Source organism: Notolepis coatsorum (assembly GCF_963971535.1).
Source record: "Notolepis coatsorum genome assembly, chromosome: 1".
In the NCBI taxonomy this organism is placed as follows: Eukaryota; Metazoa; Chordata; class Actinopteri; order Aulopiformes; family Paralepididae; genus Notolepis; species Notolepis coatsorum.
In genome coordinates, this window is record NC_140165.1 from 100,980,025 (window position 1) to 101,043,399 (window position 63,375).

At 44.9% G+C, this 63,375-nt stretch overlaps 3 protein-coding genes across 5 annotated transcripts; all 3 read right to left on the reverse strand.

The window, feature by feature from the left end:
• Positions 1–273: 273 nt before the first annotated feature.
• LOC311232195 (uncharacterized protein) lies at positions 274–12,980 on the reverse strand. 2 transcript variants are annotated; one of them, XM_084318902.1, is made up of 7 exons: positions 12,841–12,980; positions 12,358–12,503; positions 10,833–10,943; positions 10,190–10,243; positions 8,044–8,211; positions 6,183–6,305; positions 274–1,436 (listed from the first exon to the last, which is right to left on the reverse strand). In XM_084318902.1, exons 1-7 carry the CDS (start codon positions 12,848–12,850, stop codon positions 1,398–1,400), a joined length of 651 nt encoding a protein of 216 aa, XP_084175028.1. In that variant the 5' UTR covers positions 12,851–12,980; the 3' UTR covers positions 274–1,397. The 2 variants fall into 2 exon arrangements, with proteins under 2 accessions (XP_084175028.1, XP_084175029.1); XM_084318903.1 differs by lacking the exon at positions 8,044–8,211.
• Positions 12,981–14,887: 1,907 nt separating this feature from the next.
• Positions 14,888–26,449, reverse strand: LOC311246132 (uncharacterized protein). 2 transcript variants are annotated; one of them, XM_084336237.1, is made up of 7 exons: positions 26,313–26,449; positions 25,820–25,965; positions 24,313–24,423; positions 23,670–23,723; positions 19,563–19,724; positions 18,141–18,263; positions 14,888–15,966 (listed from the first exon to the last, which is right to left on the reverse strand). In XM_084336237.1, exons 1-7 carry the CDS (start codon positions 26,320–26,322, stop codon positions 15,928–15,930), a joined length of 645 nt encoding a protein of 214 aa, XP_084192363.1. In that variant the 5' UTR covers positions 26,323–26,449; the 3' UTR covers positions 14,888–15,927. The 2 variants fall into 2 exon arrangements, with proteins under 2 accessions (XP_084192363.1, XP_084192364.1); XM_084336238.1 differs by lacking the exon at positions 19,563–19,724.
• Positions 26,450–31,258: 4,809 nt separating this feature from the next.
• Positions 31,259–61,137, reverse strand: LOC311228419 (uncharacterized protein). The gene is made up of 6 exons (XM_084314326.1): positions 60,933–61,137; positions 58,425–59,044; positions 55,130–55,249; positions 53,251–53,326; positions 51,525–51,698; positions 31,259–32,518 (listed from the first exon to the last, which is right to left on the reverse strand). Exons 1-6 carry the CDS (start codon positions 60,979–60,981, stop codon positions 32,376–32,378), a joined length of 1,182 nt encoding a protein of 393 aa, XP_084170452.1. The 5' UTR covers positions 60,982–61,137; the 3' UTR covers positions 31,259–32,375.
• Positions 61,138–63,375: the final 2,238 nt, after the last annotated feature.

Here is a 63,375-nt window from a genome sequence, read left to right on the forward strand (position 1 = left end):
AACTATGGGATGTGCTATGATTTCACATGTTTCAACACAAACAGACAAATAAAAGCCTACTGACAGTAGCAATACAAAAAATCCTACAAAATCACTACAAATTGAACGTATATAAATACATACAACACTTTAGGTATTGTTAGCGTGTTACATAAATATATATTTAGAAAATCTGGTATCTGTTGCCCCACTATTAGTTGCCTACCATCACATATCCAAATAGCAATGGTGGACAGAACTGTTGAAATAAAATAATCTTTAGAAAGGAAACTCTTTATTTGCCAAGTACTTTATTATATACAAGGAATGTATACATCCTCTGCATCAAACTCATTCTACCACAGTCCAGTGCACATGGACCAATTCCTGTTGGCAGGAGTGACCTTGGTATGCGGTTTACTGGTATGCGGTTATTTAAAAGATGTCAACATACAAGGTGTCAAAACTCTGACATATCTCCTTCAATTCAATGAAATATCAGTTTCACATAAAAAATAACCCAATGGCAGGATTTCTTTTTACTACAGCACTGGATGGTTACTAATCAGACAGATGACAATTAAGAGTCTGATGAATAATTTGTTCTATATTTCCCTTTTTAAATAATACACAGACAAAATTTGTTTGGTTGTAAATTATGAATCCACTATCAACTTACTCTTTAACGCTCCACAATGTTTACAATAATACATTATGTGTGTGTGTGTTATTATTATTAGCTTAATATTCCCTTTTCACCAACCAGAGTAGCAAGAACAAAAACACACAATGAAAAATAATTATATCTCAAATCAAAGCAAATTTATATGTTCAAATTCAAATGTATAAACCACCAAGTAATAAGTAGACATAACACTTTCAACACCCTGCCAACTCTGTCCTGCCCTCTACTGGGAAGACCCCTTAAAGACAGGAAAATATACCTAATTTTATTTTCTGTAATTACATTTCCTAAATGAAAACAATATATATTGTTTGTCTCAAACCAAAATACTATTTTCCATAATAAGTCCCATTTAAAGTATATGAAAATATGCAGTTGATATCAAATAACCATTATGTATGTAGAGTATAGTATTTTGCCATTTGTGACATATTGAACTTCAGGTCACAACATTTAGCTATCTGTATGTCATGTATGCCATATTATATGTTATGATGAATTGGACCCTGATGTAAACAAGACGAACGTCTTTCTCTGGTCTGCATCCCCTTAACAATTGTGTGTATTGAGCTGTACTGTATTGTACCCATTCTGCAATCTGTTTATACAATTTTCAATCAATTAATCAATCAATCAATAGATGAATGATTACAATTGTAATCTGTAACTGTGTTCCACTTGGTTTGCGTGTTTGTTTACTCCAGGCATCAGTTCCTCTGTCAGCTTGATCTCCTCACTGCTCAGTGGGGTAGGATTGAACTGTGATCACCGGCTGAAAGGTAAAACAACAATGAAAACAACAAATGACATAAAAGCTGCTATTATTATTTTATTCATCATAATCTTTAGATGCGAAGCTGCATCTCTATGATCAGCGATGTCTAACTCATGCAGTAACTCATTCCCTCAACGTTGCCTGCTCTGCCCCTAGTGGCAACATAGAGAAAATGCACTTTGCATCTATACATAAGACTGTCAAATCCGAGTAGGGTCGAGCTGCAGACTCGGAGCCTCGGTCCAGATTGGAACTTCCGCCCTGCCACAGGACTATTACTCCTGTGACAGGGCAATGCGCTGATTGGCGGAAAGTACGGAAGTATCTCGAAGTACGTCTGACGTATCTCGAATTACGTCTGACGTTTCTCTACGTTAGCGAACATTAAACGTTGTATTCATAAAATAATATAAATTCAGCAGCATGGGGAGGGCCGGGGGGAGGGGAGGTACAGGTAGTAGAAGACATAGAGGTACAGGTCACATAATTATAGTACAGTGGAGAAGTAAAAATAGAATAAAAAGGCAGTGGAAACAATATACAATATTATTAACTCTAATAATAACACGCCTCGCGGGCTCATTATAATACGAGAGCCGTGGGTCTGCATTGTATAGAGCGGATCCCCCGGCCGTATTCAAGCGCTGGAGCGCTTTGCGATGGATCAAACTGTATTAATATAGTAGTAATAATAGTAGTTGGCTAGTTGCGCGCTTCTGGCCACCTCCCGCAGTGCGCGCATACACACATACTGTCTGTAGCCTATACAGTACGTGCAAAATTAGTTGTCAAGAGCCAATCGCACAGGTTGCCTCATCTCATCTGGCTCTGCAAATAGATCTAGAGTCTGAATATCATATATAGCCTGCTGATGATCTCTCTCTCTGTTTCTCATTCCTGTACTGTTGTTTATACTCTGCTCCTGTGTTGTAACCCAACCCCCTCCAATGTACAGTAAATGACCAAGTATGGTTTTGTCAATATTCCAATGTACAGTTTTGCTTGTACAGTTGTACAGTGTCCCCCCCCCACCCCTCCTACCCGACCCCCCCCCCCCCCCAAGGCGAAAGTATTTCTCTGGTCTGCATCCCCTTAACAATTGTGTGTATTGAGCTGTACTGTACTGTACCCATTCTGCAATCTGTTAATAAAATGTTCAATCAAGAATGGAGTGATTGACAGTGTCAAAGGCCTTTTGTAGGTCCAGCATGATCTGTTAATACAATTTTCAATCAATCAATCAATCAATCAATCAATCAAGACCCGCGTCGCAGGCACTGCATTCCGTTCTCAGAATGGATTTGAGACTAGAGAGATCATCAGCAGGCTATATATGATATTCAGAATCTATTTGCAGAGCCAGATGAGATGAGGCAACCTGTGCGATTGGCTCTTGACAACTAATTTTGCACGTACTGTATAGGCTACAGACAGTATGTGTGTATGCGCGCACTGCGGGAGGTGGCCAGAAGCGCGCAACTAGCCAACTACTATTATTACTACTATATTAATACAGTTTTATCCATCGCAAAGCGCTCCAGCGCTTGAATACGGCCGGGGGATCCGCTCTATACAATGCAGACCCACGGCTCTCGTATTATAATGAGCCCGCGAGGCGTGTTATTATTAGAGTTAATAATATTGTATATTGTTTCCACTGCCTTTTTATTCTATTTTTACTTCTCCACTGTACTATAACTATGTCTTCTACTACCTGTACCTCCCCTCCCCCCGGCCCTCCCCATGCTGCTGAATTTATATTATTTTATGAATACAACGTTTAATGTTTGCTAACGTAGAGAAACGTCAGACGTAATTCGAGATACGTCAGACGTACTTCGAGATACTTCCGTATTTTCCGCCAATCAGCGCATTGCCCTGTCACAGGAGTAATAGTCCTGTGGCAGGGCGGAAGTTCCAATCTGGACCGAGGCTCCGAGTCTGCAGCTGGACCCTATTGTCAAATCCAGGTACTTTGCCTTTTTTGTGGAAAACAGACACCATAGACCATAGCCATAGACCACCGCAACACTTCCGGGATTCTGAAATCGGGGAGGAGATTGCGGGGGGTCAAATGAATGAATGTGGATGAGAGCCTTGACATTAAGTGATTGCAGCTACGGCTATGGGGGTGCTAGAGACATGATCGAATAGTCTTGTATGCGCCTGAGTCTCCTGAACACGGCGCGAGACATTCCTAATCGATCAGAACTAAATTGGCAGCGATATAGATCTGTTCGCTGTTACGCTGTATACGTCAGACTCAGTGATTATGCGCATCAAGGGGGCAAAAGGAATGTATCCTGGTCAGAACAACGGGGCAAACTACAATATATTTGTATTTGTTACCCATGCTAGCGATCTAAACAATAATATAATAATAATAATGCAGGACTTAACTCAGAAGTCTTTATTCGACATGCAGCGATGGGCGGCACACACACACAGGAACACACACACATGCATTTTTTATTTTTTGCTATTGCGCTCTGCGCCGGCGAGGTACCACGCCCGGGGACCAATCCAAGTGCTCCTGCCTCCTGCCTGTCTGTTGTGCATGTTTTTCCATTGGGTTTCTCTTATCGGGGGGGAACCCTTGCGAGCACGGGGAGAACATGCGAACTCCACACAGAAAGGGCTGGGAGATACCCCACCTGGGTACCTGGCATCATGGAAACCTGGTCCCCAAGCGGGAATCGAACCCTGGACCTTGTTGCTGTGAGACGACAGTAGGCTTGTTCGAGATGGGATAGGCGGACGCAGATCTGACTACTGCCTTGCCAAGCGCGTTGCATGACGGTTAGAATGTTGTCCGACTTGCTCTGAAAATCTGACGAGACGAGGCGTGGAACTCCCGCGGGAGCGAGCCACAAGCAGCCTTCAGAGCGAGGCGCCACAGTACCTCTCACTCGGCTGCTCCCGGCTGGGAAGCGACTTGCTATGGTCGGGCAAAGCGCCTATTGGCTCAGAAAAGTTGTCAGTCACCAGCCACGTGACAGCCAGGGAGTTATGAGACGTTTGATTGATTGATTGATTGATTGAAAACTTTATTATGTTATGCGTTATCATCATATCATCATGATAAACTTCAAGCTGTCAGACACACACACATGCGTCGTCTGTTTTGCCTCAATACTGTATATATAATTCTGTTTTGCCTCAATATACACAGTATACATATATATATTGATGCAAAACAGAATTATTCAGCAGTGTGTTGTGTGTGCGTGCGGCCAGGAGCGTGCAACAAGATGGTATACATTATGGTATATGAATAGTATATTCCACTATAGCAGTATATGGTGTGCTGTACATTTGAATCTGATCTAATTTTGCACACGGCCATCGCATTATAATGAGCTGGACAGGTGTGTAATGTGTGTGTGGTGACGTGAAAGCGTATCTGCCATGCGAGACTAGGCGAGAGGCTCTTGTGAAATCGGCAGTGTCCGCCTTTTTAACTCCTCCCCCGGCTTCACTCGGCTACTCTCGTCTACTAGTCGAGGCAAACCGAAATCCATCTCGAACAAGCCTATTTTAACCACTACACCACGTGACAATTCAAGCTAGATATGTAAAAGGTGAAAGACTACACTCACAGCCATGCTGATTTAGCTAAATGACATCCAGCCGTTTTCATTTTAAACAACTTTTAGTCAGGGGAGTGTCATGGTTTCTGCATAGAGCCCTGTCATACTTTTTTAGCGCAGCAGCTCGCGCAGGTAGGGGGTAACTTAGTCACGTGACTCAGTTGGTATTGCTGATTGGCTCGAACACGGTATGTTTGTATACAGCGAACAGGTGTCGGCTGAATGCTTACATTGTTTGAAACGTTTTTTTTTATTTTTTATTAGTGCATCAAGTCAAGCAATTAGTTCAATCTGTTTTCAGGCTCCATCAGTCTCTATGGTATTTCAGCTGCAGGATATTTCCCCATTTCCCTACCTGGACATTTCATATTCAGAATTCTTGAGAGCCGAATAATATCAGTTTCACAATTGACTTTGGCCATGTCAACTAACATTCTACTGTTTTGGTCTGGTTGTCAGAGCATGGAGGGACAATCTCCCATGCTGTGATGAAGGTAACATGTTAAACACTAGCATGTTAATCATGACATTGGTGAAACATCTGTGTGTGTGTGTGTGTGTGTGTGTGTGTGTGTCTGTGTGTGTGTGTGTGTGTGTGTGTGTGTGTGTGTGTGTGTGTGTGCATGTGTGTGTGTGTGTGTGTGCACATGTTAGTGTTGTAGTACTCGAGTCCAGGACTCTGACTCGAGTCCAGATTTTCAGGACTCGTGACTCAACTTGGACTTGAGTGCTGATGACTCTGACTTGGACTCGAGCATTGACTGCATTCAGACTCGGAAGGTGCAGACGAGGACTCAGACTTTCATAAATATTTTGTTTTGTTTTTTGTAATAGGCCCTAATCATTTGGCATAAGATATTGATGGCTAGTGCATTTGTTTGGCTATTGTGTCACAAAGTAAATAAACTCCCTTTGAAATGATGACCGCTGTGTCATTTATGTTTAATGTAGACCTTTCTTTATTTGTATGTCAGCTCTTTCACTGCCAGAGTGGACTTGGACTCAGACTCGAACACTGGAGACTTGAGACTTGACTCGAACTCGAGATTTAGTGACTCGACTACAACACTGGCACACGTGCACCTGCTACCTCTTTCCCTCTGAATAATGGATCATTTGATCATGTCTATGCTGTTCACCAGTCTGTACTCACCATTCTGGGCGCAGGTGAGCAGCAGTTGATGACCTTGCAGCAGTAGGCAGCCAGGGTGGCAGAGATGGCGACTAGAGCAGCCTGGATGAGGATACACCCAGCGTAGATGTGGGTATAGGCGTTCTGTTAAAGGTAATGAGGTTTGCAGGGATTATGACTTGAGAATTTGTAGTAGAAATTGTATGTCCCCCTCCCATTTATCACCCCCCCCCCCCACCTACTATTGTTCTCCAATACCCACGTCCTGTCTACCCCGTCTCCCTTGATCAATCCCTTCGTCCCCTGATCAGTCTTCCCGTGTCCCCTGATCAATCAGTCTCCCACCTAAAACGACGACCAGCTGAACTTCTCTGCTCACATCGCAGCGACAACCAGAACCTGTAGATTCCTCCTGAGCAACGTCAGAAGGATCCACCCCTTCCTGACAAAAGAAGCCACCCAACTCCTCGTCCAATCAACAGTCCTCTCCCGCCTCGACTACTGCAACGCACTGCTTGCTGGCCTCCCGGCCACTGCCATCAAGCCTCTTCAACTCATTCAGAACGCAGCGGCCCGCCTGATCTCAAAACTACCAAAGTCGGCCCATGTCACCCCACTTCTTAGGGACCTGCACTGGCTCCCCATTGCTGCACGAATCCGCTTCAAGGCCCTCGACCTAGCATACCGTGCGGCAAAGGGAACCGCTCCCGCCTACCTCCGGTCAATGGTCTCTAACTACACACCCTCAAGACCCCTACGCTCTGCATCTTCTGGCCGCCTCAGACCTACTCCTATCCGAGCTCCGGGAGGGTCATCAAGGAGAAGCCGCCTATTCTCAGTCCTTGCCCCACAATGGTGGAATGAACTACCCACCCCAGTTAGGACAGCCGAAACCCGTCCAATCTTTCGCAGTCGACTAAAGACGCACTTCTTCAACCATTATCTGAAAAAATATATATATATATATATATCTAACCCTAACTAACCTTACTGTCATGCACTTGTCCTAATAAACTAACCTACACTGTAGCACTCAACACTTTGATGAACATTGTTACTCAGCTGATAGAGTTGTGCCCTTCCTGATGACTTGTCGTACAGAACTTGTAAGTCGCTTTGGATAAAAGCGTCAGCTAAATGACTAAATGTAAATGTAAACCCCCACCTTCCCTAACACTCTTGCCAGTATAACCTGATCACCTGGTCACCTGACCCACCCCTTTCCTGTCCTGTATAAATATCGACGTATTCTGTGATTCTAGGAGCCCATTACGAATCAATAACAACCAATTATGGACCAAGCTAATTATTTCCACAACAACTTGATTCAAAGAACTGATGATAGTTTGTTTTTTGGGGTATGTATGTGTGGGGGTGGAGGAGGGGCAGTGCACGTCTCTGGCTGGCAATGTTCACTCACGGTTAGCCACTCTGCCCCTAGTGGCAGCTCACAGGCAATGCGCTTTGTGTAAGTGTACATTTCTTTTACACTTTATTGTTTATTGTCAATGTACACAAGGCAAGTGCAATTTGTCTTTTCACCTATCCCTCCTAATTACACATACACACAGTCCACCACACACATATGCATTTCATCAGAGGTCAGAGTGCAGTTTTACGGTTCAGTGCCTTGCTCAAGGGAACTTAGGCAGAGATGGTGGGTGGGCACCGTAGATGTGATAGCAGCCACCCTTCAGTCACCAGCTCACAGCTGGAATACACTCTCCTGTCAGTGGTGGGGATCGAACCAGCGACCTTTCGGTTACTGGCCGGCCTCTTTACCTGTAGACAATCCCGCCTCCCCAGCGTTGCATCTATGACACTGTGTGAGTGTGTGTCCTGTTTGTTTCTTACTTGAGCACCAGGTCTGCAGGTAACCCACCTCCAGATTGTTGCACTGATCGAAGAACTGTTGCGTGCCGTTTTGATAGTTGCTGGAGGACCAACACTCATAGCCGATACGGTGGTCTCCCAAGATGATGACGTTAATGGTCATGTTGACCAGAGAGGCTGCACAGGCCACCACCTGCATCCCCAAACAAGCCCTCAGCTGAGAGAGAGAGAGAGAGAGAGGAAAAAACTGGTTTGATTATGTTAATACTTCTAATTAATTTGTTGTTGTTGTTTTGTTTTAAAATATATATATGTATTTGTTTATTTGAAAGGGATGTGCACAGAAAAATATTGATACCATAAAAATGACCATTTTCCGATGTACTTTACATGCATTCCTAGCCAAGGTTAACTCAAAGTAAAGTAAAACATTTATAACTAAGTAAACAGATAAACCTATTAGTGTTTTTAAGTATCACAAGTAAAAGTACGCATTTTTCTCCATCTGACCAGGTAACTTACTCTCCATCTGACCAGGTAACTTATTCTCCATCTGACCAGGTAATTTACTCTACATCTGACCAGGTAACTTATTCTCCATCTGACCAGGTAATTTACTCTACATCTGACCAGGTAATTTACTCTACATCTGACCAGGTAACTTACTCTCCATCTGACCAGGTAACTTATTCTCCATCTGACCAGGTAATTTACTCTACATCTGACCAGGTAACTTACTCTCCATCTGACCAGGTAACTTACTCTCCATCTGACCAGGTAACTTATTCTCCATCTGACCAGGTAATTTACTCTACATCTGACCAGGTAATTTACTCTACATCTGACCAGGTAACTTATTCTCCATCTGACCAGGTAATTTACTCTACATCTGACCAGGTAACTTATTCTCCATCTGACCAGGTAACTTATTCTCCATCTGACCAGGTAACTTACTCTCCATCTGACCAGGTAACTTACTCTCCCCTCTGTCCAGGTGACTTACTCTCCCCTCTGTCCAGGTGACTTACTGTCCTCTCTGGCCAGGTAACTGATTGATTGATTGATTGAGAACTTTATTAACAGATTGCAGAATGTGTACAATACAGTACGGCTCAATACACACAATTGTTAAGGGAAAGAGAAAGACTTTCGTCTTGTTTCGGGTCCCCCATTTTCAATTCATCATAACATTTATGACATACACGACATACAGATAAACAGTACTGTTACATCCAGACATTTATGACATACAAGATATACAAATATACAGTACTGTTTAAGAGAGAGTTTCTAAAAGAGAGTATATACATTTGAGGGGGAAGAAACTGTACATTGGAAGGGGGTTGGGTGGGGGGGGGGTTTGGACATTTACAGGGGCCAGTTTAGAATGGCAGCCTCCCGTAGGTGCTCTTTGAGAGTGGTTTTGAAGGTGGGTAGGGATTCACATAATTTTACAGCTGTGGGTAGGGTGTTCCACATTGATGTGGCATAATTACGAAACGTGTTTAGTCCCTTGTTTGAGCCAAATCTGGGTTGAACATGATTTGTGGAATTCCCTTTGGTGTTGTGGTTGTGGTATTATCTGTACATGTACATGGGTACCTTAGTGGTGTAGTGTATCTTGTAGACCAGGCCCATTGCAAGTTGCTGTACTCTGTCGTCTACTCTAAGCCATCCTAGGTTGTCAAAATGGGCAGGGGTGAGGTGGGTTCTAGGAGTAAGGTCAAGCAGTAGTCTGACCAGTTTGTTTTGTAATGATTGCAATCTTGTTTTTAGTGCCTTGCCTTTGAGGTGCTTTGGTACCATGAGGTGCAAGCATAGTCGTAGTACCCTTGAATGAGTGCTCCTGTGAGTCTTCAGGGTATTCTTGTTTACCAGAGAGGAGATCCCGTACAAGAATCTTGTTCGTTGGTTGACTTTTTTGATTACATTGGATGCCATTTTCTGACAGGAAAGATTTGCCTCTAGGATGGAACCCAAGTATGTAATTTCATCTTTCCTTGTGACAATATTGTCACCCACTGTAACAGAGAAGCCATTGGTCTTGCTGAGTTTGTTATTTGATCCAAAGAGAATGGACTCTGTTTTACCCAGGTGTAATGATAGTTTGTTATCAGCGAGCCAGGTGCAGATTCTGCCGAGTTCAGAGCTGAGGGCTTTTTCAACCTGCAACTTCTCCCTCTCAGACAACTTACTGTGGGGATATGGAGGTTCTGTGCTGCTATGGCCAAACTCCCTGCAATGAGCACCTGTGGAAAGCACAAGAATAACAATAACAATAACATGCACAAAATATTCTTAACATCATAGACCTTTTTCACAGTGGCCATTTTGATGTGTCATAGCAGGGTAACATTATGGTACTGTATAACATTATGGTTCTGTTCCATTTACAGTAGGTGTGTATTGTGCATGTTGGCTCACTGGAATGGCTCTGGCCCATTTAAAACAAAATTATAGAATATTCAAATGATGTCCTTAAAGGGGCAGTTTACCCAAAATACATTACATACATTATTGAGCGCCACAACCCGAGTGCCATTCAGCTCCATTGTATTGGAGTGATGGCAGATATAAGCACATCACACCAAAGCTATCTGGATCAATAGCACTCTGGGTAAGGGGGGCTTTTCCCCCCTTATTTTAACTTATTCAACTTATTCTAACTGCCGCTTTAATATCATCAAACCCTCAAAAATAAGTAAAATATTGTGATTTTATTATTTGACCATAGCACCCAGCCCTAGTTTAGGGATCCAAAATTCTGAACTTAGCCTTTAACTTTACCCATCTGTATCATGCTATAGAGGAGGGGAGTAGAGTAAACAAGGTACTCACCAACGACGACAAGATGATTAAAGGTACAGCAATCTCTGTGTGAGTCAAGCTATGTGCCAGGACAATACCTATCCAACTGATCTGAAACATACTCAGGCCAATCTGAGTGATCTGGGAGAGAGGAGGAGAGGGGAGGAGAGGAGAGGGGGAGAGAGGAGAGGGGAGGAGAGGAGAGGAATGAATGAATGAATGAAAACTTTATTTAACAGATTGCAGAATGGGTACAATACAGTACGGCTCAATACACACAATTGTTAAGGGGATGCAGACCTGAGAAAGACGTTTGTCTTGTTTACATCAAGGTCCCCCATTTTCAATTCATATAGACATTTATGACATACACAACATACATGACATTTATGGCATAGGGACATATAGGTATTTAGTACTGATACATTTGTGACATAAACGGTATTCAAATATACAGTACTGTTACCCCTAGATCCTGACAGAGTATATACATATGATGGGGAGGGGACTGTACATTAGGAGGGGGTGGGTGGGTGGGAGAGAAATATACATTCGGCGGGGAGGGAATATATACATGCGGTGGGGAGGAGACTGTCTATTAGGAGGTGGTGGGGGTTTTGGGCATTTACGGTGGCCAGTTTCGAATTGCAGCCTCCCGTAGGTGCTCTTTAAGAGCGGTTTTGAATGTGGGCAGGGATTCACATTCCTTTACAGCTTTGGGTAGGGCGTTCCACATTGTTGTGGCATAATTGCGAAACGTGTTTAGTCCCTTGTTTGAGCCGAATCTGGGTTTAACATGATTTGTTGAGCTTCCTCTGGTGTAGTGGTTGTGGTATTCACTGACCTTTGGTAAGTATTTTGACATGTACATGGGCACCCCGGTCGTATAGTGTATCTTGTAGACCAGGCCCATTGCAAGTTGCTGTACTCTGTCGTCTACTCTAAGCCATCCTAGGTTGTCAAAGTGGGCAGGGGTGAGGTGGGTTCTGGGGTTCAGGTCAAGTAGTAGTCTGACCAGTTTGTTTTGTGATGTTTGTAATTTTGTTTTAAGCGCCTTTGAGGTGCTTTGGTACCATGAGGTAGGAGAGGAGAGGGGATGGGGCGAGGAGAGGAGGGAATAGCGGAGAGAGGAGGGGAGAGGAGAGGAGGGAGAGAGGAGGGGAGAGGGTAGGAGAGAGGAAGGGAGGGGAGAGGAGATAAGAGATAAGAGGAGAGAAGAGGAGAGGAGATGAGAGAAGAGGAGAGGGGAGAGAGGATGTGGCGAGGAGAGAGGAGGGGAGAAGAGAGGAGAGGGTAGGAGAAAGGAAGGGAGAGGGGTGGAGATAAGAGGGGAGATGAGATGGGGAGGGGAGAGATTGCTTTGAGGTGTGGCTGGATGTAGTGGAGGATAAATCAAAATAAAATTTATTCAGGAAATATACCACCATCACTGTATGTAGGTGATCTCTCTCTTGTCACACACACACACCTACACCTACACACACACACACACACACACACACACACACACACACACACACACACACACACTACAGTAGTAGTAGACAGTAGCTACCCCTAACGCTTGAGGTTCAGACTCCAGGTACTTCTGCTTGCGCGCAGGGTTCTTCTGGAACGTCACTGCGACGAGAGGACCGTGTTCTGCCCCACGCGCAGGCGCAGGCGGCGGGCTGGTCTCCAGCTCAACAGTTACCTCCTCGTCTACACAGAAAACATGGATTCAATTTGAATTCGCTGCAATATGCTCGGGTTTGGCTGGATATTTTGTACTGCAACAAACTATGACTTGTTGTCTATTGCGCAATGATAAACATTAGCCACAACAACCGCAATAGAATTATAAGGGCATTCTCCTGTAACGGGATCTACAGTAGACCTAGCGCGAATTCACAGAATTATCTCAGTCATGAATCCCACCTAATATAATATATTTGTTTCTTACAAACAACGTGAACGGGAAAGCGCATAGTTTGAGCTTTTCTCCTCACTTAGCATGAACAAAGTAGAAAGAAAGTAGCCTAGTCTAAGGGTTTCCTACCTGCCATCATCCCCAGAACCTTCCCAAATAACACGATATCTTTTTTGACAGTTTATCGCAAACTATCTACCATAATTTGGGGAAAGTTTGCCGCATCAACGACGCCCTAAATGTTTAAGATCTCCGTTAGTTCGGTCCAATCCCGCCCCCCTTTTTTTGTCAGTGGAACTTGACTCCTCTTGGATGGAGTCCTACACATTTCCTGGCAGGGGTTCACAAAAGGCTTGTAGGGTGTGTGTGTTTATGTCACCCTAAAAACACAAGACAGACAAAGGCTATATAAGAAATGGAAGTCACGACTGCACCCATATAGGCTACTATTAAATTGGGTTTATTGCAAGAACTAAAGTGTACACCTCATAAAGATGTGAACCAACACCAAATCTGGGTTCTTCACAGAAAGAAAGAAAAATGTCCTATAAGGAATGACCTTTCTGTTGAACATGTACAGTAGTGACGTGCACAAGCTCAAAAGATCAACAAAAATATTGAACTTGTTTATCTTGAACCTTCACCACTGTAGTCGACTCCATTTACCAACTTGACAAAAGGTCTTCTAGGGCTATGTTTACACTGCAAGCCTTAATGCTCAATTCTGATTTACTGCTCAGATCAGATTTTTTTGTTTGGCTGTTTTATTTTTTGTGGCCAATATCAGATTCCAGTGTGAACTGACCAACATGCGCAAATGAACAATAAAGAAGATTAATGTAAACATGGAGGACACTGGAGTGACAGTTTAAGGTTTCATTTACAAGTTGAATGCAGTCGAGGCCAGCTAATTAAAACAAATCAGACCTGTATCTGATTTAGGACCACATATGAAAGTGTCCCAAATCAGAATTGAAAAGATCAGATTCCATGTGATTTGTGTTGTTGTCGTGACAACCCCCCCCCCCCCCAGAACTGAGTCACATTATGAGCAAAAACATCAAATTTGGGCCACTTTTGGCTGCAGTCTGAATGTAGCCAAACGGTCTAAACGTCAGGCCTGTTTGATGAGAGAAGAGGATGGGGCGAAGAGAGGGTAGAGAGAGGAGGGGGGAGAGGTATAGGAGAGAAGAGATTAGATGAGAGAAGAGAGGGTAGAGAGAGGAGGGGGGAGAGGTATAGGAGAGAAGAGATTAGATGAGAGAAGAGGGGAGAGGATGGGGCGGAGGGTAGAGAGCGGAGAGGAGGGAGAGAAGAGATGATATTGAGAGAAGAGGAGGGTAGGAGAGAGGGTAAGAGAGGGGAGATTGCTTTATGAGAGCAGAATCTCAGAATTGATGACACGAGTGCTCTCAAATTGTTCTTTTGTTTTATAGACAAAAAAGTTTGTTGTTCCAGTAGTTAACTACACCTCAAAATTTTTACACTACAATCACTATGCTCATTTGAAATTAGTTTAACTAGGGGAGTTCCAGTAGCTCACCGCGTACCTCGAACGCTATTTCGGCGTCGGGGACAACCGTGCGCGTCACGGATCTGGGGTACACGAGTTCGACTCCCGGACTCGCCGTATTCTCTCAGAGTGTCTTTCCCCCGATCTATACCCCATTCAACCTGTTTCTGTCGGTCATGCTTGACCAGAAAAAAGCGATAAACGCGAAAAGAACCAGCTGACTGGTCAAAGTTTAAAAAAAATAAAAATCGTTTAACTAATATCAAACTACTGCTAAATGTAAACTACTGGTTTAATTACATTTAGTGAAGCTACTCCCCATCACTGTGAATGGTGCATTTATATAGCAGCTTTTATCCAAAGCGCTTTACACTTGTGTTCCTCACATTCTCTCACTCACCCATACCGATGGCGGAGGCCACCATGCCAAGTGCCAACCTGCTCATCGGGAGCAATTTGTTAAGTGTCTTGCTCAAGGACACTTCGACACGCTGCCCGGGAGGAGAGGGAATCGAACGGGGGGGAAAGTAATGAAATAAATAAAATAATAAGATAAAAAAAATATATATATATAAATATATATATATATTTTTTGGAATCTTGGCCCAAGATCAAACACCATCACATATACAAACAGACAAATATCAAATGTGGACAGAAATGTAGAAATAAAACCATCTTTATTGGCACATGATTATTTAAAATATGTCAAAGTGCTCATATAAGGTGTCAAAACTGTACATACATACCACACATATCTCCTTCAATTCAATGCAATATCAGTTTCACATAAAAAATAACCCAATGGCATGATTTCTTTTTACTACAGCACTGGATGGTTACTAATCAGACAGATGACAATTAAGAGTCAGATGAATAATTTGTTCTATATTTCCCCTTTTAAATAATACACAGACAAAATTTGTTTGGTTGTAAATTATGAATCCACTATCAACTTACTCTTTAACGCTCCACAATGTTTACAATAATACATTATGTGTGTGTGTGTGTTATTATTATTAGCTTAATATTCCCTTTTCACCAACCAGAGTAGCAAGAACAAAAACACACAATGAAAAATAATTATATCTCAAATCAAAGCAAATTTATATGTTCAACTTCAAATTCAAATGTATAAACCACCAAGTAATAAGTAGACATAACACTTTCAACACCCTGCCAACTCTGTCCTGCCCTCTACTGGGAAGACCCCTTAAAGACAGGAAAATATACCTCATTTTATTTTCTGTAATTACATTTCCTAAATGAAAACAATATATATTGTTTGTCTCAAACCAAAATACTATTTTCCATAATAAGTCCCCTTTAAAGTATATGAAAATATGCAGTTGATATCAAATAACCATTATGTATGTAGAGTATAGTATTTAGCCATTTGTGACATATTGAACTTCAGGTCACAACATTTAGCTATCTGTATGTCATGTATGCCATATTATATGTTATGATGAATTGGACCCTGATGTAAACAAGACGAAAGTCTTTCTCTGGTCTGCATCCCCTTAACAATTGTGTGTATTGAGCTGTACTGTATTGTACCCATTCTGCAATCTGTTTATACAATTTTCAATCAATTAATCAATCAATAGATGAATGATTACAATTGTAATCTGTAACTGTGTTCCACTTGGTTTGCGTGTTTGTTTACTCCAGGCATCAGTTCCTCTGTCAGCTTGATCTCCTCACTGCTCAGTGGGGTAGGATTGAACTGTGATCACCGGCTGAAAGGTAAAACAACAATGAAAACAACAAATGACATAAAAGCTGCTATTATTATTTTATTCATCATAATCTTTAGATGCGAAGCTGCATCTCTATGATCAGCGATGTCTAACTCATGCAGTAACTCATTCCCTCAACGTTGCCTGCTCTGCCCCTAGTGGCAACATAGAGAAAATGCACTTTGCATCTATACATAAGACTGTCAAATCCAGGTACTTTGCCTTTTTTGTGGAAAACAGACACCAGGCATAGACCATAGCCATAGACCACCGCAACACTTCCGGGATTCTGAAATCGGGGAGGAGATTGCGGGGGGTCAAATGAATGAATGTGGATGAGAGCCTTGACATTAAGTGATTGCAGCTACGGCTATGGGGGTGCTAGAGACATGATCGAATAGACTTGTATGTGCCTGAGTCTCCTGAACACGGCGCGAGACATTCCTAATCGATCAGAACTAAATTGGCAGCGATATAGATCTGTTCGCTGTTAGGCTGTATACGTCAGACTCAGTGATTATGCGCATCAAGGGGGCAAAAGGAATGTATCCTGGTCAGAACAACGGGGCAAACTACAATATATTTGTATTTGTTACCCATGCTAGCGATCTAAACAATAATATAATAATAATAATGCAGGACTTAACTCAGAAGTCTTTATTCGACATGCAGCGATGGGCGGCACACACACACAGGAACACACACACATGCATTTTTTGCTATTGCGCTCTGCGCCGGCGAGGTACCACGCCCGGGGACGGCGGGGACCAATCCAAGTGCTCCTGCCTCCTGCCTGTCTGTTGTGCATGTTTTTCCATTGGGTTTCTCTTATCGGGGGGGGGAACCCTTGCGAGCACGGGGAGAACATGCGAACTCCACACAGAAAGGGCTGGGAGATACCCCACCTGGGTACCTGGCATCATGGAAACCTGGTCCCCAAGCGGGAATCGAACCCTGGACCTTGTTGCTGTGAGACGACAGACGACAGTTTTAACCACTACACCACGTGACAATTCAAGCTAGATATGTAAAAGGTGAAAGACTACACTCACAGCCATGCTGATTTAGCTAAATGACATCCAGCCGTTTTCATTTTAAACAACTTTTAGTCAGGGGAGTGTCATGGTTGCTGCATAGAGCCCTGTCATACTTTTTTAGCGCAGCAGCTCGCGCAGGTAGGGGGTAACTTAGTCACGTGACTCGGTTGGTATTGCTGATTGGCTCGAACACGGTATGTTTGTATACAGCGAACAGGTGTCGGCTGAATGCTTACATTGTTTGAAACGTTTTATTTTTTATTTTTTATTAGTGCATCAAGTCAAGCAATTAGTTCAATCTGTTTTCAGGCTCCATCAGTCTCTATGGTATTTCAGCTGCAGGATATTTCCCCATTTCCCTACCTGGACATTTCATATTCAGAATTCTTGAGAGCCGAATAATATCAGTTTCACAATTGACTTTGGCCATGTCAACTAACATTCTACTGTTTTGGTCTGGTTGTCAGAGCATGGAGGGACAATCTCCCATGCTGTGATGAAGATAACATGTTAAACACTAGCATGTTAATCATGACATTGGTGAAACATCTGTGTGTGTGTGTGTGTGTGTGTGTGTGTGTGTCTGTGTGTGTGTGTGTGTGTGTGTGCATGTGTGTGTGTGTGTGTGCACATGTTAGTGTTGTAGTACTCGAGTCCAGGACTCTGACTCGAGTCCAGATTTTCAGGACTCGTGACTCAACTTGGACTTGAGTGCTGATGACTCTGACTTGGACTCGAGCATTGACTGCATTCAGACTCGGAAGGTGCAGACGAGGACTCAGACTTTCATAAATATTTAGTTTTGTTTTTTGTAATAGGCCCTAATCATTTGGCATAAGATATTGATGGCTAGTGCATTTGTTTGGCTATTGTGTCACAAAGTAAATAAACTCCCTTTGAAATGATGACCGCTGTGTCATTTATGTTTAATGTAGACCTTTCTTTATTTGTATGTCAGCTCTTTCACTGCCAGAGTGGACTTGGACTCAGACTCGAACACTGGAGACTTGAGACTTGACTCGAACTCGAGATTTAGTGACTCGACTACAACACTGGCACACGTGCACCTGCTACCTCTTTCCCTCTGAATAATGGATCATTTGATCATGTCTATGCTGTTCACCAGTCTGTACTCACCATTCTGGGCGCAGGTGAGCAGCAGTTGATGACCTTGCAGCAGTAGGCAGCCAGGGTGGCAGAGATGGCGACTAGAGCAGCCTGGATGAGGATACACCCAGCGTAGATGTGGGTATAGGCGTTCTGTTAAAGGTAATGAGGTTTGCAGGGATTATGACTTGAGAATTTGTAGTAGAAATTGTATGTCCCCCTCCCATTTATCACCCCCCCCCCCCCCCCCCCACCTACTATTGTTCTCCAATACCCACGTCCTGTCTACCCCGTCTCCCTTGATCAATCCCTTCGTCCCCTGATCAGTCTTCCCGTGTCCCCTGATCAATCAGTCTCCCACCTAAAACGACGACCAGCTGAACTTCTCTGCTCACATCGCAGCGACAACCAGAACCTGTAGATTCCTCCTGAGCAACGTCAGAAGGATCCGCCCCTTCCTGACAAAAGAAGCCACCCAACTCCTCGTCCAATCAACAGTCCTCTCCCGCCTCGACTACTGCAACGCACTGCTTGCTGGCCTCCCGGCCACTGCCATCAAGCCTCTTCAACTCATTCAGAACGCAGCGGCCCGCCTGATCTCAAAACTACCGAAGTCGGCCCATGTCACCCCACTTCTTAGGGACCTGCACTGGCTCCCCATTGCTGCACGAATCCGCTTCAAGGCCCTCGACCTGGTATACCGTGCGGCAAAGGGAACCGCTCCCGCCTACCTCCGGTCAATGGTCTCTAACTACACACCCTCAAGACCCCTACGCTCTGCATCTTCTGGCCGCCTCAGACCTACTTCTATCCGAGCTCCGGGAGGGTCATCAAGGAGAAGCCGCCTATTCTCAGTCCTTGCCCCACAATGGTGGAATGAACTACCCACCCCAGTTAGGACAGCCGAAACCCGTCCAATCTTTCGCAGTCGACTAAAGACGCACTTCTTCAACCATTATCTGGCTGGCAATGTTCACTCACGGTTAGCCACTCTGCCCCTAGTGGCAGCTCACAGGCAATGCGCTTTGTGTAAGTGTACATTTCTTTTACACTTTATTGTTTATTGTCAATGTACACAAGGCAAGTGCAATTTGTCTTTTCACCTATCCCTCCTAATTACACATACACACAGTCCACCACACACATATGCATTTCATCAGAGGTCAGAGTGCAGTTTTACGGTTCAGTGCCTTGCTCAAGGGAACTTAGGCAGAGATGGTGGGTGGGCACCGTAGATGTGATAGCAGCCACCCTTCAGTCACCAGCTCACAGCTGGAATACACTCTCCTGTCAGTGGTGGGGATCGAACCAGCGACCTTTCGGTTACTGGCCGGCCTCTTTACCTGTAGACAATCCCGCGATTCCCGCCTCCCCAGCGTTGCATCTATGACACTGTGTGAGTGTGTGTCCTGTTTGTTTCTTACTTGAGCACCAGGTCTGCAGGTAACCCACCTCCACATTGTTGCACTGATCGAGGGACTGTTGCGTGCCGTTTTGATAGTTGCTGGAGGACCAACACTCATAGCCGATACGGTGGTCTCCCAAGATGTTAATGGTCATGTTGAGCAGAGAGGCTGCACAGGCCACCACCTGCATCCCCAAACAAGCCCTCAGCTGAGAGAGAGAGAGAGAGAGAGAGGAAAAAACTGGTTTGATTATGTTAATACTTCTAATTAATTAGGAGGTCGGGGGTCAAGGACTACAGCCCCCTCAGCATCGACGGGGCACCGGTTGAGAGAGTCAACAGCTTTAAGTACCTCGGAGCCTACATATCCGAGGACTTGACATGGACCACACACATTGACAGTGTTGTGAAGAAGGCACGACAACGCCTCTACTTCCTCAGGCGCCTAAGGAAGTTCCAAGTCAGTCAGAAGATCCTTAAGAACTTCTACTCATGTACAATAGAGAGCATCTTGACCGGCAACATCACCTCCTGGTTTGGGAATAGCACTGCACAAGACCGAAGCAGACTACAAAGAGTGACACGTTCAGCCGAACGCACAATTGGAGGGGGGCTCCCCACCCTCCAGAACATTTACAACAAGCGTTGCACGGGCAAGGCTAAGAGAATCATTAAAGACTCCAGTCACCCGAACAACTGCCTCTTTGAACTGCTGCGGTCAGGCAAGCGATACCGGAGTCTCAAGGCGAGCACAGAAAGACTCAGAAGAAGCTTCTATCCCCAGGCCATCAGGCTGCTAAACGAACAATGAATGAACACTACACAACAACAACCACCAAACGCACATAGCACACACATCCACACGCACACACTCACTTTAAACAAACACACTGTAGCACCCACTCCACACACTTTATAGCACACACCCACTTTAAACAAACACACTGTAGCACCCACTCCCCACACTTTATATTTATTGATGAAGGATTGCACTACAACTCGTACACCTTACTGTAAATTGTACCTAAAATTGTACCTCATCCCATTTCTGCTTTGCACTAGATAGTACTGTACATTAGTACACTGCATAGTATTGTATATTATATGGTAACTCAGAACATTGTACATATGTCTATACCGAACACTGTGACCTCATTTTTCTTCTTTCTTTTTCTTCTTCTAAATTACATGCTATATTATGTTATTTGATACTATCTTGTCTAGCATAGTCTCTGGAGCGTAACAGTAAGAAGCATTTTGTATGAAAGTATTCTGTACTTCTGTATGACAACTATTAAAGAACTTGAACTTGAACTAATTTGTTGTTGTTGTTTTGTTTTAAAATATATATATGTATTTGTTTTAGTGCTGTCAGGCGATTAAAAAAATTAATCTAATTAATTACAGGATTTGTAATTAATTAATCTAATTAATCGCATTTTAATCGCATAACCATTTTATGCCTGATATTCTATATTATATAATCATATTTCAAATTGCATGTGTCCGGATGGCAGAATTCAGTACTGTATCTACAAAACCTTCTGTTTAATCATCTTTCATCTATTAATTTGCTTAGATTTTTCAGGTCTGGTCAATTTGAGCATGGTGTTATTCACAGTCAAAGATACAAAAAAATGTATTGGTATTCTCATTTGGTTCATTACAATTTACTCAAAATAAAATTTTCATTCAATCAATCACCGCGCAGATTGATTGATTGAATGAAAATGTTATTAACAGATTGCAGAATGGGTACAATACAGTACGGCACACAATTGTTAAGGGGATGCAGACCAGGGTGCAACTTGCACCGTGCAATCCATTCTTTGTGGATCTAGCCCACAGTATTTCTGACACTGGGAATACATTCCCTGAGATTCATAGATGTCCCTAGAATCAGATACCAAGAACATGCAAATGGACCATATTAAAAAATAAAAAAGTCTGTAAATGTGTATTCTACATTCTTATGGAATTAATGAGATACAAAAAAAATATTATAAAAAAAAAAAAAAAAAATTGTAATTAATTTAGAGTTAATTTTCATAACACGATAATTTGCTGTGTAATTAATTAATCTAATTAACGCGATAAACTGACAGCCCTGTTTATTTGAAAGGGATGTGCACAGAAAAATATTGATACCATAAAAATTACCATTTTCCGATGTACTTTACATGCATTCCTAGCCAAGGTTAACTCAAAGTAAAGTAAAACATTTATAACTAAGTAAACAGATAAACCTATTAGTGTTTTTAAGTATCACAAGTAAAAGTACGCATTTTTCTCCATCTGACCAGGTAACTTACTCTCCATCTGACCAGGTAACTTATTCTCCATCTGACCAGGTAATTTACTCTACATCTGACCAGGTAACTTATTCTCCATCTGACCAGGTAATTTACTCTACATCTGACCAGGTAACTTACTCTCCATCTGACCAGGTAATTTACTCTACATCTGACCAGGTAACTTATTCTCCATCTGACCAGGTAATTTACTCTACATCTGACCAGGTAACTTACTCTCCATCTGACCAGGTAATTTACTCTACATCTGACCAGGTAATTTACTCTACATCTGACCAGGTAATTTACTCTACATCTGACCAGGTAACTTACTCTCCATCTGACCAGGTAATTTACTCTCCACCTGACCAGGTAACTTATTCTCCACCTGACCAGGTAACTTACTCTCCATCTGACCAGGTAATTTACTCTACATCTGACCAGGTAACTTACTCTCCATCTGACCAGGTAATTTACTCTACATCTGACCAGGTAATTTACTCTACATCTGACCAGGTAATTTACTCTACATCTGACCAGGTAACTTACTCTCCATCTGACCAGGTAATTTACTCTCCACCTGACCAGGTAACTTATTCTCCACCTGACCAGGTAACTTACTCTCCATCTGACCAGGTCATTTACTCTCCACCTGACCAGGTAACTTACTCTCCCCTCTGTCCAGGTGACTTACTGTCCTCTCTGGCCAGGTAACTGATTGATTGATTGATTGATAACTTTATTAACAGATTGCAGAATGTGTACAATACAGTACGGCTCAATACACACAATTGTTAAGGGAAAGAGAAAGACTTTCGTCTTGTTTCGGGTCCCCCATTTTCAATTCATCATAACATTTATGACATACACGACATACAGATAAACAGTACTGTTACATCCAGACATTTATGACATACAAGATATACAAATATACAGTACTGTTTAAGAGAGAGTTTCTAAAAGAGAGTATATACATTTGAGGGGGAAGAAACTGTACATTGGAAGGGGGTTGGGGGGGGGGGGGGGGGTTGGACATTTACAGGGGCCAGTTTCGAATGGCAGCCTCCCGTAGGTGCTCGTTGAGAGTGGTTTTGAAGGTGGGTAGGGATTCACATAATTTTACGGCTGTGGGTAGGGTGTTCCACATTGATGTGGCATAATTACGAAACGTGTTTAGTCCCTTGTTTGAGCCAAATCTGGGTTGAACATGATTTGTGGAACTCCCTTTGGTGTTGTGGTTGTGGTATTATCTGTACATGTACATGGGTACCTTAGTGGTGTAGTGTATCTTGTAGACCAGGCCCATTGCAAGTTGCTGTACTCTGTCGTCTACTCTAAGCCATCCTAGGTTGTCAAAATGGGCAGGGGTGAGGTGGGTTCTAGGAGTAAGGTCAAGCAGTAGTCTGACCAGTTTGTTTTGTAATGTTTGCAATCTTGTTTTTAGTGCCTTGCCTTTGAGGTGCTTTGGTACCATGCGGTGCAAGCATAGTCGTAGTACCCTTGAATGAGTGCTCCTGTGAGTCTTCAGGGTATTCTTGTTTACCAGAGAGGAGATCCCGTACAAGAATCTTGTTCGTTGGTTGACTTTTTTTATTACATTGGATGCCATTTTCTGACAGGAAAGATTTGCCTCTAGGATGGAACCCAAGTATGTAATTTCATCTTTCCTTGTGACAATATTGTCACCCACTGTAACAGAGAAGCCATTGGTCTTGCTGAGTTTGTTATTTGATCCAAAGAGAATGGACTCTGTTTTACCCAGGTGTAATGATAGTTTGTTATCAGCGAGCCAGGTGCAGATTCTGCCGAGTTCAGAGTTGAGGGCTTTTTCAACCTGCAACTTCTCCCTCTCAGACAACTTACTGTGGGGATATGGAGGTTCTGTGCTGCTATGGCCAAACTCCCTGCAATGAGCACCTGTGGAAAGCACAAGAATAACAATAACAATAACATGCACAAAATATTCTTAACATCATAGACCTTTTTCACAGTGGCCATTTTGATGTGTCATAGCAGGGTAACATTATGGTACTGTATAACATTATGGTTCTGTTCCATTTACAGTAGGTGTGTATTGTGCATGTTGGCTCACTGGAATGGCTCTGGCCCATTTAAAACAAAATTATAGAATATTCAAATGATGTCCTTAAAGGGGCAGTTTACCCAAAATACATTACATACATTATTGAGCGCCACAACCCGAGTGCCATTCAGCTCCATTGTATTGGAGTGATGGCAGATATAAGCACATCACACCAAAGCTATCTGGATCAATAGCACTCTGGGTAAGGGGGGCTTTTCCCCCCTTATTTTAACTTATTCAACTTATTCTAACTGCCGCTTTAATATCATCAAACCCTCAAAAATAAGTAAAATATTGTGATTTTATTATTTGACCATAGCACCCAGCCCTAGTTTAGGGATCCAAAATTCTGAACTTAGCCTTTAACTTTACCCATCTGTATCATGCTATAGAGGAGGGGAGTAGAGTAAACAAGGTACTCACCAACGACGACAAGATGATTAAAGGTACAGCAATCTCTGTGTGAGTCAAGCTATGTGCCAGGACAATACCTATCCAACTGATCTGAAACATACTCAGGCCAATCTGAGTGATCTGGGAGAGAGGAGGAGAGGGGAGGAGAGGGGGAGAGAGGAGAAGGGAGGAGAGGAGAGGAATGAATGAATGAATGAATGAATGAAAACTTTATTTAACAGATTGCAGAATGGGTACAATACAGTACGGCTCAATACATACAATTGTTAAGGGGATGCAGACCTGAGAAAGACGTTTGTCTTGTTTCCATCAGGGTCCCCCATTTTCAATTCATATAGACATTTATGACATACACAACATACATGACATTTATGGCATAGGGACATATAGGTATTTAGTACTGATACATTTGTGACATAAACTGTATTCAAATATACAGTACTGTTACCCCTAGATCCTGACAGAGTATATACATATGATGGGGAGGGGACTGTACATTAGGAGGGGGTGGGTGGGTGGGAGAGAAATATACATTCGGCGGGGAGGGAATATATACATGCGGTGGGGAGGAGACTGTCTATTAGGAGGTGGTGGGGGTTTTGGGCATTTACGGTGGCCAGTTTCGAATTGCAGCCTCCCGTAGGTGCTCTTTAAGAGCTCTTTACAGCTTTGGGTAGGGCGTTCCACATTGTTGTGGCATAATTGCGAAACGTGTTTAGTCCCTTGTTTGAGCCGAATCTGGGTTTAACATGATTTGTTGAGCTTCCTCTGGTGTAGTGGTTGTGGTATTCACTGACCTTTGGGAAGTATTTTGACATGTACATGGGCACCCCGGTCGTATAGTGTATCTTGTAGACCAGGCCCATTGCAAGTTGCTGTACTCTGTCGTCTACTCTAAGCCATCCTAGGTTGTCAAAGTGGGCAGGGGTGAGGTGGGTTCTGGGGTTCAGGTCAAGTAGTAGTCTGACCAGTTTGTTTTGTGATGTTTGTAATTTTGTTTTAAGCGCCTTTGAGGTGCTTTGGTACCATGAGGTAGGAGAGGAGAGGGGATGGGGCGAGGAGAGGAGGGAATAGCGGAGAGAGGAGGGGAGAGGAGAGGAGGGAGAGAGGAGGGGAGAGGGTAGGAGAGAGGAAGGGAGGGGAGAGGAGATAAGAGATAAGAGGAGAGAAGAGGAGAGGAGATGAGAGAAGAGGAGAGGGGAGAGAGGATGTGGCGAGGAGAGAGGAGGGGAGAAGAGAGGAGAGGGTAGGAGAAAGGAAGGGAGAGGGGTGGAGATAAGAGGGGAGATGAGATGGGGAGGGGAGAGATTGCTTTGAGGTGTGGCTGGATGTAGTGGAGGATAAATCAAAATAAAATGTATTCAGGAAATATACCACCATCACTGTATGTAGGTGATCTCTCTCTTGTCACACACACACACACCTACACACACACACACACACACACACACACACACACACACACACACACACACACACACACACACACACTACAGTAGTAGTAGACAGTAGCTACCCCTAACGCTTGAGGTTCAGACTCCAGGTACTTCTGCTTGCGCGCAGGGTTCTTCTGGAACGTCACTGCGACGAGAGGACCGTGTTCTGCCCCACGCGCAGGCGCAGGCGGCGGGCTGGTCTCCAGCTCAACAGTTACCTCCTCGTCTACACAGAAAACATGGATTCAATTTGAATTCGCTGCAATATGCTCGGGTTTGGCTGGATATTTTGTACTGCAACAAACTATGACTTGTTGTCTATTGCGCAATGATAAACATTATAGCCACAACAACCGCAATAGAATTCTAAGGGCATATGAACATTCTCCTGTAACGGGATCTACAGTAGACCTAGCGCGAATTCACAGAATTATCTCAGTCATGAATCCCACCTAATATAATATATTTGTTTCTTACAAACAACGTGAACGGGAAAGCGCATAGTTTGAGCTTTTCTCCTCACTTAGCATGAACAAAGTAGAAAGAAAGTAGCCTAGTCCAAGGGTTTCCTACCTGCCATCATCCCCAGAACCTTCCCAAATAACACGATATCTTTTTTGACAGTTTATCGCAAACTATCTACCACAATTTGGGGAAAGTTTGCCGCATCAACGACGCCCTAAATGTTGAAGATCTCCGTTAGTTCGGTCCAATCCCGCCCCCCTTTTTTTGTCAGTGGAATTTGACTCCTCTTGGATGGAGTCCTACACATTTCCTGGCAGGGGTTCACAAAAGGCTTGTAGGGTGTGTGTGTTTATGTCACCCTAAAAACACAAGACAGACAAAGGCTATATAGAAATGGAAGTCACGACTGCACCCATATAGGCTACTATTATTAAATTGGGTTTATTGCAAGAACTAAAGTGTACACCTCATAAAGATGTGAACCAACACCAAATCTGGGTTCTTCACAGAAAGAAAGAAAAATGTCCTAAGGAATGACCTTTCTGTTGAACATGTACAGTATGTGACGTGCACAAGCTCAAAAGATCAACAAAAATATTGAACTTGTTTATCTTGAACCTTCGCCACTGTAGTCCAGACTCTATTTACCAACTTGACAAAAGGTCTTCTACGGCTATGTTTCCACTGCAAGCCTTAATGCTCAATTCTGATTTACTGCTCAGATCAGATTTTTTTGTTTGGCTGTTTTATTTTTTGTGGCCAATATCAGATTCCAGTGTGAACTGACCAACATGCGCAAATGAACAATAAAGAAGATTAATGTAAACATGGAGGACACTGGAGTGACAGTTTAAGGTTTCATTTACAAGTTGAATGCAGTCGAGGCCAGCTAATTAAAACAAATCAGACCTGTATCTGATTTAGGACCACATATGAAAGTGTCCCAAATCAGAATTGAAAAGATCAGATTCCATGTGATTTGTGTTGTTGTCGTGACAACCCCCCCCCCCCCCCCCAGAACTGAGTCACATTATGAGCAAAAACATCAAATTTGGGCCACTTTTGGCTGCAGTCTGAATGTAGCCAAAAGGTCTAAACGTCAGGCCTGTTTGATGAGAGAAGAGGATGGGGCGAAGAGAGGGTAGAGAGAGGAGGGGGGAGAGGTATAGGAGAGAAGAGATTAGATGAGAGAGATGAGAGAAGAGAGGGTAGAGAGAGGAGGGGGGAGAGGTATAGGAGAAGAGATTAGATGAGAGAAGAGAGGGTAGAGAGAGGAGGGGGGAGAGGTATAGGAGAGAAGAGATTAGATGAGAGAAGAGAGGGTAGAGAGAGAGAGGAGAGAGGTATAGGAGAGAAGAGATTAGATGAGAGAAGAGGGTAGAGGTATAGGAGAGAAGAGATTAGATGAGAGAAGAGGGGAGAGAGAGGAGGGGGGAGAGGTATAGGAGAAGAGATTAGATGAGAGAAGAGAGGGTAGAGAGAGGAGGGGGGAGAGGTATAGGAGAAGAGATGAGAGGGTAGAGAGAGGAGGGGGGAGAGGTATAGGAGAGAAGAGATTAGATGAGAGAAGAGGGTAGAGAGAGGAGGGGGGAGAGGTATAGGAGAGAAGAGATTAGATGAGAGAAGAGGGGAGAGGATGGGGCGGAGGGTAGAGAGCGGAGAGGAGGGAGAGAAGAGATGATATTGAGAGAAGAGGAGGGTAGGAGAGAGGGTAAGAGAGGGGAGATTGCTTTATGAGAGCAGAATCTCAGAATTGATGACACGAGTGCTCTCAAATTGTTCTTTTGTTTTATAGACAAAAAAGTGTGTTGTTCCAGTAGTTAACTACACCTCAAAATTGCCCAAAGATTTTTTTTTTTTACACTACAATCACTATGCTCATTTGAAATTAGTTTAACTAGGGGAGCTCCAGTAGCTCACCGCGTACCTCGAACGCTATTTCGGCGTCGGGGACAACCGTGCGCGTCACGGATCTGGGGTACACGAGTTCGACTCCCGGACTCGCCGTATTTTCTCAGTGTCTTTCCCCCGATCTATACCCCATTCAACCTGTTTCTGTCGGTCATACTTGACCAGAAAAAAGCGATAAACGCGAAAAGAACCAGCTGACTGGTCAAAGTTTAAAAAAAAATAAATTAGTTTAACTAATATCAAACTACTGCTAAATGTAAACTACTGGTTTAATTACATTTAGTGAAGCTACTCCCCATCACTGTGAATGGTGCATTTATATAGCAGCTTTTATCCAAAGCGCTTTACACTTGTGTTCCTCACGTTCACTCACTCACCCATACCGATGGCGGAGGCCACCATGCCAAGTGCCAACTGCTCATCGGGAGCAATTTGTTAAGTGTCTTGCTCAAGGACACTTCGACACGCTGCCCGGGAGGAGAGGGAATCGAACGGGGGGGAAAGTAATGAAATAAATAAAATAATAAGATAAAAAAAAATATATATATAAATATATATATATATTTTTTGGAATCTTGGCCCAAGATCAAACACCATCACATATACAAACAGACAAATATCAAATGTGGACAGAAATGTAGAAATAAAACCATCTTTATTGGCACATGATTATTTAAAATATGTCAAAGTGCTCATATAAGGTGTCAAAACTGTACATACATACCACACATATCTCCTTCAATTCAATGCAATATCAGTATCACATAAAAATAACCTAGTGGTCAGAACCTGTAACTTCAGCACTGGGTGTTAATAATCAGATGACAATATTAAGATTAATTAAAATCTTCTTTGTGTGTTGTTGAACAAGGCAAATGGAGAACAAATCAATAATCAGACTCTTAATTGACCTATCTCAAACCCTGCCCTCTCGTTCTTGATCCTCCAATCACAACTCACAAGAACACAAACATATAATGAAAAATAATTATAACTCAAATCAAAGTGTCTTTTTCTTCCTAATTTAGTTTTTCATTTGTTTCGCCATTGATACTGTAATACATTGTCTAGAAGGATAAATCAAGGTTATTCAGATTTCATCCCTTTAAAAATAACAACAATACTTACAGAGCACACAGGTTTTAGTGCTAGGATGAGGCTAAACTGAAGTGAATTATACTCAGTTATATTTATATTATACCCAGTTATATTTGAAGCAGCACTTCACCAAAAACAATGCTGATTTATTTTGCACATAATCTCACACACACACATCCAAAAGCTGTAAACAGTTTTGCACACGTTCATTTAATTATGGAGAGTACACAAGTTTGAATATGGCCACCAGTGATGTCATCGGGGGACATTGAATCCGTGTGTTGTTAATTACAGCTCAATGAAATGATAAGGTAGCAGTCCTTATAATATACGATATTGCTATTCTTTCATCTATTCTACATCATTTCATGGAGCTGTAATTAACACAACACAAGGATTCAATGTACCCAATGACATCACTGGTGGCCATATTCAAACACATTTACTCTCAATAGCTGTCAAACTAAATAAATATGTGCAAAACTGTTAATAAGTCAGCATTGTGTTTTGGTGAAGTCACCATTTAAATAATAATCTTGAACATTTGTTTAGAGGTAAATGGCCATTTTGCTACTCTGTGTGATCACACACACACAATAGTGATTCCACCTATTGCCCAGTTCATGAATGCTTTTACATGAGCGATTCTCAATTGTTCTGAACACCAGTGTCTGGTAGGACATTCCAAAGAAAATCATTCGGCACACAGGAAAGTGATATACGTTTAACTATCGAGTCTATTCAAGATGAAAAGCAAGTTAAGTGCAGTGCAAAAAAATGCAACAGCAATGACTGCTATTCACAGATAGAGGTTGCCAAAACAAAAACAAATATAGATTTTTATAGATGACCACTTTAAAGTTGAAATGAATAACACAAAGCAAGCATGGCACCATATAAAATATGATGTCCATGGAGGGGGTAGGGAAGTGTGAAGCAATTGACCTCTCTCAAACCCTGCCCCCTCGATCCTCCAATCACAGGGAAGCGACAGCTGTGATTGGAGGATCAAGAAAAGAAGAGGCAGGGTTTGAGAGAGGTCAGTCCGCTCCTGGGGGAGCACCCTTAGAGCGTCCACATGTAGGTGTGTTGATCAACCATGTTCGTACCCTTAGAGCGTCCACATGTAGGTGTGTTGATCAACCATGTTCGTACCCTTAGAGCGTCCACATGTAGGTGTGTTGATCAACCATGTGTTCGTACCCTTAGAGCGTCCACATGTAGGTGTGTTGATCAACCATGTTCGTACCCTTAGAGCGTCCACATGTAGGTGTGTTGATCAACCATGTTCGTACCCTTAGAGCGTCCACATGTAGGTGTGTTGATCAACCATGTTCGTACCCTTAGAGCGTCCACATGTAGGTGTGTTGATCAACCATGTTCGTACCCTTAGAGCGTCCACATGTAGGTGTGTTGATCAACCATGTTCGTACCCTTAGAGCGTCCACATGTAGGTGTGTTGATCAACCATGTTCGTACCCTTAGAGCGTCCACATGTAGGTGTGTTGATCAACCATGTTCGTACCCTTAGCGCGTCCACATGTAGGTGTGTTGATCAACCATGTTCGTACCCTTAGCGCGTCCACATGTAGGTGTGTTGATCAACCATGTTCGTACCCTTAGAGCGTCCACATGTAGGTGTGTTGATCAACCATGTTCGTACCCTTAGAGCGTCCACATGTAGGTGTGTTGATCAACCATGTTCGTACCCTTAGAGCGTCCACATGTAGGTGTGTTGATCAACCATGTTCGTACCCTTAGAGCGTCCACATGTAGGTGTGTTGATCAACCATGTTCGTACCCTTAGAGCGTCCACATGTAGGTGTGTTGATCAACCATGTTCGTACCCTTAGAGCGTCCACATGTAGGTGTGTTGATCAACCATGTTCGTACCCTTAGAGCGTCCACATGTAGGTGTGTTGATCAACCATGTTCGCACCCTTAGAGCGTCCACATGTAGGTGTGTTGATCAACCATGTTCGTACCCTTAGAGCGTCCACATGTAGGTGTGTTGATCAACCATGTTCGTACCCTTAGAGCGTCCACATGTAGGTGTGTTGATCAACCATGTTCGCACCCTTAGAGCGTCCACATGTAGGTGTGTTGATCAACCATGTTCGTACCCTTAGAGCGTCGTCCACATGTAGGTGTGTTGATCAACCATGTTCGTACCCTTAGAGCGTCCACATGTAGGTGTGTTGATCAACCATGTTCGTACCCTTAGAGCGTCCACATGTAGGTGTGTTGATCAACCATGTTCGTACCCTTAGAGCGTCCACATGTAGGTGTGTTGATCAACCATGTTCGAGGTGGAGCACAAGACCAAGTGAGGTCATTACTGTAGAGCAGTGGTTTTCAAACTTTTTCTCTCCAGGGAAACCCATGTTTTCCAAATTAATATTCTTATGTCCCAAAAATCCAATTCATCAGACTATTATGTTGGACAACAGGACAACATGTATGCTGCTTTCAGACTGCCAGACTACCAGCCAGTTCCATTCAGCATATCTGTTTTTCATCATTTGGGGACCCATTTTAATCTTCCCAAGACACATGTTTGGGTGCCGACCCACACTTTGAAAGTCATGCAGCATTATTTCTCCTCAGTCAAATGAACGGAGGGCTCTCTGCACTTCCCTGTTCCCTTTTTTTATTTTAATTTTTTTACTAACACATGAAACTTAATGGATGTATTAAAGTCACAGATGGTTAAACACGGTTAAAAACAATGACAATGGTAACATGGGAAAAGATGGGTGTGCCCTTTAGGACATTATGGGACATTATGGGACATTTCACCCATAATTAATCTGAAATTTATTTGGTCACAGTCATCTGTGTCATGTTTTTCTTTTTTTTCTTTTCAAATTTAAATTTGATAAAAAATGTTCATCAACAACTCTGTGTCATGTTTTGTTGTGCAATGCCAATTTTCTTTTATTGAATTTGAATTACATACCATGTCCTATTGTCCATACTACAACAGACTATACAACAATTTGAAAACAATACGTTCCCAAACCGTATCCCTTAAAAACAACGTATCCCTTAAAAACAATACGTTCCCAACCGTATCATTTCGCGATGTGCCCCTTTACACCCTGAGTGTGACCACGGGGTCATGCCCTTTGACCCCTGGGAATGACCTCTTCCCTGGCACTCTTAGAGGGACTGGTAGCCATTGGCCCCCCTCCTCCTCCGCCCCAGCAGGTAAGCGATCACCACGATGATGATGAGAATCAGGAGCACTATCCCCACGGCGATGGCCACGCGGTAGTCCGGCTGGTCGGCCTTGCAGGGGTCAGCTGGAACACACACACACACACACACGTCACACACACACACACACACACACACACACACACACACACACACACACACACACACACACACACACACACACACACACACACACACACACACACACACACACACACACACACACACACACACACACACACACACACACACACACACACACACACACACACACACACACACACACACACACACATAAGATGGGTTTCTCTGCAATGCCATAGCAGAGATCTGCATGCAACTAACAGCCAGCAGGGATGCATATCGGCACTGATCACCCGATTCGATTTTGAAGTTTCCGATTTAGATTAGATTTAGATTCAATTCGCTTTGATGTTGACTGAAACCAGCGCTTGATGTGGCAAGAACCTGCTATTGTTGTCAAAAGATGTCATTTGGTGAAGTTTCTGTAGTAGTTCAGTAGTTACTTTGGTTACTTTATGAGGTGGAGGATCACGGTGGCTTATCTTTGTGACTAAAAGTGCACGACCAAACGTGTTTGTTTAGTGTCAGTAACCTGAAACTTCCTCTCAGTAGACTACCTCTCTTTTTTCCACAACACTGTGAAGCCTTAACACTTTCAGTGCCAACAACGAGAAATCTCGTTAGTTCATGCCAACCATTGAGTGCCAACGTCGAGAAATCTCGTTGTTTAATAGTTTTTTTTGTATTCGCGATTTCCATTCATAATTCATCAATCTAGCCTCCCGTTACCATTGGGACTATGTCTGAGCTCCATTGGGAAAATACCGCCCCCTATCGTCTCTCCTAGTGGTACTGCACCCCTTTGGATTGGATTGAATGTAGAAAAGAAAATCCTGCTTCCTCATTTTACTTCTCAGACAAGTAACCCGAGACGATCAAAGTCATTGCAGAGCCGCAGAACAGCGGAGAATGTGTGTTTAAAGTACCCAGATTTTTCAGCCCGCTTCTATAGCGTGCATAAGTACACATATCGATAATCTAGCGTTTATTTGAAAACGATTCATAAATATGCCGAAAAATTACAACGTTTTTTGTGTATTTCAGTATATTCCAGTAAAGTGCGATTATCACAGAATCTTCAGAAATTTTCTGGAACTTTCATAAAACGAGCGTTTTTCAAAATGGTATAAAACGGAAATGAACCGATTAAAAAAAAAAACCCCGTTTCGACAATGTTGACTGCAAACAAGTTCTTGACAAGCGACGGTCGCATTAGACACATAGCCATAATTTAAGATATAGTTTATGCGTTCGCAAATATGAGAGCTCTATCATTGAAGTGGGTGGTGGCATTCAACAGGGGTCAGGGGCATCAGACCCGTGGCATTGAAAGTGTTAAGGAGGCTTACACAATGTTTACTTGCACATTGTATTCCAGATACTTGGTCAAAGGTACATGTAGTGTCTGTAATGCTGTCTGTGGGGATGAGGGGGGGGGGTGGGTCTGGTGTGGGCTGTAGAGGTGCGGTCTGGGGAGAGCCTCGCTGAAGCAGCAGTAGGAGAGGTTCATTGAGGTAGGTGTAGCTGGTTTATAATGAACCTTTTATTCCAGTGAGACTGGGACAGAGAAGGCTCTCACACACGCACGCACGCTGGAGAGGCTTTATGTGAACCATGTTACAGTCTGTGTGTGAATATAAAAGAAAGACCAGCTTGGCTGCTGTTCAGCATTAAGACCGTCTGGACCGGTGTACTGTGTTGGTCCGAACCCAGGGGGCAGCGCCCACTACTGCTACACTGCCAAACAGCGAGTCCCACTTGGTATTTCACTCTGTTTACATTCTTTTGTTTGGTCTGATGTGTGGGTTACAGTTGCATGGTGATAGGGGATGGGTTGCTATTGCTGAGAAATGAACAGTATAATAAGTTAAAATATGCCTATATATAATATATACAGGCGACGACAGTGGCTCAGGAGGTAGAGCAGTCATCTGGTAATCCGGAGGTTCCTGGTTCAATTCCCGCTCCTCCCGGGCAGCATGCACTAGTTGGAATCTAGTGCTACTGTGTCTTTATCTCTGCTGATGATATGCACACACTAACTGCACCCATGCAGGGATTGTTATGTTATATTAATTATCATACTGGCCAATCGCGTCTCGCTCTACGCCATAATGAGATATCTCTTATCTCTTAACACTGCATTCCTACTAGTGAGGCAGTGCTTCACTAGTAGTAGTCTTTTGTTGCAACCACCACTGGTGCTCCGTGCTTGTGAAGCAGGTGGCATCAGTCCTTTGCCTCTGACATGGTGGAACGGTGTCCCGCCCGGCCGACGCCATGAGGCTGGTGGGCTGTTAAGCCTATACCACCACGGTATAGAATTAGCAGCGACTAGCAACATTGTTCGAATTGCTGTTTTTTCTGTCAAAAATGGTGTCGGGTGGTGGGGCCTTAGGGCCAGCCAACGTCGAAACATCGCGCAAGGTTTTGAGGTTATTAGCTTTGACCTAGCCGCAAGCTATAACCGCAGGGAGGGCTAGGATGCTGTCAACGCTTGTTTACAGACATCTTGGTTGGATCAGTCTCCCCTTGAGGAGGAGAGACGTTTTTTCCCTCCTCAGGGCTCCCCTCTCCGCAGAGGGACTTTGGTCTTTCCGCAGGAGCGCGGGCGGTATTTGACCTAGGCCCCACACCGCCTCACACTCAGCCAGAGGTGAGGGCGCGGCCTCGCCAGCGGCTGTGGCGAGGCCCTCAACCAGCGGCCATGTTTCCCCCGCCTGAGGTACCCTGGACACAAAGACAACAGGTGATCGCAAGGCCGACAGCCTTGGCGGCCGAGGGATCGGCTACATTAGATGAGCACGCCCTAAAAAACCGTCGCCGTCTAGCTGTGTCTAGCTCGCTCTCCGGTCACTCCCCCCCCAACACCAGCGGGATAAGGGCTCTGATTTGTTTCCTTTGGCTGCGGGCCGCGTGCCTTCAATGAAGCGCAAGCGGCCGCATGTTTCGCTTCTCATGGGGACAGGGGCTGACACCCAGTTGCTGACTAGGTCTGGGTCTGTCCGTGAGAATGTTGTGCTGTCAAGTGGCTCCCATGCCACACGTTCTGCGTCTGTGTTTGGTGAGCCTGGTGTTGTGTCTGTCAACAACAAAGGTTGTCAGTGGGGGAGCTCGAGGCCCTTGGGGTCGCAGCGCGAGTTCCCCCAGCCCCGCCCTCGCCAGGCCGGGTATCACGTTAGTGCCTCCCACGGCCGGAAGACCAGCGGTGGTCTGGCAGGCGCGCGTGATTTGGGTGGTAGTAATATCACTGCAGGGCTACGGTGTGTAGGAACCCACCCTATCGGGCAGTGTGGGGACCTCACGTCTTGCATGTCCAGCTGTAGAACAGTTCCTCAGCAATCCATGCCGGGGAGGTGTTCAGTGGGGGAGCTTTTGTCACCCAGTGTGATGTCAGCTTCCCCCGTCGGGGTCCCCCCTTGGGTGCGATTGCCTCGTTGGTAGTGTCAGGGTGCAGTGTCCCAGCTCCACGAGACGCCCTGCTCGCACGGTTGGCGAGTCCAGGGTTGGCAACGCACAGCGGGTGGGACCGGGCCGCCTATCTACGGTTTCTGGCAGACCAGCGCCAAGTGGCCGCGGGTGCGCTTGGGATTATCATCACATATGGCTACAGCAGTGCCATATGTTGAGGTGGATGGAGAGAACGCTGAGGCGGCGATTTGTGTTTACACAACCCCACCCATTTTCGGGTTTGGTACAGACCCTATTGTCGGGGTCAACAGCAGTGACAGCTCTGGCCGACGAGATCCAATCTCTGTGGGCGAAGCTAGCCATCGTCGTGGTCCCAAAGGAGGACACGATGCGTGGCATTTCCTCCCGGTATTCTCTGGTGCCCGAGAAATCGGGGGGGGGGGGGGGGGTGTCAGACCCATACCGTCTCCCACCTGTTAGACGCTGTCAGGTGGGGGCCTGGTTCTCCTCCATAGACCTGTAGGATGCGTTCGCATCCCGATATTCCATCCTAGGGCTTACCTACGCTTCCTTTGCAGGGCTTAGTGTACGAGTACCAGAGGCAGCCGTTCGGCTACTCTCTGGCTCCCCGCATCTTCACCAAGTGCGTGTAGACCGTGCTGGGGCCTCTGCGTCGTCGGGGGTTACGAATTGTATTCTGCCCTGGACAACGTTCTGGTCCTTGGCCGGTCAGGGTAGATCGCCAGGTCTCATACCAGGCAGGTGGTGTCTCACCAGCCTGGGTTTAGCTGTAGACTGGAAGTAGAATTCTCCTCTTCCCAGTCAACGGGTGGAGTACTTGGGCTTTTTCTAAGCTCAAGGTCTATATAAGGGCATCCCTCTCGGAGCGGCGACGAGTGGTTGGGTTCTCGGCGCGCTCGGGAGGTTCCGTCCTAGGACGGTTACGGCGCTGTCTGTGATGCGCCTGCTGCTGGGGTCCCTCTTCGCCTCCTCTTCATGCGGAGGATGCAGAGGTGGTTTTTTCCAGTATGGAAATGGACCCGGTGTGAGACATATGGAAGCAGCTGAAGGTTCCCATGTCAGTACTGGGGGACCTTGTCTTCTGGGGAGGGTCTGGTGCCCTCACCTGCAGGGTCCCCTTGGGCAGCAGGCTGTTACACGTCACGGTCTTCACCGACGCCTCTCTCATGGGATGGGGGGACGGACGTGTCGGACCAACGCCGTAGGGGGCAGCTGCCATGCTGCCCGGTCTGTGCTACATTCAATGTGTTGGGATTGAAGGCAGTCCTTCTGGTCCTCAAACGGCTCGACCACCTTGTGGTGGGCAAGCGTGTTTTGGTCAGGACGGACAACACGACATTAGCGTCGTATATTGTCGGACAGGGAGGAGTGCGCTCCCCCCGTCTGCACCGGGCGGCGGTCGGGCTCTGGCTATGGGCGTTCTCCATCTGCTCTGCCTGAGGGCTCTCCACATCCCCGGCAGGATGAATGTGGGTGCAGGTGTGGTGTCGCGGGGCGGTCCTCACCCTGACGAGTGGGGACTACATCCAGACATAGTCGGGCAGGTCTGGGACCGATTCCGTGGCCGTCCGGGATTCTGTACGCTTTTCCCCCCTTACACCTGTTGGGGCAGGTACGTCGGGAGCGCGGGACTTGATCCTGGTCGTGCCGGGGCTCGGCTGTGTGGTCCCCGGCCCTGATTCAGCTCTTGGTGGCCCCGCCGCGGCCTGTTCCGTGGTCACCGCGGGCCCTCTCTCAGGCACGCGGAACTCTGTTCTGCCTTCCTGTTCTGGGGCAGCCTCTAGGCTTGGCTGCTGACAGTTTGAATCTGGTGTGGAAGCGTCTTGACTATTCTGTGGTTAACGATATCCGGTACGTGCATGCTCCGTCCTCTACCGCGGCTTACGCTGGGGAGTGGCGTATGGTCGAGTGTGGGGGCGGAACGTTGTTCAGCCACCCTCTCGTGGGATGTTCCTGCTTGGCGCTCTGCATCTCAAGCCAGTGGAACGTTCTCTGTCTCCGAGTGGGACCTCCAACTGGTCCTGGGCCGGTTGTCGGAGGCCCCGTTTGAGCCTCTTGAGCAGGCGTCATTGGATCTGCTGTCTTGGTGACCGCATTATTTTTGGCCATCACCTCCGCTAAACGTGTGGGTGAGCTGTGTGCTCTCTCGGTGCGGCCTGAGTGCCTGTCTATTCGGGCCAATAGCGGTGCAACTCTGAGGCCTAATCCAGTCTTCGTGCCAAAGAATATCCGGAGCTCTTTTCGCTCCAGGGATATTGTGATTCAGGCGTTTCATCCACCTCCTCACACTAGTGGGTTAGAGGCGAGCCTTCATCTGTCGTGTCCTGTCCGTGCTTGGGGGTTTACCTCAGTCGGACGCGGGATCTCAGGGCTGCCGATCAACTGTTGTTTGTTACGGTGGCCCTCGCGCAGGTAAGGCACTGTCCAAGCAGCGCCTGTCACATTGGTTGTGCGAGGGCATTGCCCTTTGCTACACGTTGGCTGGACAGGTCCCCGCTGGAGGTGTCAGGGCGCACTCCACTCCAGGGCGCACTCCACCACGCCTTGTTGGGGTGGCCTCTGTGGAGGACATCTGTGCTGCGGCCTCCTGGTCCTCCCCGGGTCCCTTCGTTAAGTTTGACCTCATGGCCATGACTGGGGGTTCTGTCTCCCAGGCGCTGCCTGTCGGTGGGTTAGCAGGGATGTGTGGGTGTGTGCCACGGGGTGATGTGTCACACGTGGTCCCGCCTGTACTGTGCGCTTTTAGGGGTTTCTGGTTCCCTTTTTTTCGCACTTTGGTGGAGTTCACTGCCTCCCCCCCTTCGCTAGGACGGGCGGGTGGACGGGACTCCCCTCCCCCCTGGTAGTAGGGCTTGCGGGCCCTCAGGGGGTACACTTGTTGGGCCATGCGTCTGCTCTGCCCCATATCTCATTATGGTGAAGAGCGAGACGCGATTGGCCAGTATGATAATATAACGAAAGGTGATCCTATAACCTAGTTATATGAATACTGGCTGAGCATCTCGCTCTTAGCGCCCTGAGGTCCCTTGGTTGGGTTTTCAATGTTGGAAACCTTTTTTTCCGAGGAAGGTAGAGTGTGACCATGTCTGGCATCTTATAGGAGGACGCTGGGGCGTGGCCTGGTCACGTGCATGGGTGCAATTGTTTGTTCATGAGCATAGTAGGTGCTAGGAGATAAGAGATATCTCATTATGGCGAAGAGCGAGATGCTCAGCCAGTATTCATATAACTAGGTTATAGGATAACCTTTCGTTATAGTCTAGAGCAGTGGTTCCCAAAGTGGGGGTCGCGAACCCTAGAGGGGTCGCAAGCCGCCGTGGGGGGGTCGCCAGATGATTTAAAAAAAATTAACAACTTTTTTTTTTTTTGTATATGCAGTCAGGCCACTGAACTTAGAAACAGGCCAGGCCAGTGTTTCTAGTTGCAGCGGCGCAATAGTTAGATAACCTAGGTGGGGAACAACCAGGAGATCACTGCAACTCACACAAGTTGGAGAACTATCTCTCTCTCTTGCTCACACACACACACAAAGGGAGCCGCATGTGATTGGTGGAGGCGGGACCCTTACAAAAAACTAAAAATCCATCAAAATCAGTGTTGTTGCTAATCATTGACACATGCTAGCCTGTAATAATCCCCCCAGAACAAATCTACTTTGCATTTGATATATTGCAAATATATGCCATCACACACACTGGCATTTAAAGGGTTCGAATTATAAAATTAATATGTGGTGTTATGATCAGGGCTGAAGTTGAATAAAAGATTTATGAAAGAAAATGTGGTATTTCAACATATAGTAATATTTTTATGGCGTTTTTGAAGAGGACAATTTTGTCCCTTATGGTAAGAGTGAGTATTATTTTCAATCTGACATTACAAAAAAACTGAAAATCCATCAAAATTAGTGTTGTTGCTAATCATACATATTATGCTAGCCTGTTTTTTAACAATAATTTGTGATGCCATCACAAACACTGGCATTTAAAGGGTACAAATAAAAAAAATCCTACACCAGAATACAGGAAATGAAGTCTTTGTAACAAATAAATTCCTGGTGGGGGACCCCCCGCTTAAAAAGTGGCCTGACTGGGGCTATATTTTGCATTATATTTCCTGGCCTGAATGATTTCCCCAGTCCGGCCCTGGTTAAAAGCCTCCAATGCTTATTAGTGTGTGTGCGTTTGAACGTTTGCATGTTTCAACCATAATTTCCATTTATTAAATTATTATTATTATTATTTATTTTTCTTAAAAAAATGTGTACCTCCTATAATAGTGGGGATCGCGGCTCTCTGACACCGTTATTTCGGGGGTCGCGGCCTGAAAACTTTGGGAACCCCTGGTCTAGAGCAGTGGTTCCCAAAGTCGGGGTCGCGACCCAAAGGTGGGCCGCGAACAGCCACGGGTGGGCCGCGAGATGATAAAAAAAAAAAAAAAAAATTATTTATTTTTTTTATTTTTTGTCAGGCCACTGAACTTAGAAGCAGGCCAGGACAGTGTTTCTAGTTGTATTCTAAAATTCTATTCTATTGTATTCTAAAATGTGACTATATGGTTTTATATTAACTTAATAAATAAACAAAAACGAAAAATCTACTTATTTCAACGAACATTTCAAACTAAATAACAGATTATGCACATAAAACGCTGAAAACAACCGAAGCAACAATAGTATTTTAATGAGGCTATTATTATTATCATTATTATTTTGCAACAAGTTAGCCCTCTCATAAATAGCACATATAAATGAATAACTAACTTGAACTAACTTAATAGGATTGAAGTGATATTTGGCTTAAAAAATCGGTCGCCTGGCAAAAAAAAAAGAAAAAAAAAAGCCTGACGATGTGCATTGGGCCGCGGCTCTCTGACGCCTTATTTTCTGGGCCCTGGCCTGAAAAGTTTGGGAACCCCTGGTCTAGAGAGCTATTTATCGTCGGCTCTGCTGCCACTTTGCACCCACTACGCCCCACACTGTGATTATTACACTGTGATTATTGTGTTGTAAATTAGTGCTATTTTATTGTTGCATATGCTGCTATTTTTATACAATTTTCATTGTTTTCTTTTTTGTCCTACTTTCTTGATGCAGCTGCTTGCTGCAGGGCCAAAAGGAATTCAGTCCTGTATGCTGAAGATGTGACAATAAAATCGGAATCGGAATCTGAAAATGTAAACAAAGTGCAATACCAAGAAGGGCAGTGCTTTTGCCTAGAGGTCGCTGTTTGATGGCATTACAGATTCTACCTTTAAAGTCTTGGACAGGATGTGTTTATAATATTCCACTTTACATAAGTCAACGGAATGTTGCCAGTATTACCATCGCACAGACTGCAAAACCCCACAGCAAAAGGTGATTATACAGTATGCCTCAATATCCTGGCTCATGGTGGTAATGACATATCCAGTTGTCTGTCTTATCTTATGTGTGGGGTATGTCTGGGAGTGTTACATTTATTTATTTAACATTTTATTTTGGATTTCATGGTGTTTTTTGTTTTGTTCTTGATTTATTGTGATGTTTCTTCTTGACTTGTTTAACACTTTGGGTGCCGGGAGCCGTCTTTAGACGTCTTTGCTGGCCATGCTAAAGTTGCCGGGGGACGCTGTACGTCGTCTTTATATCAATATTTCAAAAATCTGCGATCGGATTCATAATGTCCCTCCGCTGGCCTGAGATCCACCAGCAGGACCCACTGAGCTCTCTGGCGGTTCAGGAGCGCCATCTGGTGGCCGATCGGCGCAAACGCTTAACAGGAAGCGCACTAGAGGTTTTGCTAGACGTCCGTATTGCTTCCGGCCACTCGGTACATGTCCCGTGACTCTAGCTCGTCACTCTACATAGCGATCGATTGCCAATAACTCGATAAACAACATGATTTGGACGTATATACCATTATACAAGCTGGAGATGGACCGGGTAATAATATATCCCATAATGATAAAATGTCTACTCGACGATGATCGCCCAACGGCGCGCGGAGACTGGGGTGAGTTTCAGCGTGTAACGTTACCGTCTTCGATAATAACTGATATTATCAACATTTGACCCACATTAGATGATTGGTATAACGCTGCCCACGGAATTATAAACGCCCCCTCGCCCATCCGGTCAACATCAGATGACGTGTAGTAACTTCTAGAAGTACGTCTAGTTGGAATTTTTTATATCGCGCTGATTGCCATCAAACTGTATTTCATCATCAATATAATGCATTTGGGGCTATATATCACGTTCTGGAGAAAGCTGCAGAAAGAGATGAAAACATACTTATACATTAGACCATACTTTACTATGAATATGTGAATGAAAAAGTTTAACGTTGCTACACAATGAACAATACATATAGGACTTTGAATGGGCCCTAATAATGGCAATGTAGCAATAGAATTTAAAAAGTTATAGCCCTGCAAAGAAGGGGACTTTCTCCATAGACAAATAGCGCTGGCAATCTATGGTATATCATTAATTTAACCTTAGGCAACCAAAGTGTTAAAGAAGACGTGTCCAGCCCATGGGGACATTAACACTTTGAGTGCCAGCAGGGGGCGCCAGAAATAGCGCTTGAGTGCCAGCGCTGTAGTCAATGGGAGGGCGATCACATTTGCGAACGCATAAACTATATCTTAAATTATGGCTATGTGTCTAATACGCCCGTCGCTTATCAATGACTTGTTTGCAGTCAACATTGTCGAAACGGATTGTTTTTTAATCTGTTCATTTCCGTTTTATACCATTTATACCATACCACTTCCAAAAAAAAAAAAAAAAAAAGGATGCTGCAGGAATCACGCTTTACTGGAATACACAAAACACGTTGTAATTTTTCGGCCTATTTATGAATCGTTTTCAAATAAACGCTAGATTATCGATAGTATATGTGTACTTATGCACGCTAGAGAAGCGGGCTGAAAAATCGATTATCTTATTTCCTGATCAGCACACACACACTCACAGCCACACATATGAGACACGCTGAGATATAGGTGAAAAAAAACTCTGATTATCCCAAGACTGGTAAAATAGATTCCTTATCTCAGATCAGATGTTCTCCAAAAAGATTATTCCAATTCCTGATCGCCATTCCAAATATCGATCGCGTTTATTGATCCAACGCTGGGTACTGGCAACACATATTCCACGCTGTTCTGAGGGTGGGCAATGACTGGGATCGTCTCCGGTTACATGCCTGATGTATGCCGGACTATTTTTTCCCCATCCATTTCATTCAGTCCAATCCAATGGGTGCAATACCATCCGGAGAGACGATAGGGGGCGGTATTTTCCCTGTTCGAGTTCAGACAGATCTCCACTGGTAACGTGAGGCTAGATTGATGAAAAATGAATGGAAATCGATAATAAAAAAAATAACGATTAAATAACGAGATTTCTTGTTCTTGGCACTCAGCGCATGGCATGAACTAACAAGATTTCTCGTGGCTGGCACTCAAAGTGTTAACGTGTGTTGTCGGGCCTTACAAATACATTTGATTTGATTTTATACTGCACCTGTGTATACTGTATACTTACTTACTCATAGTATATATTTAGATTATAGTGTCTATTGTAACTATATTTATTGTAATGCAAATATAACTGAGGGCATACAGACCCTCATCTGCACCATGATTTACACTGCCTACTTGCTCATATGCGCATACTCAGAGTTAATTATATTGTTATATTGTTTACACTGCCTATTTCTATTTGTACTTTTCTACTGTACTATAATAATAATAATAATAATAATAATAATAATAATAATAATAATAATAATAATAATAATGATAATAATAATAATAATAATAATAATAATAGATTGGATTTAGAAGCGCCTTTCTCAGACTCAAGGACACTGTACAAGGAAAGGATGGAAAAAAATAAGAAATAAAATTGAGAAAATATAATAAAATACATAAAATATCTGTGTATAGTAACAACAAGAAAAAAACAAATAAGATAAAAGAGGGCAAGTTCTGTCCAATTGGATGAAGTGGTTGAAATTAACAAACAAACAAACAACAAAACAAAACAACGGAATCTGTGGCTTAAAAAAAAAGTCAGGGGTGGGCTACTTGGGAGCGGGGCCGTGTTGCGTGAAGGCAAGTGTGAACAGGTGGGTTTTTAGCTTGGTTTTGAAGAGGTTGATGGTGTCAGAGCCTCGGATGAGGGGGGAGAGGGAGTTCCACAGTCTGGGGGCAGCTACAGCGAAAGCTCGGTCTCCCAGTGTGGAACGCCTGGTGCGGGGGATGGTGAGGAGGTCGGAGTTGGAGGATCGGAGGCCTCGTGCTGGAGTGTAGGGGTGGAGTAGGTTGGTCAGGTAGGAAGGGGCCAACCCGTGCAGGGATTTGTAGGTGAGGAGGAGGATCTTGTAGGGGATTCGGTAGTTGATGGGGAGCCAGTGGAGTTTTTGCAGGGTGGGGGTGATGTGCTGCCAGGGTTTTTTGCATGACCTGTATCATGTCTTCTACTATTACCATGTACCTGTACCCCTCCGCCTTGCTGCTATGATGCCTGAATTTCCCCAAGGGGATCAATAAAGGAATATCTTATCTTATCTTATCCAGCTTTTTCATAACCAGGATATGAGTTGATCTGGATTATTGTAAATGGGATATGACAAGTGCCAACACAAAAACAGAATACTTGAATATGAATGGGATGTTAGCCCATTGTGGGGGTAATGAACCCATTAACACTTTCTGCGCCTACCACAAGTATAGTCGGGTTATCTCGCCATCCGTTGAGCGCCAGGACCTCCGAAAACCAGAGAATACTCAGGTTTTCATAGTTTTTTCTTTTATTAGATTTTTTTTATTCTATGCAGTCTATGCACTCACGGACCTCGGTGTATCATTGGGACTCATTCTGAGACGCAGAGAGTGCAATACCGGCCGAATCCTGCTAGGTGGCAGTATCGCCTACCCTTTGAAACCTTATTTCACACTGTGTGTTACATTGTATATGGTCCGGGCGGAGAATTTAGACCAAGCCAAGTGAATCGCTTCATCCGAGCACTTTGAGACGCGTTCAGCACACTCCATGCATATTTTGTGCCAGTTCATGTCAGGGACCCGATGGACATCAATACTGGAAATGTCATAATCTGAACTATCTGGACACAGACAATACTCTGCCACCCTCTGGCGCTCTGTTTGCGGTACTGCAGGAGTGCCTACTCTGGAGATTATTGAATGTGTGTATTAATGTGTTCCCCTTGTATTTGTTATCGGTCCTGTGTGCTCCCCAGTATGTTCAGATGTCTGCCTATTAGTCTAGTGTCCTTGTATTCATTGTATTATGTGTCCCTATTATCCCTGTTATTGTTAGTGTCTAGTCTTGTCCCCTCTGTGTATTCATGTTCCTGTGTGTATCCATATTCATGTTCCTCTCTTCCCCAGCTGTTCCTGTTTAGTAATCAGTGTGATTAGTCCTCCTATATATTCTGTGCTGTCCTGTTACTTCCCTGTCGGTTTGTAAACGTATCTTGTGTCGTCCGTTGTTGTCAGAACATTATTATACCATTGTGGTTGTGATTCAGCACCCTTCCGTGTTGTCTCTAATTCGTACCCTTTGTTATATAATCATTATCTGCCAGCTTAGGCTGTGGTACTCGTCTTTATTGTTTTGTTGTTGTAGTTGTACTCCAAAGAAGTGAAGTAAAGCCTCTTCTCAACTACACCCCGCTTGTGTCCTGCCTCTCTCTCATTCCTGTATTGCGCCTGGGTCCACACACCAACAACCAGATTCTTACAGAACAAACCGACCATAAATTGGACCCAGCAAGCAGGACGAGGGAGAACTGGCACAACCTCCTCCACCGGCCCCACTTCCAGCGCGACCGCCGCGGCCAGCGCCGTCTCTACCTCAGAATGACACAACCAGACCTGGATTCAGCGGACTACGGGAGAGACCAAGCGAACGACGTATTGCTCACCATGGAGCGCTTCTTCCAGGGAGATTTCTGCTCTTCATCCACGTGGGAGAGGATGCAGCTACACGCGCTGCTCTCCGGTGCAAGCGATATGTGCGGCGCAGAGCAGGCTCCACTGCTCGCGGAATACGACCGCCTGCTGGGAATGGTTATTCGTGCGCTCTGGTCCCCTGCTCCCAACGAAGCCATGGCTACCAGCACGCCTTCCTCCACAAGTAAGGTCTCTACTGCCACCGCAGCAGTTAGCATTGGTCCCGCAGCCTTCACTGCCCAGGCCGTTAGCCCAGCCGTTAGCATAGCCGTTAGCCTAGGCTCCCCAGCTGGTACTGCTAACCCCGGCTCCGTTAACCCAGTCCATGCTACTAGCACAGCCGTTAGCCTAGCTTCCACAGCTAGTGCTGCTAGCGTAGCTCGCGCTGTGCGTAGGTCTCGGAGAGCTGGTAGTGCTAGAAAGGCTAGCTTAGCCCCACCTGCTAGACCACCGGTGGTTAGCACCTCAGCTAGTCCTACTAGCATAGGCCCCGCGGTCCTCACTGCCCCGGCAGCTAGCACAAGCCCAGTAGCTAGTACTGTCCCGGTAGCAGTTAGCACCTCAGCTAGTCCCACTAGCATAGGCCCCGCGGTCCTCACTGCCCCGGCAGCTAGCACAAGCCCAGTAGCTAGTACTGTCCCGGTAGCAGTTAGCACCTCAGCTAGTCCCACTAGCATAGGCCCCGCGGTCCTCACTGCCCCGGCAGCTAGCACAAGCCCAGTAGCTAGTACTGTCCCTGTAGCAGTTAGCACCTCAGCTAGTCTTACTAGCATAGGCCCCGCGGTCCTCACTGCCCCGGCAGCTAGCACAAGCCCAGTAGCTAGTACGGCCCCTGTAGCAGTTAGCACCTCAGCTAGTCTTACTAGCATAGGCCCTGCGGCCCTCACTGCCCCGGCAGCTAGCACAAGCCCAGTAGCTAGTACTGTCCCGGTAGCAGTTAGCACCTCAGCTAGTCCTACTAGCATAGGCCCTGCGGCCCTCACTGTCCCGGCAGCTAGTACAAGCCCAGTAGCTAGTACGGCCCCTGTAGCAGTTAGCACCACAGCTAGTCTTACGAGCATAGGCCCCGCGGCCCTCACTGCCCCGGCAGCTAGCACAAGCCCAGTAACTAGTACTGTCCCTGTAGCAGTTAGCACCTCAGCTAGTCCTACTAGCATAGGCCCCGTGGCCCTCACTGCCCCGGCAGCTAGCACAAGCCCAGTAGCTAGTACTGCTTCTGCAGCAGTTAGCCTAGGCTCCGCAGCCTTCACTGCCCAGGCTGTTAACACTGCCCAGACAGCCAGCTCAGGCCCTATAGCTAACAAGGCCTCTGATGCTGGGACCGCCCCGTCGGCCGGCAAGGCCCCTGTGGTTAGCTTAGCCCCTGTAGCCAATGTAGCTTTGGCAGCTACCCCCTTAGCTCTCTCAACAGACACGGGCCCCATAGCTAACAAAGCCTCCGATGCTGGGACCGCCTCGTCGGCCGGCAAGGCCCCTGTGGTTAGCCTAGCTCCCGTAGCTTGCACAGCTAGCAGAACCTCTGCCCCCACAGCTAAGTCAAGGTTTTATTCTGTTAGGAGGCTCAGGGTAGGCTTGTTCTCTACCACTAGCTTACTCCCTCCTGCTACTGCTAGCGAGGCTTATGCAACTGGCAGAACATTTGGTGATAGAGCAGCCTCTGCAGTAGCTACCTACCTAGCTGCCCTCGCGTGCACAGGCCCTATAGCTAACGTAGCCCCAGATGCTGGGACCGCCCCTTCGGCCGGCATGGCCTCCGTGGTTAGCACAGCCCCTGCCGCTAGTGTAGCCTTGGTAGCTACCACCTCAGTCCAGTCCGCTAGAGCCCCGTCTGCTAGCGTAGCATGCACTTCTAGCAGGTCTCAGAAGGCTAGCAAAGCTAAGAAGACTAGCATAGTCCTTCCTGCTAGTGTAGCATCTACAGCTAGCACATCCCCCACTGCTAGCAGACTCTCTGCAGCTAGTACTGCTCCTGCACTTAGCTCAGCCCCTGCTAGAGTACTCCAGGTTGCCTATGTAGCCTCTACCACCAGCATGTCTCCCACTGCTAGGACTGCCCCTTCAGCTAGCAAGGTCAGTTTCCCCACTGCTAGGACTGCCCCTTCAGCTAGCAAGGTCAGTCTCCCCGCTGCTAGGACTGCCTCTTCAGCTAGCAAGGTCAGTTTCCCCACTGCTAGGACTGCCCCTTCAGCTAGCAAGGTCAGTCTCCCCGCTGCTAGGACTGCCTCTTCAGCTAGCAAGGTCAGTCTCCCCGCTGCTAGGCTGCCTCTTCAGCTAGCAAGGTCAGTTTCCCCATTGCTAGGACTGCCCCTTCAGCTAGCAAGGTCAGTTTCCCCACTGCTAGGACTGCCCCTTCAGCTAGCAAGGTCAGTCTCCCCGCTGCTAGGACTGCCCCTTCGGCTAGCAAGGTCAGTCTCCCCGCTGCTAGGACTGCCCCTTCAGCTAGCAAGGTCAGTCTCCCCGCTTCTAGGACTGCCCCTTCAGCTAGCAAGGTCAGTTTCCCCGCTGCTAGGACTGCCCCTTCAGCTAGCAAGGTCAGTCTCCCCGCTGCTAGGACTGCCCCTTCGGCTAGCAAGGTCAGTCTCCCCGCTGCTAGGACTGCCCCTTCAGCTAGCAAGGTCAGTCTCCCCGCTTCTAGGACTGCCCCTTCAGCTAGCAAGGTCAGTTTCCCCGCTGCTAGGACTAGGACTGCCTCTTCAGCTAGCAAGGTCAGTCTCCCCGCTGCTAGGACTGCCCCTTCAGCTAGCAAGGTCAGTTTCCCCGCTGCTAGGACTGCCCCTTCAGCTAGCAAGGTCAGTTTCCCTGGAGCCGCCCCGTCGGCTAACCCCTCTGTCTCGTCCGCTAGAGCCCCTGCTGCTAGCCACCTAGTCCTGTCCGCTAGAGTCCCTACTGCTAGCGCCTTAGCCCCGCCGGCTGGTGTAACCCTAGCAGCTAGCACAGGCCCGGCAGCTAGCATATCCCAGGTAGCTAACCCAGTTTCTACTGCCAGTTTAGCCCGTTAGGGCAACTCTAGCTGTCCCTGTTCCTCCTCCGGCTCCCGGGGAGACCCCGACGTCTGGTCCGGGTCATGCTCCTGTCCCCGGGGAGTCTCCTGCCTCCGGCTCCTCGTCTGGTCCAGCCCGACGCCGTGGTCCACGCCGTGGTCTACGCCGTGGTCAACGCCGTGGTCTGCACCGAGGTCGATCTGCACCTGGAGAGTCGTCTGGTCCAGCCCTGCGCCGTGGTCAACGCCGAGGTCTGCACCGAGGTCGATCTGCACCTGGAGAGTCGTCTGATCCAGCCCTGCGCCGTGGTCAACGCCGAGGTCTGCACCAAGGTCGATCTGCACCTGGAGAGTCGTCTGGTCCAGCCCTGCGCCGTGGTCTACGCCGTGGTCTACGCCGTGGTCAACGCCGAGGTCTGCACCGAGGTCGATCTGCACCTGGAGAGTCGTCTGGTCCAGTCCTACACCGTGGTCGACGCCGTGGTCAACGCCGAGGTCTGCACTGGGGTCAATCTGCACCTGGAGAGTCGTCTGGTCCAGTCCTGCACCGTGGTCGACGCCGTGGTCTGCACCAAGGTCAACGCCGGGAGGGGCTCCCATCCGGGGTCCCGCCCCCGGTCCCAAGATCTCCACCTGGAGTGGTCCCCGTCCGGGGTCCTGCTCTGGGGTCGTCGCCTCCGCCCTTCATCTCCGGGCCCCCTCGTTCGGTCCCGGGGTCTGCACCCGGAGTGGTCCCCGTCCGGGGTCCTGCTCTGGAGTTGTTGCCCTCGCCCCTTTGTTCCGGGCCTCCTCACTGGGCCCCTGCCCCAGTGCCTGGCCTCCGCCGTTGGGCTCCTGTCCCTGTCTCCAGTCCCCCTTACCGGGGTCCTGTCCCCGTCTCCGGCCCCCCTCGCCGGGTCCCTGTCCCCGTCTCCAGCCTCCCTCTCCGGGCCTCTGTCCCTGTCTCCAGCCTCCCTCACCGGGCCCCTGTCCCCGTCTACAGCCCCCCTCACCGGGCCCCTGTCCCTGTCTCCAGCCTCCCTCACCGGTCCTCTGTCCCCGTCTCCAGCCCCCCTCTCCGGTCCTCTGTCCCTGTCTCCAGCCTCCCTCACCGGGCCCCTGTCCCCGTCTCCAGCCCCCCTCACCGGGCCTCTGTCCCTGTCTCTAGCCCGCCTCTCCGGGCCTCTGTCTCTGTCCCCCTCTCCAGTGCCCCTGGTCCCGTGTCCTGTGCGCCCTTCTCCGGGCTCCCCTCTGGTCCTGTTCCCCGGCCCCCCGGCTCCAGTTTTCCGTGTCCTCGTCCCCAGTTTTTTCCGGGGTCTCTGCCCTTCGCCCTGCCTGTCTCTGGACGGTCTTATGGGTCGTCTGGGAGCCTCCCCTTCAGGGGGGGGTACTGTCATAATCTGAACTATCTGGACACAGACAATACTCTGCCACCCTCTGGCGCTCTGTTTGCGGTACTGCAGGAGTGCCTACTCTGGAGATTATTGAATGTGTGTATTAATGTGTTCCCCTTGTATTTGTTATCGGTCCTGTGTGCTCCCCAGTATGTTCAGATGTCTGCCTATTAGTCTAGTGTCCTTGTATTCATTGTATTATGTGTCCCTATTATCCCTGTTATTGTTAGTGTCTAGTCTTGTCCCCTCTGTGTATTCATGTTCCTGTGTGTATCCATATTCATGTTCCTCTCTTCCCCATGTGATTAGTCCTCCTATATATTCTGTGCTGTCCTGTTACTTCCCTGTCGGTTTGTAAACGTATCTTGTGTTGTCCGTTGTTGTCAGAACATTATTATACCATTGTGGTTGTGATTCAGCACCCTTCCGTGTTGTCTCTAATTCGTACCCTTTGTTATATAATCATTATCTGCCAGCTTAGGCTGTGGTACTCGTCTTTATTGTTTTGTTGTTGTAGTTGTACTCCAAAGAAGTGAAGTAAAGCCTCTTCTCAACTACACCCCGCTTGTGTCCTGCCTCTCTCTCATTCCTGTATTGCGCCTGGGTCCACACACCAACAACCAGATTCTTACAGGAAATCGCGATCAGACAATTGGAATATTCTTATTGGGATACCTCCTAGTTTTTAAATTAATTAAGGACTATATGACATCAATCCTACTTTGATCCAACAATGATTTCACATCGATCGCAACGATCAACGTATATAGTATTAAAAAAGAAATGGCGTTGCTGACGATCAGAGCATCAAAAAACGACCCCCCCCCCCTTTGATGCATTCATGATGAAACATAATACCTATTATATAACGTGTCCGGGTGAGCAACGCGAACACCTTTAGCGCGAACGTATACATGAAAAAATAATTTTTTACATGGTGGAAGAGGAATAGTTACTGTATAGTATTGTCTCCATAGCTATAATATAGAATATAGATATAGCCCTGCAAACATGGTGACGCACAGTGAAAATCCCTATCTTTTAAAGCATGGTCCATTGACTACAAGGATGGATAAAACGGCTGGCGCTGAAAGTGTTAACTTGATGAATTGATGTAAACATCCTGTGTTGCTAGCTTGTGATGCAGAGGAACATTGATAAGGATTTGATAAGAATCATTATGACAGAATTGATAATCTCTCAGCGACCGGTTCCTCTTACTTATTAAAAAATAAATGGATTGAGAAAACTTACCAACACCGAAGCCCTGGATGGCGGTGAGGTTGAAGGCCTGCATCCTGTCCTGGTTGACATCTAGGTACAGTCCATTTCCCAGGTACAGTGATTCATTCCGGCAGGAGTAGGAGTGTCCAATCTTAGCCGCAAAGAGACTCATCGATTTGTTGGAGGCGGAGTAGCTGTTCTTTGCTGCAGCATTGAAACAGAAGAAAAACGTTGAGATTTTAAGATGCAGTCTGAAAACCACAAAAAGTGAGAATTAAAGGGGTATGTCACCTATAAAACTCCTGAAGTTCGGGGCGTCCTACTGGCTCACCACTGACCATATTCACACGGCGGCCATTTTATTCTTATGTCATGCTCAAGTTGGGATTCCTTTCCGGCCGCCGTGTGAATATGGTCAATATTAAGGTGCATAACATGTAGTCGCAAAATCCTAGGTTTGAAACTGACCTCTGACCTCTACTGCAGTCATCCCCCTCCTCTCTTGCCCTGATTTCCTGTCTAATAGCAGAAATGCCCTAATATATATATATAATACTGTACTATATATATATATATTTCTTTTTAAATAAACATCTGAACTTCATTTGGTCCTATAGTCATCAATGTAGTGGATTTTCCAAATAATATTTTATATTATTTCTACGGTCTAGTTCACTAGATATTTGGTTGTAATGGTTTGTTTTGATTTGCGTTCCTAAAAAAACCCTTAATTCACTGTTCTAAAGAACTTACTATCTTGAAAACAATATTCTACGTACACTATCCCTCCATAGATCATTAACTTATGCTATCTTCTATATCCTGTCCTTTCATTGAGCGGTAAGTAACACAACACAAGGATTCAGCATTCCTCATAAGATAAGACTCTCAATAATATTATCTTACAAAGCAAATGAACTTACGCAACACTATTTACAGTTCTTGGATGTGTGTGTGTGTGATTGTGTTAAATGAATGAATCAGCATTCTTATGTGGAGTATGTTAAAAAAAAACAAAGGGATTAGAAAGAAGCAACCAAACGTGCCTTTCTGCGTAGCTTTAAACGTAGTTGGTAAGCTGTTACTGGAGCTCAACCAGGAACCTACTGACTATATGTATATATAGTCTAAAAGATACACACACAAGGAAGTTTATGAACCTACTGACTATATGTGTATATAGTCTAAAAGATACACACACAAGGAAGTTTATGAACCTACTGACTATATGTGTATATAATAGTCTAAAAGATACACAAGGAAGTTTATGAACCAACTGACTATATATAGTCTATATGAATTGAAAATGGGGGACCCTGATGGAAACAAGACAAACGACTTTCTCAGGTCTGCATCCCCTTAACAATTGTGTGTATTGAGCCGTACTGTAATGTACCCATTCTGCAATCTGTTAAATAAAGTTTTCATTCATTCATTCATTCTAAAAGGTATACACACAAGGAGGTTTACAATGAACCAACCAACTACTATATCTATATTTAGTCTAAAATATACACACACAAGGAAGTTTATGAACTAACTTAATCTTAATAATTACCAATATTGTGCAATAGCTGCCTCCAGCTAAGATATATCGATGCAAATAAACTTCCGACATGACCTGATTAGAAGGGTCTAAAGTTTCAAAGATGCTCCATAGATATTAACAATAGATTTGAGCTCCACATGTCTAATCTGACTCTCTCTCCACCCTTAACCTCACTGGTGTTCTACAGTCATCAGCGTATAGCTTTACCTCCAGGGGTTACGTCCAAGGGGTACGTCAGGGAGAACGCCACAGCGTCGACATAGACAACATTTTGAGTGGTGTTCTGATGAGAAGAAGAAGAAAAAATTGGATAAATGAAAGTTCAAAATTTTTAATACATTTTAATCGTATCTCCTGTGCTGGCACAAGCACTACCATAGCGTGGACTGGAGAGATAACACACAATACATATAATAATTCATGGAAATATACTAAAAAGCTATTTATGGCTGGTAAAAATCTCTCTGGCAAAAATGTAACATGTGTATGTATTACAAATAAGTACATATATTACATATAAAGAAATCCTTTACTTTTTACGTTTTCAGAAAACGTTTAAGTTCCCCTGCTGGGGATGGAATCCTAACCTTAACCCTAACTTTATGTCTTAACCATAACCATTAAGCGAATGTTAAAACTAACCTTAACCCTAACTTTATGTCTTAACCATAACCGTTAAGCGAATTAAGTTCAAACTAAACTCTAACAATAATCATAGTAATTTTATATAGTATAATATCTACATCCTGTTATCAGCACTGCACACTTTTTAGAACTGTATATAGTCATCTTTATTTTAGTCATATTCTATCTTATTTGATTCTTATTCTATGCTAATTTTATTGTATTTATATTATTGGAAGCTGCTATGGTCGAGGAACCACAACAAATTGAATTTCACTCTTTCTTTGCTGTAAGCCATAAGGTACTGAATGACGTGACAATAAAGGAATCTGAATCTGAATCTGGTGGTGAGCACTCGCCGGCAACTGCAATGAACGCCGGATAAACTTGCAGCGTTTTTTTTTATTTTTTATTTTTACTTTTGCTGATACATTACGTAAACATATGGCTATAACATAAAGTACATTATGTACCTTTTTTTCCTATGGTCAATTAGTACTTTATTCAGGTTTTCTGACGAGACGGTGTTGCAGATTGACCACACACCAAGCCTTGTGATGTAAAGCCACATCACAGACACACAGACATTGCGGAACGGCGGACGTTACAACATTACATACAACTCTGATTCATCATTTTGTCTCCACAAGGCCCAGGTTTCCTGGTCACATGCTATAAGAACGGGCCAAACCTCATCAAACCTGCTTCCTATATTCCTATATTAACTGAACCTCGGTTGACTGAGAACATTCTTCATGATATTCACAATATCCCACAACTGGCTTGACTATGATCAGACCAATTAAGTGTATCATTAATCATTTATCCTTGACAAACAGTATGCAGAACAATATTTAGAAAACGGTTTCATGACATTTATCTACAATCAAGGTAATTAGGTTAAGATACGGTGTTGTGAGTCCAGGAGTGTTGACCCTTTTCTGCCTATTAGTCATTCCTTCCACTTCATTCTAGTTGTGTGTTCTAATTATAGCTATATTTCTTATACCAAAACATCAGAGGCTTCTTCTGTACATTGTAGGGTTGGGTTATAGGGTGTGGAGGAATTTACCAATCAAATATAGACTTGGTTAACACAGCTCAAACAGAGTATCAAGTACAAATAGGTCGAGTTATTGCTGGATGACTCCAGGAGAGACACAGGACTAGTATCCCCCCAAAGAGCTCCAAAATCCAGTAAAACCTAGGTCTTTATAGTAGAGAGAAAGGGATTGTGTGTAGATCGGACCAGGTATTGGGTTGGAGGGGGGCCAGGGGGGGGAGTTAGAAGGTGGGGTGGTGGTATCAGGTGAGAGACAAAAGGTGGATAAATGGTGGAGGGTAGACAGATGTGGTGTGGGGGGAATAACAAGAATGGGAGGGGGGTTGGAACATGACTGGGAGATTGTTTGAGGGGGGAGGGGATTATTATTCCACAAGGGTTAAATATTGGTACATCTACCTTGTTGAACATGAAGTTGATGGTGCCTTCTCGGAAGGTAAGGGTAATGTTGGCTGTGTTCGCCTTGCAACCCCCATCTGCTGCCGTCAGCTCGGGCTGAACAATAAATGTCCCGTTGGCCTGAAGGTCAAATCAAGAGGAAATAAGAGAAATCATACACATGATTCAATTCAGCCATATTTAATTAATTGAGTGCTTTGGACAAAGAACCATACAGATTAACTATGTTTACAAACCTTCAAAATAATCTACAGGCGCTCACCTATGTTTCCAGTGTTCTGTCCATTCAGTTAAAGTAGAGGTACCGAACTCTGTACTTTTTTTTTTTTTTATCCACTTTTTCTCCCATTTTCTATATTTTCTCCCATCCCAATTTCGTATCATCCAATTCAACCCTCCCCTGTCACGAACGCTGTTTCTTGCCTCCCACAAGCCGGCTGCAATGTGGACTAAGTCATACATAGCACAAGTCCCCTCCGGTACTTGAGGTAACAGCAGTCGCATCTTTTCACCTGCGCAGCTCGATCTCTCAGTGGCGAGGAGTAACGCGTGGGAGGCTCACGCTGCCCCAGACACTTCCTGATTCTACTGCGCAGGCGCACCAACCGACCTGTGGGAGTCGCTGTCCACAACACCCGATCCCCACCCATCAGTTTCCCACCCCTTAATACGGCCAATTGTATTAGTACGGACGACCAGCCAAACTGAAAACAATGTGGAGAGCTGGATTCGAACACGCGAACCCAGCGTCTCCACATTGGTGGCGAGTGCCTTGCCCACTACACCACCTAGCCGCCCCCGAACTCTGTACTTTTAACGGTACCGACCGAATTACATCGGTACTACCGAATACCGTTTCACGCTAGATCAATCGGTACCAAATTTCGGTACCTTTGCATATTTAGTATAAGAGTGTAATATTACTAGACAAGAGGGAGCCTTTTCCCAAAAATATATATTACTGTCCCATCTCTTGGGTCTTTGGATGGCGAGATAATGTTGATATTTAAACATTTAAAAACATAATACATGACCATGCGATTTATATTGCTTTATTGTGTTACACAATAAATAACTAAATGTTCTAAATAAATAACAATGTTGAAATTGAGAAATTAGGATTGATTTTTTACAACTGAAATTAAAAAATTTGTTATTACAGAAAGAGTTATGTACCACTGGCTACTGATACCGAATTCCAGGAACTGGTACCGGTATCGGTTCAAATGTGAACGGTACCCAACCGTAGTGATGTGTCACGGTCACAAGTGATTTGCATTGACTTCACAACTGTAAATACACACAGGTTGTCAGAACGGACTTATATGGTTCTTTGTCTCAAGCGTTTGGATGAGTCAGTCCCTAAGTAAACATGCAGAAGGTGAAACACAGCATAAAACATGTAGCTGAACGGCTGAGCTGTACTGACATTTCATAAGTTCTGAAGGGTTCTTGTTTCCGTTTTCCACAGGAACTTCAAGAACCATGATGGTTGGGAGAAGCGTAGAAGCGACAGTAACGCTGCGTATGGCATTTTGCATGTTTAAGTAGTCTAGATTAGATTCAAATGTATTGTCATCGTACAGCACACAAGTACAGTACAATGAAAATAATCTGATGTATGTACAGTATTATTATGTACCCCAATGAGAGTAGGTATGGGATATATACAGATATAGATATAATATATACAGTGTGTGTGTATATAAACAGGAATATATACAGGAATATAAACAGGAATATATGCAGATATAGATATATACGTTACATACAGTATTATTGTACATGTAGTCAGACAGTGTTATATGGACAGACTATAGGTTGAGGTAGATAGTTACAGTGTAAGGCAGTTGTAGGCAGCAGATATAAAGTGAGTATAGGCAACATAGTTCAGAGTTCGTACAGTATGGACATGAGTTTTGTTGACTGAGCAATGCATGGGGCTGTTTACCTGGGAGACTGGTCTGTGTTAATCTACCTATAAATCATATTTCAGGGTAAACTTTGCCAGAGGAGGGAGACTGGTCTTGTAACACAGATTCTAATCTAAAACTGTCATCCAAACACATCACAATCAAGGATTTTTTTCTTTTTTAAGTCATCATGTCAGAATACCAGCGTTCTACGCTCGGCTTGGTGCCAGATGTTGGTACCAGTTTTATTGAAGCCCATATTCAAATTCAAAATATACAAGCTACCCAAGGAAATATATATCAACCAATATTACAAACGTTAGCTAGTTAACAATGCAACACATTGCTGATGATGATTCTGACATCCGAGGTAATAACCTGTTTAAATGGTCCTAAACGAGAAGATGGCTGATCCCATTCAACTCAATGTCAGCCGAACTGGACGTTTCCACACGTGGCACCGCTGTGCGTTCACGCGCTACACAGTGACATGTTGACCCTTACTTCTTTTATTTCCTTGACCACAATGAGGAAATTAAAACTAGGGACGCACTGAAGCCACGTCGGTGCTTCCCTACTTCCTCCCCGGTGTGTAAAGGCTGACTGTTATCCATCACAACCAGATGTGTTGTCAGCTGCTCATGTGACTGTTGACTCTTGTGAACAATGTCAAACTTGGGAACAAATGTCAGTTTGTCAGTTAAAGAAACTAAATTTGGAGATAAAAGTTTTGGTTGCTTTTAGACTATATATACATATAGTCAGTTGGTTCATAAAAGTCCTTGTGTGTGTATCTTTTAGATTATATATATGTAACGGGTGGTACCGCGAAGCACAGTCACGATGGACTTCAGATGTTGTGAAGTGACTGGGGCGAGTAGCAGTACTATGGGTTAAACTCACTCTCACCCTTAAAAGACACATAGACACGTTGCAAAGCAGTGAATTCACCTCTTGGTATAGTGGTCTGTGCTGTCGACCCATGGTGCGGCAGACCACGGGTTCGAGACTCCCTCTGGGCATCGACGTTTAAGGTGACGATGTCACAACCGTTATACATAGTCAGTAGTTTTGTGGTTGAGCTCCAGTAACAGCTTACCAACTATGTTTAAAGCTACACAGAAATGCACGTTTGGTCGCTTCTTTCTGATCCCTTTGTTTTTTTTAACGTACTCCACATAAAAATGCTGATTCATTTAGCACATCTGATATGATATGATCTTGCACGAGATAAGAATTTTGATAACTATGTAATAACGATGATGTCATAATGGCTGCTGGCCACTGGAAGCTACCGAGTGGTAAGATTCTAAGATAGAATTATGCGAAAACATAAAAGAATAATGAAAATAAATTAAATAAATTAAAGGGAGCATTGTTACCTTGGGCGTCATTAGTCTGATCTGCAGTGCCATCTTAGCCATCCAGCAAATCACGCCTTTTTCTGTCACGTTGTAGCTTCCCTGTATCAAGATGACACTTGGGGTAGGCTTAGGAGGGGTGGTTGTAGGTTTGAGGGTGGTGGTGCTAGGTTTGAGGGTGGTGGTGGTGGGTTTGAGGGTGGTGGTGGTGGGTTTGAGGGTGGTTGTAGTGGTGGGTTTGAGGGTGGTGGTAGTGGTGGGTTTGAGGGTGGTGGTGGTGGGTTTGAGGGTGGTGGTGATAGGTTTGAGGGTGGTGGTAGTGGTGGGTTTGAGGGTGGTGGTGGTGGTGGGTTTGAGGGTGGTGGTGGTGGTGGGTTTGAGGGTGGTGGTAGTGGTGGGTTTGAGGGTGGTGGTGGTGGGTTTGAGGGTGGTTGTAGTGGTGAGTTTGAGGGTGGTGGTAGTGGTGGGTTTGAGGGTGGTGGTTGTGGGTTTGAGGGTGGTGGTAGTGGTGGGTTTGAGGGTGGTGGTGGTGGTGGTGGGTTTGAGGGTGGTAGAGGTGGTGATAGGTTTGGAAGCAGGGGAGACAGTTGCAGGCGGTTTGGCTTGCAGACGGGGTCTTGAGTCATCAGTGTTTGACAGTGCTTCAGTCAAAGAGAGAGAAACAAATTCATTACATGGTCATCTTTGAGTGGATCATCTTTATTTGATGCATGCAATGAAAATGTTGTTCTATATTTACAGAAACATTTACAGAGCTTTGTTTACACTGAAACCGGCTGACCCTTGAACATGTGGGCTGTGGGGAATTACATGCAAAGATTAAACATTTCTATGTACAGTTGAATGTCTGAATAATAGGCCGTAATTTGATAAGCTACATGGCCTATTACTACGCTATAGGGCCTTTACTAAACTATAAGCCCTATAGCTTAGTAAAGGCCCTATAGCGTAGTAATAGGCCATGTAGCTTATCAAATTATTTCTCACCTGATAGTAGCCTAGCGAACGTAACAAATGCTTTAATGAATATTAGCCTAATGTTAAGCCTGTAGGGGAGACTGGGGTAAATTGAGCATAGGGGTAAATTGAGTCACGCCTTGTTTCTATGAAACCGTAAAAAAAAAGTGAGCATGTGACCAGAAATTTAGGAGGAAGGCACCATTTCATGGAGTCTGTGAAGGTAAGAGCCACATGGCCAAAGTGGTTAGACATGTATGTCCAAAAAAACATTTTTCACTCATGAAAGTGAATTTAATTTATCATCAATTTCATGAGGGTTGTGTTTACTTTAGACCAACATAGATCATTTAAATTTTGTTTTATACCTCAGTTGGGCTATCAATAAGCTGCAACATGAGGTAGTAAACCTAACATGAAAGTGCACCAGTTTAGCTGTTGGGGCTAATTAATTACATAATGGTATCTCTGGGATAAATTGAGCCATTTGGCCAGGGGAAGGTTGCGCCGCAGTGGTTCATTTCAGAATGTTCAGATGTTCATTATTTTTCAAGTTCCAAATTCAGATTTAGGGTTTTCTTTCAGACCGCACTTTAAGGCATTCTCAGGCCTATGTTGAAATGGTTTCAAATGCAATAATAAAACAAAGCTAGGCTGAATTGTGTTTAATAAATAAAAAATATATACAGATTTGAAGTAGTGACTGTTATTTCATTCAGTACAGACATGTATAACTGTGGAATATCTTAATCCAGGAGGGGATGGGGTGGGGGTATATGGGGATTGGGGAGGGGTGTTAGAAGAGGGGAGAAGGGAGGGCGGGGGGAGGAAGTAGGGATGGAAGGAGGGAGATGGCTCAATTTACACCCTGCTCATAATTTTTACTTTATGATCAATTTACCCCATAATACAAGGGACATATCAAAACAGAAACAGTTATGTTCACCCTGATTCCGATTGTCTGTAGGGATTCACAGCGTTCTGAAATATATGCTGATATATCAGTTAGCAACAAAACTATAGTTGCCTTCATGTAGATCCTGATATGAAAAGTGGCTCAATTTACCCCGCCTCCCTACTAGGCAAAGTAGGTATACAATAATGCTTTCACATTTATTTGACTCTAGTATGAATTCTGGGATTTGCATTTGTAGCAGTAGCCCTGGCATAATTTGAGACTCGAATGATGTTTGCAATGTGAATTTGAGTTTAAAATAGAAATAGACATCATCGTTAATTGGCCGAATAAAGAATGCACAAACTGCGGAGTAATGCTTTAATCTTTGCGTAAAAATGGCCCTTCAACTCAAGCATGTGACTCGGGTATGAAATGCTGTGCTCTCTTACTCCAGGAAGGTACACTAAAGCTTAGAACTAAGAGGAATAATTTTCACAATGTCATTATAGCCTAAAACGGTTAATGTAGATTTATAAGCCAATTATCTTGGACTAGAACTAATGAACTAGATTTTTTTTTGAAATGGTACATCCTAGATATATAATAAGACTGACTTGTTGTTACTACACCTTTACCAAATGTTATGTTGGAGAAAGCAGGTTGCATTTACTTACCTGAGGCGACAGCACATATTGCAAAGAGTAAGAGAAGTCCTTTCTTCATTGTGACAGTAATATGTGTCCAAAAGCAGCGTATACTGGACTGTTCCCGAAGACAATGCCTGTCTTTTAATGTCAGCTGCTGAATGTGCAACTCAGCCAATACGGAAGCATCTCAACTCAGCCGCCCCGTGCTCACTTGATAAAAACACAGGAAACGAAACAAAACGAAACGAAACTAAAGATGACCACAAGGAAAAGTGTGTGTGTGTTTGCGTGTGTGTGTGTGTGAGTGTGTGGGGGTGACTGGGGCAAGTATTGCTCAACAATGTAACCAACTGGTAACTTTGCTGTAGGAGAAAACGAACGTTATGTGTCTAACCTGTATTATACAACGGCATGTATCACAAACAGTACTGTATTTGCAAATCTGGTATGTCATAAATGTATAGATGTAGCAGTACTGACTATCTGTATGTCATGTATGTCATATATGTCTATATGAATTGAAAATGGGGGACCCTGATGGAAACAAGACAAACGTCTTTCTCAGGTCTGCATCCCCTTAACAATTGTATGTATTGAGCCGTACTGTATTGTACCCATTCTGCAATCTGTTAAATAAAGTTTTCATTCATTCATTCATGCAAATTTCTCGATTCTGATTGGCCATTTACACGTCTTTATTGGCAACAATCCAGAGTAGGGGGTATCTGCAGAGCCGCAGAGCCAGGCTGGACGGGTATAAGTGGTCTGGACAAGTATAAGTGGTCTGGACAAGTAGTTGCGAATGGGGGGGGGGGGTTCGTCTCGTTTACATAGGTACATTATACATAGACAGTAATGTTACATCTAGACATGTAATAATAGAGTCAGTGTGTCAACAGTTGGAGGATGTGTGTTTAGTTGTCACTTTGTTCCCTCAAAGATGCTGCTGCCAGCAGCTGGAGAACTAATGGCTGCACGACTATTAGGAATGTCTGACTGCTAACTGTGTCTGACTCTTAACCACCAAAACCTGCAGCACCTATAATGTATATCATGCCAGTTAGGGTACAGACCCTCGCCTGAATAATACTGTTTATTTTTCTCATATTTTTTATATTCAGATGACATTTTATTGCCTGTATTTATGTCTTTCTACTATTACCCTGTCCATACCTGTACCCCCCCCCCCCCCCCCCCCCATGACACCTACATTTCTCCTTTAACTCACCTGCATGTACATGGGTGGACACACACACACACACACACTCCAGGGTGTTCTCTGACTATAGCTGTTAGTCATCCCGCCTAAATGGTTTAGTCTCTGACCACCTAAAGGACAACTTCTTAATTTTCAGGATTTGTAATCATACTAAATATGTTGTCATCTACGCCGGACGCGTATCGCTGGAAAGAAACTCCGGAGACTGTCTCATGCTTTCCTCCGACGCATGTGCGGCCAGCCTGGCAGCGCAGATTCTCACTGGGAGAGTAACGTGTGGAAGGTCGCACTACCTCTCTCATTGTACTGTACTTGTCTAATAGCCCTTCAAGAGCAACGGGTACAGGGTCGATATGACCCTGATGTAAACGAGACACTAATCTCTCTACCCCGCGCTCGGTTGCTAACTTGCTATTGTTTTTTTACAGTCTGCCGTGAACATGGGAAATAATTGCGACAGCTCTGCTGTACACTGGGAACCTTGGTTGCTATGCCCACACAAAACCGCAAAACTTCACCCTGGACTCCGGTTTTCAAAGACCGGGGTTGCAGTGTAGCAAATCCCCGGTTGTGTGTGGCCGAACAGTGCAACTGCGCACATACAATCATGGTTATATTAAATCCAGTGCTCGTGTGGACTGGGCAACTTGCCTGCCATTACGTTTCGTTCTGAAAAGCGAAACTGACCCTGAAAACGAAACGAAAATGGCCCTGTGTGTAACTGCAGCCGTCTCTGTGCTAACAGTCACGTTTTCAGTACGAGAAGACAAGACAAAACTTCTTTCTCTGGTCTGCATCCCCTTAACAATTGTGTGTATTGAGCCGTACTGTATTGTACCCATTCTGCAATCTTGTTGCAATAAAGTTTTCATTCACACTCAAAATCTGTGTTCATTTTTTATTTTGCATACTAATGTTCTGTGTCTTGAGTCGTACTTGTATTGAAAAACTGATTTTATGTCTGAGGAGAAGACCGGTACTCATCATCTTCGTCTCCACAAAAAGAAAAATGACATGTGAAGTATGTTGTGTGCCAGGTTCAAACAGTGCTGTATATGTACAGTTTATTCCTACTCCTATCCAAGCTCCGGGAGGGTCATCAAAGAGAAGTCGGGTCATCAAAGAGAAGTCGCCTATTCTTAGTCCTTGCCCCACAATGGTGGAATTGTCCTAATAAACTAACCTACACTGTAGCCGCACTCAACACTTTATGAACATTGTTACTGAGACGAAAGTTAAGTTTACTCTATT

Bases quoted from the DNA above. Each gene is read 5' to 3' on its own strand.
- LOC311232195 (XM_084318902.1), bottom strand. The intron at 10,944-12,357 runs GTAGCTACTGTC...CCTCTCTCCCAG, and splicing joins CTGAACCTCAAGCGTTAGGG to ATCACTCAGATTGGCCTGAG. The intron at 6,306-8,043 runs GTGGGTTACCTG...TACCTTTAACAG, and splicing joins ATCAGTGCAACAATCTGGAG to AACGCCTATACCCACATCTA.
- LOC311246132 (XM_084336237.1), bottom strand. The intron at 24,424-25,819 runs GTAGCTACTGTC...CCTCTCTCCCAG, and splicing joins CTGAACCTCAAGCGTTAGGG to ATCACTCAGATTGGCCTGAG. The intron at 23,724-24,312 runs GTGAGTACCTTG...TGCTTTCCACAG, and splicing joins TAATCATCTTGTCGTCGTTG to GTGCTCATTGCAGGGAGTTT.
- LOC311228419 (XM_084314326.1), bottom strand. From the start codon at position 60,981: ATGAAGAAAGGACTTCTCTTACTCTTTGCAATATGTGCTGTCGCCTCA. The intron at 51,699-53,250 runs GTAAAGCTATAC...TCAATGCTGCAG, and splicing joins CTTGGACGTAACCCCTGGAG to CAAAGAACAGCTACTCCGCC. The intron at 32,519-51,524 runs GTAAGTTTTCTC...TGTGTGTTCCAG, and splicing joins CATCCAGGGCTTCGGTGTTG to CTGACCCCTGCAAGGCCGAC.